General features: G+C 57.0%; 4 protein-coding genes across 5 annotated transcripts in view; 1 reads left to right on the forward strand and 3 right to left on the reverse strand.

Annotated features, from left to right (window-relative positions):
• Positions 1-1,431: 1,431 nt before the first annotated feature.
• On the reverse strand, positions 1,432-5,683 carry LOC130265811 (glucagon-1-like). Its single transcript, XM_056515133.1, has 4 exons — positions 5,287-5,683; positions 4,684-4,785; positions 3,727-3,873; positions 1,432-2,679 (listed from the first exon to the last, which is right to left on the reverse strand). Exons 1-4 carry the CDS (start codon positions 5,436-5,438, stop codon positions 2,670-2,672), a joined length of 411 nt encoding a protein of 136 aa, XP_056371108.1. The 5' UTR covers positions 5,439-5,683; the 3' UTR covers positions 1,432-2,669.
• Positions 5,684-20,270: 14,587 nt separating this feature from the next.
• On the reverse strand, positions 20,271-24,860 carry AQP5 (aquaporin 5). 2 transcript variants are annotated; one of them, XM_056515127.1, is made up of 5 exons: positions 24,251-24,860; positions 22,584-22,745; positions 22,241-22,324; positions 20,804-21,426; positions 20,271-20,745 (listed from the first exon to the last, which is right to left on the reverse strand). In XM_056515127.1, exons 1-4 carry the CDS (start codon positions 24,611-24,613, stop codon positions 21,241-21,243), a joined length of 795 nt encoding a protein of 264 aa, XP_056371102.1. In that variant the 5' UTR covers positions 24,614-24,860; the 3' UTR covers positions 20,271-20,745; positions 20,804-21,240. The 2 variants fall into 2 exon arrangements, with proteins under 2 accessions (XP_056371102.1, XP_056371103.1); XM_056515128.1 differs by having other exon boundaries at positions 20,271-20,764.
• A 4,012-nt stretch (positions 24,861-28,872) lies between these two features.
• On the reverse strand, positions 28,873-36,955 carry LOC130265804 (aquaporin-2-like). Its single transcript, XM_056515125.1, has 4 exons — positions 36,487-36,955; positions 32,270-32,434; positions 31,580-31,660; positions 28,873-30,796 (listed from the first exon to the last, which is right to left on the reverse strand). Exons 1-4 carry the CDS (start codon positions 36,847-36,849, stop codon positions 30,581-30,583), a joined length of 825 nt encoding a protein of 274 aa, XP_056371100.1. The 5' UTR covers positions 36,850-36,955; the 3' UTR covers positions 28,873-30,580.
• Positions 36,956-49,323: 12,368 nt separating this feature from the next.
• The window catches only part of FAIM2 (Fas apoptotic inhibitory molecule 2), a 17,786-nt gene continuing 470 nt past the window's right edge, over positions 49,324-66,639 (forward strand). Inside the window, exons 1-12 of the mRNA XM_056515117.1 lie at positions 49,324-50,136; positions 51,621-51,801; positions 53,181-53,284; positions 53,532-53,596; positions 54,728-54,781; positions 56,739-56,789; positions 57,685-57,724; positions 58,207-58,244; positions 60,131-60,218; positions 61,205-61,300; positions 63,020-63,073; positions 64,716-66,639. The exon at positions 64,716-66,639 is cut by the window's right edge and continues 470 nt beyond it. Of these exons, the coding sequence (XP_056371092.1) occupies positions 50,122-50,136; positions 51,621-51,801; positions 53,181-53,284; positions 53,532-53,596; positions 54,728-54,781; positions 56,739-56,789; positions 57,685-57,724; positions 58,207-58,244; positions 60,131-60,218; positions 61,205-61,300; positions 63,020-63,073; positions 64,716-64,865 (936 nt within the window). The 5' untranslated portion in view covers positions 49,324-50,121 and the 3' untranslated portion in view covers positions 64,866-66,639. The remainder of the gene's footprint in view (positions 50,137-51,620; positions 51,802-53,180; positions 53,285-53,531; positions 53,597-54,727; positions 54,782-56,738; positions 56,790-57,684; positions 57,725-58,206; positions 58,245-60,130; positions 60,219-61,204; positions 61,301-63,019; positions 63,074-64,715) is intronic.

Consider the following 66,639-nt stretch of genomic DNA (forward strand, 5'->3'; position numbering starts at 1 on the left):
GAATCTGGGCAGAGGCACGGCCACTCCTGCCTCCAGCTCATCCCTCCCACCCAGGAGCCTTTCCCTGCACGGACCACCCCAAAAGGACGAGGGCTGGGGAACAGAAGATGTGGAATTGCTCTGTAGGGATGGAGTGCCACCTCCCCAGGCAGGGCAGACTCCATCAGAGGGGATGGATGGGGTTTGGGACGCGAGTTTAACTCCTGCCAGCCTGGGACGGAGCGGGAGAAGCTGCCTTGGGCCTCGAGGGAGGAGAGGAGGCTGAAAAATGAAATAAATTCTGGAGAATGGGAAAGTGGGGATCAGTGGGATCCTGCACTTGGGTAATTTTGGTTTTCCTCTCTGGAAACAGAGAGACGGGGCTGGAGGTTCCTCAGCTTCCAGGGGAATAAGGAAAGGAAAAGGAAAAGGAAAAGGAAAAGGAAAAGGAAAAGGAAAAGGAAAAGGAAAAGGAAAAGGAAAAGGAAAAGGAAAAGGAAAAGGAAAAGGAAAAGGAAAGGAAAAGGAATTAATTTTGGGAGGATTTAATATTTCCTTGTGCAGGGGAAAACAACACAGAGGGAAAACCTTCCACAAATTGATCCTGGAGATGCTTTAGGATCAAACCCAAAATATCTTTGGAATGACCCAGAAAGTGAAATCTGCCATCAATCCCCTCCCACTTCCCCCCTGAGCCCTTCCAGAGAATTCCCCAAAGGAAATCCATGGGAATGGGGACGACAAAGGCTGTAAACAGGGAATGAATCAAACAGGGAATAAACGAGGTGCTGACACTTTCTTTGTGTTGTTTTCGTGCTCTCTGTGAAAATCCTGGAGTTGTTTCTCTTACTGAGAGGCTGAAATAATTTTATTTATTTTATCCCAAGGGAGTTTGAGAACATTCTGGGCTGGAAATAAAACCAAGGGGTAAAATTTTTAACTTAAAAAAATTATTTTATTTTAAAATTATTTTTTTTTCGAATTATATTACTTTTAAATTAACATATTTTTAATTTCAAAATTATTTGATTTTAAAATTCTACTTTTACATTATATTTTCAAATAATTCAATTTTTAAACGATTCAATTTAAAAATTATTTTCTAATTATTTTTACTATTTCCCAATTATTTTATCTTAAAATGATTATATTTTAAAAATTATTTTGTTTTTTGATTCTATGCTTTTAAATTAAAATAAATTTAATTTATTTCTCAGTGGGAGTAGCTGTGTCACATGTGCCAGGTGAAATTCCCCATCCAGAGATGTTCCCTCTGTTGCCTTTCTGGGCTTTTTTGGGGCCCACTTGCCCTGTAATTAATTAGAATGAAATTAACTCCAAAGAGGTTCTTTGGATCCAGGTTAAATTGGAATAATTTAAACCAAAAAATGGAATTACTGCAGGGTTTTTCTGAAATTTCTCTCCTATTTCTTTTGGCCCTGGGCTGTGGGGTCAGGTGGGCACATCCTGGTTGTCCCTTTTATCTGAAAATTGAGGAATTCAGGGAAAAACGAGGCAGCAATGGGGAGTCAGAGCCTGGAAATCCCCTGAGAGTGTGTGAGATCCCCGTGGGATGCTTGGGAAGGAACCAGCAGCAGGATTGAGCAAAGGTTTTATTGGCATTAGGGAAAAGTGCAGGGAAAAGGAAGCCAGAGGAAGCCAGGCTGGATCCACGGGGGCAGATTTCAGGAGGAGGTGCCTGGGGAGGAGGGGACGGCTCCAGGAGTGGGGAGGGGGATGGATCCTTCAAATCCTCCCATGGAGAACGAGATGGGTCCAGAGATGTGTGGGGTGGGTGAATCCTCCCCATGGGGCAGGGGATGGCTCCATGAGCTGTGTGGGGTGGGTGAACCCATCAAATCCTTCCCATGGAGCAGGGGATGGGTCCAGGAGACGTGTGGGGTGGGTGAACCCTTCAAATCCTCCCCATGGGGCAGGGGATGGGTCCAGAGATGTGTGGGGTGGGTGAATCCTCCCCATGGGGCAGGGGATGGCTCCAGGAGCTGTGTGGGGTGGCTGAATCCTTTAAATCCTTCCCATGGAGCAGGGGATGGGTCCAGGAGCTGTGTGGGGTGGGTGAACCCATCAAATCCTTCCCATGGAGCAGGGGATGGGTCCAGAGATGTGTGGGGTGGGTGAATCCTTTAAATCCTCCCCATGGGGCAGGGGATGGCTCCAGGAGATGTGTGGGGTGGGTGAATCCTCCCCATGGGGCAGGGGATGGCTCCAGGAGCTGTGTGGGGTGAGTGAATCCTTCAAATCCTCCCCATGGGGCAGGGGATGGCTCCAGGAGCTGTGTGGGGTGGGTGAATCCTCCCCATGGGGCAGGGGATGGGTCCAGAGCTGTGTGGGGTGAGTGAATCCTTCAAATCCTCCCCATGGGGCAGGGGATGGCTCCAGGAGATGTGTGGGGTGGGGGATGGATCCTTCAAATCCTCCCCATGGGGCAGGGGATGGCTCCAGGATTTGTGTGGGGTGGGTGAATCCTCCCCATGGGGCAGGGGATGGGTCCAGAGCTGTGTGGGGTGAGTGAATCCTTCAAATCCTCCCCATGGGGCAGGGCTCCAGAGATGTGTGGGGTGGGTGAATCCTTCAAATCCCTCCCATGGAGTTCCCAGTCCTGGCTGCTGATGCAGAGGTCCAACGCTCCCACGTGGATGATGCTGGAAAGCTGCTGCCCGGATTTCCTGTCAATTGTACCTTGAAAACAAACCCCAAAGAGCCTCAGGGGATGGAAACTCCTGCGAAAATCAGGAGCTGGGAAAGGGCAGTGAGGGTTCCCTCGTTCAGAGAGGAGCTGCCCCTTTGGAATGGCTGAAACAGGAAAAACCCCCAGAAATGCCAAGGTAACGCTGGAATGAGGAGGAAAACGTGAGGATAAATCATGGAGGGGATGGAACTGCCCCTTCCCATCCCAGAGTTCCAACCCCACCCCAAATGCCTCCATTTTCCTGGCCTTGTTACAAGAGACCAGAGGATCCCCAGGAGCCATTGGCATCAGGAAAAGGGAGTCCAATCCCACCTTGGCACCAGATGCACGGATTTCATGGAATCATGGAATGGTTTGGGTTGGGAGGGACCTCAGGGCTCATCTCACTCCACCCATTGCCATGGGAGGACACCTTCCACTAGCCCAGGGCTCTCCAGCCTGGCCCTGGACACTCCCAGGGACGGGGCAGCCACAGCTGCTCTGGGAAATCCATCCCAGGGCCTCCCACCCTCACACCAGGAATTCCTTCCAAAATCCCATCCATCCCTGGCAGTGGGAAGCTGCTGAAGGCTCCAGGAAAAACCCAACCCGGATTTTTCCCAGGCTGTTGGCTTTCTCAGCTCCAGCTCGGATCTTCCTGGGGCTGGAGACTTTCCCAGAGACAAACAAGAGCAGGAAGAATGAACAGCACAGACTAACAGCTGCTGTTGGTCACGGAGCCGAGCGTGTGCCATGTGAGGTTCTGCAGAAAGCGCGTTTTCAAAGAGGCGTTGCCCCCTGGCCCCACGAGCCTCTTCTATTCTGTATGGCACGATCTACCCGATACAAGTGTGGTGGCCTTGCAGTAAATCCCTTCTTCTACTGCCTGGGAGGAATTCCTGTGAGTGTGTGTTTCAATATTTGCCATTCCCAGCCTGACAGCGGCAGGGAGCCGTTCCCTGTGTCCTGGCACTGATTCAGGCCCCTCTCCGTGGGGATCAGGATTGGGGTGTGGGTGTTTCCCTGCACAATCCCGCCCCTCTCCCTGCTCCCGGCACCTCTTTGTGTTGATGAGCCAGTGCACGAAGTCCTTGGCCTTCATCCTGTCCAGGTACCGCGTGAAGTCACTGGTGAAGGTGCCCTCTGAGTGTCTCTTGATGAGGGACGGGAAGCTCTGGGGGTTCTGGGCTCCAAACAAATTCCATCTGCTCGGGGTGGGAGGAGAAAGCAGGAAAATGGGGTTTGATGAGCACCCCGGCAGTATCCTGCCACAGGGGGTGCCCAGGGCAGGGCTGTGCCCTCCAAACCCATCCCCGTGCAGGGCATCCCCCAGGAAAGATGGAACAGTGCAGAGGAATAAATCTGGAATATTTAATGTGATTGCCGCAAATCAAACCCCCCAGGTCGGAGCATTGGACCCCCACAGACCCCCCCAGCAGACTGTAGACCCCCTTAGCACGCTGTAGACCCCCCCAGAAGGCTGTGGAGCCCCCCAGCAGGCTGTAGACCCCCAAAGAAGGCTGTAGACCCCAGATGTAGACCCCCATCAGGCTGTCCCTTGCAGGACCCTCTCTCTGGGAAGGTTGGTGGCCCCCCAGGTCGGAGCATTGGACCCCCCAGACCCCCCAAGCAGGTTGTAGACCCTCCCAGCAGGCTGTAGACCCCCTTAGCACGCCATAGACCCCCCCAGAAGGCTGTAGACCCCCTTAGCATGCTGTAGACCCTCCCCAGCAGGTGTAGACCCCCATCAGGCTGTCCCTGGTGTCCCTCTCTCTGGGAAGGTTGGTGGCCCCCCAGGTCGGAGCATTGGACCCCCCAGACCCCCCAGCAGGCTGTAGACCCCCCAGCAGGTGTAGACCCCCATCAGGCTGTCCCTGATGTCCCTCTCTCTGGGAAGGTTGGTGGCCCCCCAGATCGGAGCATTGGACCCCCCAGGCCCCCCCAGGCCCCCCAGCAGCCGGCAGAGAGGGACAAGCTGCTGCCCCGGCCCCGCCCGGCCCCGCCCGGCCCCGCACCTGGCCAGGTGCCGCAGCTCCTCAGGAGCCAGCTGCCCTCCGGCCGGGATGAGCACGGCGAGCACCAGCCCGGACAGGTAGAGCCAGCGCACCATCGGAGCCCTGCGGAGCAGAAACCACGCGAATTCCCTGCCTGCAGCTCCCAAACCCCGCGGGGAGCGCGGCCTGGGGCTGGTCCTGCCGGGACAGCCCCGACCCAGGGGTGCGGCACAGCCGGAGGGGTGGGTGTGAAAAATCCCGTCCTGGCATTGCCTGCCGGCACGGGCGCACGGAATGACACCCAAGGGTGAAATTATCTGCGATGAACTTTATCCCAAACCTCCCTTCTCTGTCTGGGGGTGACATTTCTATCCTGGAATTATCACCACAGCGCTGGAGAACTTTCCCACAGCTCGGAAAAGCACCTTCCAGACCAGCCAGGTTTATTTGTATTTTACATTCCTTAATTTTGCTGGACACCTCAGGAATTCTGCGGGAATAAAATGCCACCTCCCACCCTTTATTTGCCAAAAATCAGAGTTCTGTTGCCCATCACCAAATGCTTCCCTCATCTGGTTTGATCCTTTGGGAGATTGGGAGGAGGAAGGAGGAACAGGCACCTACCTTGGGCAAAGAGCTGCTCCCTCCACACCTGATCCGATTTTCCTCCTTCGAGCCGGTTCTGGCTGAACTCTTCTCCTTCCCGCTGCTTTTAAGCTTGTCTGGAGGATGCCCAGAGCTGACAGGTGGGTCAGGGATCCTGCTTCTCCTTGCATGGGTCACTGTGAATCATTACAGCTTTGCTGGAGTGGGGCTGCTGCAAAAATATCCTCACTGGCGGATTCTCCAACTGACGCCTTCAATGAAGTTTTTTTTTTGCATCATTGTTGCTGTTTTCCTTGTATTTGTGGTTTTTTTCCCCCGCTTTTTGGACCAAAGCAGTGACCTGTGGGTTTCCTCCTCTCAGGTGAGGTGGCCTCTTGCTGGCACAGCGTGTCTGCAGCGATTCCTCTGCCCACGGGCTGCCCTTTCCAGCACCTTCCCTGGAGCTCAGACACAAGAAGAAAAAAAGAACAGAGGTGTAAATCCAGGATTTGTGTCTCCAAACACTTCCTGCTGGGTGAGACTCCTGGTGCAGCTCCTCAGCCAGGCAGATCCCACTTGTGATCCAAGCCTGGTGTGGTTCAGAGTCCAGACCTGAAACTGGGGATTTTCCCTGTGATTTTGGGGGTTTGGGGGCAGTTCTGGATCCCTGTGGGACATCCCAGCTCAGCCCAGGAGCCCTGGGAGCACCTGGAACTCGCTGGTTCATCGTTTTCTGGGGTGTCCCGTGGGAACTGGGCTGGTTTGTTCGATATCCTTGAATCCAGCAAAGGAAAAAGGAGAAGAGGGAAGCTGAGGGCAGCCCTGGAGAGCTGGATCTGGGCTGGAGGAGGGTGAAGGGCCCAGGTGGGCTCAGGGCAGAGCCCTCAGCTCCCTGAAGAGCTCCTCCCCACCTGTGCCAGGTGGGCTCCCGAGGTCTCTGGATGGCAGGAGGCGTTTCCAGGGCACTTTTGAGACCTCGGGGGGGTTCCCACCAAGGAAGAACATCCAGGATTTGGTGTTTGGGGTCTGGACGTGCCTTTTCTCCCAGGCAGTGGGGGACAGGAGCACTACAGACCCTGCTGCAGGGAGGGCTGGGCTGTGCCTGTCCCACCCGGAGGGACGAGGGCTCCAGGTCCGGATTTCTCTGCTGCTTTCTGTGCTCCCCCCCAGGACCTTTCTGCTCGTGCCTGGCTAATTATTGTCATTCCAGCAGCGAGAGTTCTGTAATTACTGCCACTGTCAAAATAAGGTCAGTGTGGGGAGGACACTCATCCTGAGGAGCCTTTAATGAGGGCCCTTGGAGGAGCTGCCATCACCCGAGGGAGGGGGACATTAATTAGCTGAGTGTGGGGAGGACAGGGCCAGCTCTCCTGCCCGTCACTGGGGCGGGATGTTTGTAATTAACGCCACCAAATTAGCTCATGATGTCACTGTTTGCAATGTCCCCCCGGCGCTGCCTGCGGAGGTGGCGGCTCGGGGAGGGGAGATCCAGCTCAGCTCAGCTCAGCCTAGCTGAGCCCAGCTCAGCTCAGCTCAGCTCAGCTCAGCCTAACTGAGCCCAGCTCAGCCCAGCTCAGCTCAGCTCAGCCCAGCTCAGCTCAGCCCAACTGAGCCCAGCTCAGCCCAGCTCAGCTCAGCTCAGCTCAGCTCAGCCCAACTGAGCTCAGCCCAGCTCAGCCCAGCTCAGCCCAACTGAGCCCAGCTCAGCCCAGCCCAGCTCCTCTTGTGGCTCCTCGGTTTTCCTGCTGGAGCGCCCTCAGGAAATGCCCCACGGGACCCTTTCTCCACAGCCCCGGGTGATTTTCTCTTTGGGGCGTGGTGCTTTCCCCATCACAAGCAAACCCATCCTGCTCATCCTTGATCCTTTCCCAGCTGGACGGGGCTCCCATCCTCCAGGCTGGAGGAGCACAACGGGCAGGATCCCGAGCTTTGGGATCCTGCAGAGCTGAGCTCACCCCAGCTCAGGACTTGGAGAGGTTTTCATGGACAGCAGGTGGCAGCGTTCTTCTGTCCGTTCTTCTGTCCGTTCTTCTGTCCGTCCTTCTGGGCCCGTCCTTCCTCCGCTGCCCTTCCTCATCCTCCCCGCTCCTCCTCCCCCCTCCCAGGCTCCAGAGCTCCCGTCCTGCCCCTCCAAGGGCTGTGGTGTTTCCCTCTTTTTGGGGGTGGGAGTCCCCAGGCTGGGGGTGCTGTCGGTGACATTACAGTGACATCACAGTGACATCACAGCCGGATTGGGACAGTTTGGGGTCAAACTCTGGCTCTGGGAGCATCCCTGGAGGAGCAGCTTTGAGGCCACCAGAGCATCCTGTGCTGCTGGAGCAGGGACCAAAACAGCTGGTGAGGGAAAACTCCTGGGATGTGTCCAGGCTGCTCTAGAGCAGCTCACCCATTCCCTCCAGCCCTTTCCCTATTTCCCTCTAGAGCAGCTCACCCATTCCCTCCAGCCCTTTCCCTATTTCCCCCTAGAGCAGCTCACCCATTCCCTCCAGCCCTTTCCCTATTTGCCCTCTAGGGCAGCTCACCCATTCCCTCCAGCCCTTTCCCTATTTCCCCTCTAGGGCAGCTCACCCATTCCCTCCAGCCCTTTCCCTATTTCCCTCTAGAGCAGCTCACCCATTCCCTCCAGCCCTTTCCCTGCTCCCCCTCTAGAGCAGCTCACCCATTCCCTCCCAGCCCTTTCCCTATTCCCTATCTAGAGCAGCTCACCCATTCCCTCCAGCCCTTTCCCTATTTCCCTCTAGAGCAGCTCACCCATTCCCTCCAGCCCTTTCCCTGCTCCCCCTCTAGAGCAGCTCACCCATTCCCTCCAGCCCTTTCCCTATTTCCCTCTAGAGCAGCTCACCCATTCCCCCCCAGCCCTTTCCCTATTTCCCCTCTAGGGCAGCTCATCCATTCCCTCCCAGCCCTTTCCCTATTTCCCTTTTAGAGCAGCTCACCCATTCCCCTCCAGCCCTTTCCCTATTTCCCCTCTAGGGCAGCTCACCCATTCCCCTCCAGCCCTTTCCCTATTCCCCTCTAGGGCAGCTCACCCATTCCCTCCAGCCCTTTCCCTATTCCCCCTCTAGGTCAGCTCACCCATTCCCTCCAGCCCTTTCCCTGTTCCCCCTCTAGGGCAGCTCACCCATTCCCTCCAGCCCTTTCCCTATTTCCCTCTAGAGCAGCTCACCCATTCCCTCCAGCCCTTTCCCTATTTCCCCTCTAGGGCAGCTCACCCATTCCCACCAGCCCTTTCCCTATTTCCCTCTAGAGCAGCTCACCCATTCCCTCCAGCCCTTTCCCTATTTCCATTCTAGAGCAGCTCACCCATTCCCTCCAGCCCTTTCCCTATTTCCCCTCTAGAGCAGCTCACCCATTCCCTCCAGCCCTTTCCCTATTTCCATTCTAGAGCAGCTCACCCATTCCCTCCAGCCCTTTCCCTATTCCCCCTCTAAGGCAGCTCACCCATTCCCTCCAGCCCTTTCCCTGCTCCCCCTCTAGGGCAGCTCACCCATTCCCTCCAGCCCTTTCCCTATTTCCCTCTAGGGCAGCTCACCCATTCCCTCCAGCCCTTTCCCTGTTCCCCCTCTAGGGCAGCTCACCCATTCCCTCCAGCCCTTTCCCTATTTCCCTCTAGGGCAGCTCACCCATTCCCACCAGTCCTTTCCCTATTTCCCCCTAGAGCAGCTCACCCATTCCCTCCAGCCCTTTCCCTATTCCCTATCTAGAGCAGCTCACCCCTTCCCCACCCATTCCCTCCAGCCCTTTCTCTATTCCCCCTCTAGGGCAGCTCACCCATTCCCTCCAGCCCTTTCCCTATTTCCCTCTAGGGCAGCTCACCCATTCCCTCCAGCCCTTTCCCTATTTCCCCTCTAGAGCAGCTCACCCATTCCCTCCAGCCCTTTCCCTGCTCCCCCAGCAGCTCCCACGTCTCCAGGAGTGGGGAGAGGCAGCAGGAGCCCCGGCTGCTCCCATGGGGTCCAAGGGACATGGTCCTGCTGGGACTGTCCAGAATCAGGCTGGGAACAGGATGAGCTCATCATGGAATCACAGATGATTTGGGTTTGAGGGAACCTCAAATCCAGTTCCACATCTCTGCCATGGGCAGGGAAGTTTATGCTTAAACCTCTTAAATGTAACGTGGATTGCTGAGGTGGGGCCAAACCAGGGGATGCTTCATTTTGAGGGGATTTATGGCTAACAGGGAGGAATGAAGGCTTTGGCTTCACCTTGGCTCCTCTGAGAGACCTTTGCTGCCCACAGAGCTCAGCCCAGGGCCTAACCCAGGCAGGGACGGGGAAATGTCCCCATCTGTCCCCAGCCGTGGTTCTGAGCCCTGGGAATCAGCACCTCTCACTCCCATTTTCCTCATGAAGGAGTTTGTGGCCTCCTCCCCACCACAGCTGGGGTGGCCAAGGCAAACCTGGCAATGAAAACCCTCCTTGGGTCACTGGTTCCACCTGGAGCCTCCCTGGTGACGCTCAGTGCAGGGTTTGGTCTCTGCATTTTTTGGGCTGGATTTTTTCTGTTTTGCTTTGCAGGTATTGAAGAGCCAAGGGAGGGGCCATTGCAGAGTGAAACTCTGTGTTCTCTCAGGTATTTTGGCAGCTCTGAAGGGCTGGGGATTATTTCCTCTCCCCTTTGTGCCTGGGTTTTAGGCAGGGAACACCTTGGAGGTGATGTCCACGGGCTTGGTGCCAGGGAGGGGCAGAGTGGGAACCTGAGATGGTGCCAAGAGTGGGACCTGATGGGCTGAGCTGTGAGAAGCCAAAAGCTGAGCCCTTCCCAAAACCCAGCTCAGGCTGATCCCGTGTGGATCCCCATTTCTGATGGATTTATGACTCTTCTCACATTGCTGGTGACAATGGGTGAGGTCCCTCTCATCCCCAGTGCTCTCCTGGAGCCTTCCCAAGCTCCCCAAGCTCTGAATGTCCACTGGACATGGACATGGAGCCACTGGGCCAAGGGCACCTTTCCCCTGAAAAGGAAGGGCTGAGGGATGGTTTGGGAGGCTGTGGGGTGGTTTTGGGATGGTTTAGGGTGATTTTAGGATGGTTTTTGGTGGCTGTGGGATGGTTTTAGGATGGTTTTGAGATGGTTTTGGGAGGCTGTGGAGTGGTCTAGGGTGGCTGTGGGGGTTTGTGATGGCTGTGGGATGGTTTTAGGAGGGTTTTAGGATGGTTTGGGAAGCTGTGGGGTGGTTTTGGGATGGTTTAGGGTGGTTTTAGGATGGTTTTGGGAGGCTGTGGGGTGGTTTTGGGATGGTTTGGGTGGTTTTAGGATGGTTTTGGGAGGCTGTGGAGTGGTCTAGGGTGGCTGTGGGATGGTTTTAGGATGGTTTGTGGTGGCTGTGGGATGGTTTTGGGAAGCTGTGGGGTGGTTTTGGCCCAGCACCTCAGTGGTTTCACACCTGCAGCCTCACAGCCGCTGGTCTCAGGGTGGGGTGAGTTAATTACCCCTCTTTATCTGAGATAGAGGCAGATGGTGGTTAATGGTTTATCCTAGTTAAAGGCTTATTTCTGTTAATTGTCCCTCTAGCTTTGAGTGTGGAAAAACATCAGGGTTTTGTTTCCCTGACTCTTCTTCCTGCCCACGATTCTGTGGAAATCTTAGACCCCCTCCCGAGGCAGCCAAAAATCTTCCGTGGAGTCTGGAGCAAACGTGGCCCAGTTTTAATTTAATTTAATAATCTTGCAGGCTTAGGGATGATTAAACAACCCAAGCACTCCAAAGTCTGAAAAAACCCTCTCAGGGCCCTTTTTGCTGTTTGCAGTGCTTTTAGCTGGGCATCAATCACCTGTAACGGCTGATGAAACCTGATGGGGCCATAAATCTGCCCTGCTTTGCATTCAAATGCAGCAATTAATCCTGGGGGGTGTGGCTGCAATTAGATGACAAATTGTGCCTCCAGATTCACTTGCCTGCTTGGACAGAAGCCGCCCGTGTTTGCTCAGCTTGGCTGGGCTGCTGCTCTTCCCCCGGGGGTGGGATGGAGAGCCCCGGGGGCTGTGAGCGCAGCGGGACCCTTCGGCCCCAGCTCCTTCAGCTGGGAATTCAGCCCCAGCTCCTTCAGCTGGAATTCAGCTCAGCTCCTTCAGCTGGGGAAATTCAGCTCAGCTCCTTCAGCTGGGGAAATTCAGCCCCAGCTCCTTCAGCTGGGAATTCAGCTCAGCTCCTTCAGCTGGGAAACTCAGCCCCAGCTCCTTCAGCTGGGAAACTCAGCCCCAGCTCCTTCAGCTGGGGAAATTCAGCTCAGCTCCTTCAACTGGGAATTCAGCTCAGCTCCTTCAGCTGGAATTCAGCTCAGCTCCTTCAGCTGGGAGTTCAGCTCAGCTCCTTCAGCTGGGAAATTCAACCCCAGCTCCTTCAGCTGGGAATTCAGCTCAGCTCCTTTAGCTGGGAAATTCAGCTCAGCTCCTTCAGCTGGGAAATTCAGCCCCAGCTCCTTCAGCTGGGGAAATTCAGCTCAGCTTCTTCAGCTGGGGAAATTCAGCTCAGCTTCTTCAGCTGGGGAAGTTCAGCTCAGCTCCTTCAGCTGGGAATTCAGCTCAGCTCCTTCAGCTGGGGAAATTCAGCTCAGCTCCTTCACCTCGGGGAGTTTGGCTCTTTGGCCACCTGGGATTGCCTGAGTTCTAGTAAAAGTTGCAAACACACTGATATCTTCAATGGAGGTTCCAAACCCACAGCTGTGGACAGGACTCATAATAAAGCTATAATAAGAATATTGCTTACATTTTTTTAATAGAACAAGATAGGTTGTATGTGTAGTTCTATACATAACCTGGTGTGCTAAGGAACTGAACTTCTAATAAGCTAGGGAGTGGTGGTCTGAGTTTGCATCTAACCTAAATTTCCCCAGGCACTTTAATCTTGTCCCTGTTCCCTGTTCTCAGAGCCTGACCACCCCCCCGGCTGTCCCCTCCTGTCAGGGAGTTGTGCAGAGCCACAGGGCCCCTCCAGAGCCTCCTTTTCTCCTTCTGAGCCCCCCAGGTCCCTCAGGAGCTCTCCAGACCTTTCCCTGGTGCTCCAGCCCCTTCCTCAGCTCTGTTCCCCTCTCCAGATTCACTCCAGCCCTGAGGGTCTCGTTGTGAGTGGCCCCAATCTGAGCCCAGAATTCAGACGTGGCCCTGGCCCAGTACAGGGTGCAGGATTTCTCCTGACCATCCTCAGACCTGGGGCAGGAAGATTTGGGACAGCAGGAGCTGCTTCCACCTGAGACAACCCTGGCAGTGCCTGATTTGGGCTGGTTTTGGGACTAGAACTGGTCCTAAATAGCAACAGCCTGAGCTGAAAGAGCCCAGTGCAGGGTTTGCTGCTGGTTCTGCTGCTGATCCCAGTGCTGCAGGTGGCTCCTCCATGGGAGGTGTGGGATCCATGGATGGTGTGGGGTTGGAGCTGTAGGATGTCTCATCCATGGAAGGTGTGGGATCCATGGAAAGTGTGGGGTCAGAGCTGCAGATGCCTCATCCATGGAAGTTCTGGGGTCAGAGCTGCAGGTTGGTTCATCCATGGAAGGTGTGGGATCCATGGATGGTGTGGGGTTGGAGCTGTAGGATGTCTCATCCATGGAAGGTGTGGGATCCATGGAAGGTGTGGGGTCAGAGCTGCAGGATGTCTCATCCATGGAATGTGTGGGGTTGGATCTGCATGTGCCTCATCCATGGAAGTTCTGGGGTCAGTGCTGCAGGTTGGTTCATCCGTGGAAGGTGTGGGATCCATGGATGGTGTGGGGTCTGTGGAAGGTGTGGGGTTAGAGCTGTAGTATGGCTCATCCATGGAAGTTCTGGGGTCAGAGCTGCAGGTTGGTTCATCCATGGAAGGTGTGGGATCCATGGAATGTGTGGGGTCAGAGCTGCAGGTTGGTTCATCCATGGAAGTTCTGGGGTCAGAGCTGCAGTTTGGTTCATCCATGGCAGTTCTGGGGTCGTGCCAGGGTGGTGGCTGCTCCCTGCCCGGGGAGGGCTCTGGTTCAGGGCACCCAGAGTGGTTTTGCTGCAAACCCTGGGGGATGAGGCTGCTGCACGGGGAGATCTCAGGTGCACTGCTGTTTCCATGGCAGGAAAGGAGATTTGGGGGTGGGTGGTGCAGGAGGGATGAGCAAACTCCAGCCCAGCTCTGGTTGCTGGGGATGCTGCTGCAGAGGGAGAGCCGAGCTCTGCCCAGCCCAGCTCCAAATCCAAACACCACGTGGCTGAAGTCCAGGACAAAGCCTGGAGATGCAAGCCCTGATGTCAGCAGCGGGATAAGGTTGTGTTTGCACACCCAACACGCTTTTATCCCCTGATTAACTGTTCCTACAGGGCTCCTTTGCGACACACACGGGGGTTTTCGGTTCCAGGAGATAAGAAAACAAGCTGGGTTTTATGTCCCTTCCCAAGGAGGGTGATAACAGCTCTCAGAATTCCTGTGGACTCTGATCTCCAAGTGAGGGGCTCTCAGTGCAGAAATAATTGACTGTTGGAACAAGTAGCTTAAAACATAAGGAATTAAAAAAAAAAAAAATGGAGAAAGGTCTAATTTTCTTTGCCTGGCAAGAAACCAACTGCGCTGTCCCCAGAGAAACCAGCTCCTGGACAGGAGGGGAAAAATCCCCACTGGAAAAAGCTGAAAGATTAGTTGGGGAAGAGGAATTGATTTATTATTTTTTTCTTTCTGGCTTTTTAAAAAACGCTGACAGTGCTGGACATTGAAGTTTGTTTCCATGCCCATTTCTAATCCTGCCTGCACAAGAGGGCTTTATCCCAGGCTGCAGCTGCACCTTGCTCTTGGGCACAGGAGCTCCCCTGGCCTTTGCCAAGCAGGATTAATGTCAAGTGGCAGAGCCAGGCCTGGATCCTGGAGGCCTCATGCCAGGGGATTTATTTGGTTTATTTTGCAGGTTCGTGATGATTTTTCAGGGGTTGTTTCTGCCATGGATCAGGTCCCAGTTTTCCTGAGTGGTTCTGTGCTGCTGTGGGGCTGGGAAGTGGTGAAAGAACACAGCAACAGCACTCCAAGCAAGAAGGATTTATTGAAAAGCCATGGCATTTATATAAGGGAGTGAAAAACAAAGCAGAAAAGACTCATTGCTCAAAGAAGGCAACACCTCTTTGAAAACATTCTCTGTGCAAAATATCACCAGACACACGACTCCGTGGTCAACACCAGGTGTTTATCTGTTTTATCTTTCTACCTTCCCTTGTTTTGTCTCTGAGAAAGATCCCCAGCCTGGGAAAGATCCAAGCTGGAGCTGAGAAAAGTCACCAGCCTGGGACAAAAGCCAGATTAGGTTTCTCCAGGAGCTTCAGCTCTGTGCAGGGAGAGGCCCCTCGAGGACTTGCCCTCCTTTTACTGCTCGTCCTGCAGCTGGGTGGGGGCACAGAGCTCCGAGTTTTGTTTTGGAGGAACCCAGCCCAAGCCTGGCTCACCCCAGGGCTGTGGTTTAACAAAGCTGAGTTTAATCCCCTCCTTGCCTGCTGGGCTGTTGCTTTCTGCAGCCTGCAAGCCCTGCCTGACCTTCCCAGCACAGCCCCTCTGCTGGGCCAGCTCAGGGGCGCCTTTATCTTCCCTCCTCCTTAGGCTCGGTTTTATTGATGTCACCAGCAGGAGCCCTCAGAGGAGCCGCTCTTGGACTTTGTTTGGAAGGTGATTAAGAGCAAACAGATCCTGGAAAGCCAAGGCAAAGCCTTGAGCAAGAGGAAACTTGGCAGCGGGAAGAGCCTCGTCTCCACGGGGGCTGAGCTGGGCTCGGGGAAGGTTTTCCTTCCCACAGAGGGGTTTTTCTCAGCTGGAGGGCTTTCCTGGCCACTCTCCTTTCCCCAGGGACAATCCCAGCAGAGGGCAGCAGGAGATGCCCTGGGCACCCTTTTCTCCCCACCTTGGGACATCTGCTAAAAACTCCCAGCGGTTCTGCCTTCAAAGAGGTGTTTCTGGGGCTGAAGGGTTATTATTAGACTTGTTAAAAGCTAAGCTGGGACTCATTAAGGTTGTTGGGAGTTATTAAAGAGGCATTTTTGGGCTGTAGGAGGTTTGGTGGGAACAGAAGCACCTTTGGATCCCCTCTTGCCCTCCCTGCTCTCTGGGTGTCTCCAGCCCTTCGTCTCCTCAATGTCCTGGGTGTTTTTTGGGCAATTCCCACCTTTCCACGGATTTTGGTGCTGCCCCTCTGTTCTGGTTTGAAGGACAGGTGTCTGCCGATGAAGGCAGAAGTTTTCCTTTGAAATAGAGACTTTATTCCACTCCCCCCAAGTATTTTAATTGTTTGAATCAAGGACTCTGAGGCAGAGATAAGGGGGTAGCAATAACAGCTCTTTTACTAATACATCTAATCGTACAAGCAGAAACAGCAGCAGTTGTTAAAACTACCAACAGAACAGAACAGATAACTCGTTATTAAAGAGGCATTTTTGGGCTCTAGGAGGTTTGGTGGGAACCTTTGGATCCCCTCTTGCCCTCCCTGCTCTCTGGTATCTCCAGCCCTTCGTCTCCTCAATGTCCTGGGTGTTTTTTTGGCAATTCCCACCTTTCCACAGATTTTGGTTCTGCCCCTCCCAGGCACACACTGGGTCTCGGTGCCCTGCGGGGCACTGGTGGCACTGGTGGCACTGGGGGTGCCCAGCCTGGCCCAGCATTGCTCTGACCCCCAGGTCCCCACGAGCTGAGCCAGGGAGCCAAACCCAACTGGCAGGAGCTGCTGCTCAGGCGGAGGCAGCGCTCCTGGCAGGGGTGACAACAGGAAGGGTGGCTGCTGTCCCTTGGTGGCCTGGGAGCTGTTTCCTGGCTCCTAACGAGGCATCTCATGGCACAACAGGCTGGGCAGAGCTTGAGTAGGAGGAGGAAGGCTCTGGAGGAGGTGGGTGCTGGCACAGCCTGTGCCTTGACTAATGGCAACACCTGGGCTGGGCTCTCCTGGGGCACAGCTCGCTCCTCTGCGGCCTGGGAATGTTCTGGAAGTGCTCTGGAAATGTCAGTATTGGCAGGAATAAAGTTTCCTGCTGTGGAGCCTGCTCTGGGTTCTTTGTTCTGTATTTATTCTGAGCTCTGGGTTGTGTTCTGTATCCTGGGTTCTGTTCTCTGTTCCATTTTCTGTGTTCTATTCTGTATTCTGGGTTCTGTTCTCATTTCCATGTCCTGTGCTGTGTTTTCTCTTCTGGGTTCTGTTCTCATTTCCATGTTCTGTGTTCTATTCTGTATTCTGGGTTCTGTTCTCCCTCTGGGTTCTGTACTCTGTTCTGTTCTTGTTCCATTTTCTGTGTTCTATATTCTCTATTCTGGGTTCTGTTCTCTGCTCTGTGTTCTGTTGTGTATTCTGGGTTCTGTTCTATATTCTCTGATCTTGGTTCTGTTCTCTGCTCTGTTCTGTCTCCTGGGTTCTGTTCTCTATTCCATTTTCTGTGTTCTGTTCTCTATTCTGTGTAATGTTCTATATTCTCTATTCTGGGTTCTGTTCTATATTCTCTATTCTGGGTTCTGTTCTCTGTTCTCTATTCTGGGTTCTGTTCTATATTCTCTATTCTGGGTTCTGTTCTCTGCTCTGTTCTGTCTCCTGGGTTCTGTTCTCTATTCCATTTTCTGTGTTCTGTTCTCTATTCTGGGTTCTGTTCTATATTCTCTATTCTGGGTTCTGTTCTGTATTCTCTATTCTGGGTTCTGCTCTCTGCTCTGTTCTGCCTCCTGGGTTCTGTCCCTTTCTCTGTCTCGTGGGTCAGCTCCTTCCTGGAGCTCCTGAGCTCTCTCTGCCCTGCAATCCCCCTGGAGCAGGGAGCTGCTTCCTGGGCTGCTCACATTTCCCAGCTGGGATTCAATCCCCTCTGTGATGCTTTTCTCCCCCTCTGGGATTTCCTGGGTTGTTTTCTCCTCATCTTTCCAGCTCCAGGGCTGAGCTCCCAGGTGAGACCAGGCTCTGCTCTCCAGGACCTGAGATTCAAGGGAAGCATTCAGGGATGCAGGAGAGCTGGAGCTGGGAGCAGGGTGGAAGGGCTGCCCCCAGGTGTGGATCTGTCCCTGCTCCCTCCTGGACAGAGCTGGGCCTCTTCCTCTGCAAGGAGCAGAAACAAAGCAGCTCCTGCATCCCACAGAAAAATCCTTAACTGGGCCATTCCCACCGAGTTTTGCTTCTTCTCCTGGCCCTGGTTCCTTCCCCTGTCCAGAAAACTTGGGGTTCAGGGAATTTAAATTCCTCAGTTAGACTTCAGTAGACCTGAGAGCCCTTTGATGTGGGAGAAGTGTGAGGTTTATGGACTGTTGCAACCTGTGAAAATCGTTGGGCTTGTCCTCCCTCCAGAAAGGAAAAAAAAAAAATCCAATTTTTAAAGCTGAGCAGTGATTACCTGAGGATGGAAAAGGAGTGAGGAATTATCTGTGAAATCTTCTTAGAGCAGAGCAGCTGCTCGTGGGCATGTTCAGGGAATAACCCTTAATTAGAGCAAAACCACAGAGGAATGGCAGTGATGTGCCTTTGGAGTGGTTTCACCTGGTGAGAAGCATTTAAATGAGGGTGAGAAAAGCTGGTTATAAAGTGTCAGTCACCTTTTCATACCCCAAATAAAGCTGTGTGGGATGGGGATGGGATGAGATGGGATCAATGGGATCAATGATTGGGATGGGATAAATGGGATCAATGGGATGGGATGGGATCAATGGGATTGGGAATGGGATCAATGGGATGGGATGGGATGCTGCTGCTGGAATGGAACTCCTGTTTGTAGGGAGAAGCAGAGAACCAGGGCAGCACTGCAGGTAAATGAGCTGTGAGCACACAGGTTTGTACCTGGTCTTGCTGTCCCTGCTGAAACAAATGTGGATTTTTCTGTGAAAAGCCAATTTCTGCTCAGGCAGTGAGGGGCACTGCTGCCTCCCAGCCTTCCAATCTCATTAAAAACTGGTCTGAAGGAGCTGGAATGTGAAAGAAGCAGCAATAATAAACTCTCCATTGGTTTTCAGGCGCTGCTGTTGCCATTCCTGGACAGGTGAGGACAGGTGGGAGGACCTCAGCCTTTCCCAGCCCTGCCCTGGGCCCTGCCCTTGGCCAGGTGAGGTCACAGGGTTTGCTGGATGCCAGAATTCAGTCTGGATTAAATTCACCTCCCTGCCTGGACCAAACCCCCAGGGAAGCTGGGTGGGGAAGGAGCTCCAGGCTCCACGTTCCTGAGCTGGGCTCAGCTGCCCCTGCCCCGCTTTGGGGTCCCACTGACCCCAAATCCCCCAGCAGTGCCCGAGCTGGGCTCAGGGCTGGGCCCTGGGTGGTTTTAGTGCTGACACAGAGCTGGAGCTGCAGCTGATTCATGCCAGGAGGGCTCACACCCAGCCCGGGCTCCTTCCCCAGTGTGATCCCTTGGAGGGACTGGGGGGGCTGGGCACAGCTGGGGGAGGCTGTGGTGGTCCCCAGCTCCCCCCTCCCTGCTCTGGTGTGCTCTGTGGATGGGGTTCAGGGCTCCAGGATCAGGGGCATGGCCGGGATTCCCAGTCTGGGGACCCTTTGGGTGCATCCCCAGGGTGCTGGGGTGCTTTAGGGGGGCTGCCCTGCCCCAGCCCCTGATGGCGTCTCTGGGATCCCCAGGGCTGTGTTTCCCATCTCCCCGTGGGAAGGGGCCCAATGTCCTTCAAAAGGGGAAACTGAGGCGTGGGGGGTCCTCAGCCCATCCTCAGGCTGGTCTGGGGGGGTTGCAGGGTTTAATTTCCTGCTGCTGACCCAAAGGCTCCTCTGCCTCCCTTCCTCCTCCTGCTGGTCCCCAGCCCCTCCTGGGGAGAGCTGGGGCAGTGAGGGCGCTGCTCCCCAGGGACTGGGGTCCAGGGGGCCAAAATCCAGGTGAGGCTGTGGGTCCAGGGAGGCCACAATCCAGGTGAGGCTGCGGGTCCAGGGAGGCCACAATCCAGGTGAGGCTGTGGGTCCAGGGAGGCCACAATCCAGGTGAGGCTGCGGGTCCAAGGAGGCCACAATCCAGGTGAGGCTGCGGGTGCAGGGAGGCCACAATCCAGGTGAGGCTGCGGGTCCAGGGAGGCCACAATCCAGGTGAGGCTGCGGGTCCAAGGAGGCCACAATCCAGGTGAGGCTGCGGGTCCAGGGGGCCACAATCCAGGTGAGGCTGTGGGTCCAGGGAGGCCACAATCCAGGTGAGGCTGCGGGTCCAAGGAGGCCACAATCCAGGTGAGGCTGCCCATCCCCCAGCAGAGGCTGCACGCTCCGGGCTGGGGTCGGGTGAGCCTGGGCTGGGCCAGGGTGTCCCTGTGCCAGTGTCCTGGTGTCCCTGTCCCTGTGCTGGTATCCCAGTGTCCCTGTGTCCCTGTCCTGCTGTCCCTGTGTCCCTGTTCTGGTGTCCCTGTCCCTGTGTCCCTGTCCCGCTGTCGCTGTCCTGGTGTCCCTGTCCCACTGTCCCTGTGTCCCTGTCCCTCTCCCTGTCCCAGTGTCCCACTGTCCCTGTGTCCCTGTCCCAGTGTCCCACTGTCCCTGTCCTGGTGTCCCTTTCCCTGTGTCCCTGTGCCTTTCCCTGTGTCCCTGTCCCAGTGTCTCTGTCCCTCTGTCCCTGTCCTAGTGTCCCTGTGTCCCTGTCCCTGTGTCCCTCTCCCAGTGTCCCTGTCCCTGTGTCCCAGTGTCCCTGTGTCCCTCTCCCAGTGTCCCTGTCCCGGTGCCTGTGCTGGGAGCTGCTGTGCCAGCGGGTTGTGGTAGAACTGGAAGAGCAGGGCCGGAGCACAAGGTCAGGTGCAGGTGTGGGTTTGGCACAGCTGAGGGGCTGGGGAGCTGTGGGGCAGTTTCTGAGGGCACTGTGGAGCCTCTGGGAGAGCTGGTAGGGCTGGAGTCCCACGGGCCGTGTGGGAAGGGTCCAAGGATCCCTCCTGCTCGTGGCAGCCCCAGGGTGGGCTCCCAGCTGCCCTGCACTGCTGCCCCTCCCCATCCATCACCAGTGCCCACTCATCCTTCCCAGGACTCACCTTCTGCCCTCCCAAAGCAGCTCCCACAGGATTTAGGGTCTGAGCCCTTGCTATTTCCCCAGCCTTTTGGGATCACTTTGTGCCCAGCTCAATCCTTTTTCCCTCCTAAACTTTGAGACTTGAGCTGATCTGCAATCAGGATTTATATTCTTTTTAAACTTTCCTTTATTCGCAAATAAATAATAAACTATAATACAAAGATCTCAACACAGAATCCAAAAAAACTCTCATTCTTTGGGAATAAAAAGGACTCCCAGCACCAGGAAAGGCGAAAGAGCATCTAAGAGCAGCCCCTGGGCCGGGGGGAGCTGCACCCCCTGCCCTAAGCGGTTCCCTTCCCCCAGGTGCTCCCACACCTGGGCCAGGTGAGGTCCTGCAGGTGGCTCAAGGTTTGTGGCTGTGGGGAAGCTGGAGAGGTTCTGGAGCTCATGCAGGGGCTCCCTGCACACAGGCAGAGCCCGGCCCTGCACCCCGGGGAGGTTCGGATGAGAGTCTGAGCTGCAGCGTTGCCTGGCTTTGGCTTTGGGGCACAGGGAGCCTGAGTGGGGCACGGGAGCTCCAGTGGGGCACAGGGAGCTCGTGTGGGGCACAGGAGCTCCAGTGGGGCACAGGGGCCTGAGTGGGGCACAGGAGCCTGAGTGGGGCACAGGAGCCTGAGTGGGGCACGGGGAACTCCAGTGGGGCACAGGAGCTCCCGTGGGGCACAGAGAGCTCACGTGGGGCACGGGAGCTCCTGTGGGGCACGGGAGCTCCTGTGGGGCACAGGGAGCTCCCGTGGGGCACAGGAGCCTGAGTGGGGCACAGAGAGCTCCAGTGGGGCACAGGGAGCTCGAGTGGGGCACGGGAGCTCCAGTGGGGCACAGGGAGCTCCAGTGGGGCACAGGAGCCTGAGTGGGGCACGGGAGCTCCTGTGGGGCACAGAGAGCTCCAGTGGGGCACAGGGAGCTCATGTGGGGCACGGGAGCTCATGTGGGGCACAGGGAGCTCCAGTGGGGCACGGGAGCTCCAGTGGGGCACAGGAGCCTGAGTGGGGCACGGGAGCTCCAGTGGGGCACAGGGAGCTCCAGTGGGGCACAGGAGCTCCAGTGGGGCTCCCCTCCCTGCGCTGCCCTACGGCGGGGTCAGCTCCATGGACTTCTTCCTCTCCTCCCGCTGCTCCTCCCACTCCTCCTCGGACTCGTAGGTGCCCTTGATGATGGCCACCCTGTCGGACATGTTCATGCAGTAGGGCACCAGGATGTAGAAGTAGAGCAGCGAGGCCAAGCAAGCCCCGAGGATGGGCCCGACCCAGAACACCTGGAAAGCAGCAGGGGCAGGGTGAGAGCAGCTCCTGGGGCTGCAGCTGCAGCCAGGGCACCACCACCCACCCCTGCCCCACAGCTCCTGCACACAGAAGGGAAAACCAGTCAGAGACTCCCTGGGCTGGAAACCTCCTGCACACAGAGAGAAAACCACTGTCAGAGATTCCCTGGGCTGAAAACCTCCTGCACACAGAGGGGAAACCCCAGTCAGAGACTCCCTGGGCTGAAAACCTTCTGCACACAGAGAGGAAACCCCAGTCAGAGACTCCCTGGGCTGAAAACCTCCTGCACACAGAGGGGAAAACCAGTCAGAGACTCCCTGGGCTGAATCCCCTCAGCCTGTGCTCGCTGGGGGCCAAACCTGCTCTGTCTGGGGCTGAGCTTGCAGGAAGTGCTGGTGAGAGGAAAGGCCAGGCTGGGCTTCTCCTGGGCATCCTTCCCCTCAGGTGATGAACCAACGGTGCTCAGAGGGCAGCAGGGCTGATTTCGGAGCCTGGAAGCGTCCAGGGCTGGGTTGGATGGGGCTTGGAGCAAGCTGGGCTGCTGGAAGGTGTCCCTGCCCACAGCATGGGGTGGGACTGGATGAGATCTCAGGTTGTTCCCACCCAACCCACCCTGGGATGGGTTCGTTTCTCTGTGCCAGGGGATTAACTGTTCCCGATGCGTCAGGGGGCAAAACCTCCCTTCTTCTCCAGCCCCTTTTAATCCTCCCTGCCTGGGCTCTGAAACCCCCACCCCTGTCATGCCCAGGGCAGGCCCTGTCCCCGTGTGGCCCAGCTGTCCCTGTCCCCAGTGCCAGCAGCACCCACCCAGTGCGCGGGGCTGAACCTCCTGGTGACGACGGCGGGCCCGAAGGAGCGCGCGGGGTTCATGGAGCAGCCGGTGAAGTAAATCTGGAGCAGTGGAGAGAAGCCCGGGTTAAGGAGCAGCTCAGAGCCACCCTTGGCGAGCAGGGACGGGCTGAAGTGTCCCCAGTGCCCCTGCCCCAGTGTCCCTGCCCCAGTGCCCCTGCCGGTGTCTGTCCCAGCCGACCCCGCACCACGACAGAGCCCCGAGACCTCCCCGTTTCCTCCTCCAGAGCAGCCCCCTCAGGCCCAGCTGCACCAGGGCATTTTGGGCAGCCCAGGAGCCCGAGCCTGGGCTCAGCCTCACCCCCACCAGGTGGCCCACGGTGACCGAGAGGCCGATGGAGAGCGCGGGGGAGCCGGTGCCGCTGCGCCGGTTGTCGGTGGACGCGAAGATGCAGGCGGCCAGCTGGAAGGTCAGGATGATCTCCACCACCAGGGCCTGGCCCGGGGTCACGTTGGTGTTGATCTGGAACACGGGAGTGGCAATGATTAACCCTCCCCAGGGCTCGGTGTCACCCAAAGGGCTCCCGGGTGCTTTGCTGGTAGATTTGGGGGGTGAAGTTGGATGAGAAGCCCCCCAGGGCCCCTGCTTGAGCTCCCTGGGCTTCCTCTGCAAGGAAAGAAATGATCTTTCTTTGAAATTCTCCAAAATCTGTCTCCTCCCCCAGCCTGTCCCTTCCCTGGCCTTTCCACATCTCTCTCCACAGCACTCAGGGCTTCCCCACCAAATCCCTTTTTTCCTGCATTTCCTTGATCCTTGTAGGCTGTTGTACCTTGATTTCTGCCCTGCACCTTTGAGTGCGTGCCCAGGAGGATGAGGAGCAGCTGGGATGGGATGGAGGGTGAGGGTTGGGATGAAGGTCGTGGCTGGGATGGGCTGTTGTGTCCCAGGGACTGCACAAAGCCCTGGGGGCTCTCGGGGGGACTCGCCCCACTGGGCACTGGAAGGACAGAGTGACCCAACCCATCGCAGCTCGTTTTTTATCCAAATCTGGCTTGTTTGGGATGCAGAACCTGTGGAATGAGAGGCACTGCAGCTCCTCATCGCAGGACCGAGCCCTCTGAGCGTCCGTGCTGCTCCCAGGGGTCGGACTGTCCGTGCCTGGAGCTGCAGCTCTGTCATTCCAGGCGTTTTCCCAGCGCTGCCCCGAGGCTTTCAGGCTGTGCCGCATTCCCGCTTATCTCAGAGGGTCCCGCTGTCCCCCCTCCTCCCCTGGGAGCAGCCCCTGGACACCGTCCTGCCCCTCGCTCCTTCTCCAGCTCTCCCCCACCACTCTGCCCATCCCCAGTTTCCCCAGCGCTCTGGTTCCAGCGGGCTCCTGCTCCCCGTGCCCGTACTGGTCTGACTGGGCTCCGCTCCCTCCCTGCCCCCTGCCGCTGGCACGGCTCCTATCCCGCGCTAATCTCCATCTGGAGAGCTGCACTCGGCAACATCCCGATGGCGCGGGTGACTCACGGGGCCCTCGGGACAGAGGAAGCCCTCATTAAAGGAGGGAAAAACATCCCACTCATCACCCGCACAATAAAGCCGTCATGTCAGAGCTCGGCTTCGCTCCCGTCCCATTGCCAGCCCGCCGTGCGTGCGGGACAGAGCAGAGCGCCCGGGATCCGTCCCGACGGATCGTCCTGCCCGAGCCGGCCCGGAGGAAAGGCAAGGGAGAGGGGAGAGGGGAGAAGGAGAGAAGGGGAGAGGGGGTGAAGATGAGAGGGGAGAGGGGAGAAGGAGAGAAGGAGAGAAGGGGAGAGGGGGTGAAGATGAGAAGGTGAGAGGAGAGAAGGGAGAAGGGGAGAAGAAGTGGAGAAGGGGAGAAGATGAGAAGGTGAGAGGGGGAGAACGGGAGAAGGGGAGAAGGGAAGAAGTGGAGAAGGGGAGAAGATGAGAAGGTGAGAGGGGGAGAACGGGAGAAGTGGAGAAGGGGAGAAGGGAAGAAGTGGAGGAGGGGAGAAGAGGCGCCCCCGGGCAGGACTCACGGCGTTGATGGCCAGGTTGCCGCGGGTGTTGGCCGGGGTGACGCCGTACAGGATCCCCGCGCCCGCGATGGCCCCGACCAGCTGGGCCAGCACGTAGAGCAGCGTGCGCAGCAGCGAGATCTGGTTGCCCACGAAGAAGGCGATGGTCACGGCCGGGTTGATGTGCGCGCCGCTGATGTGGCCGAAGGCTTGCACCAAGGTGCCGATGGCCAGCCCGAAGGCCAGCGCGATCTGCAGGATGCTGGGCAGCGCCGACGGCCACTTCAGCGCCGAGCCCAGCCCGATGAAGACGAAGATGAGCGTGGAGAGGAACTCCACGAAGACGGCTCGAGCAAAGGCCAGGGTTAGTATTTCCTTCTTCATGGTGGGGGCAGGTGGAGGTCAGCCAGGGAGGAAGAAGGTTTAGGGTTGCTCTGGGTCCGGGCTGTGGTGTGTGCAGCCAGGTGTAGGGCCATACCTATCTATATATGCAAGAGCTGCAGGAGCTGTGTTACAGGGCGGTGGGCGGAGCCGGGGAATTAGCCAGTCCTCCCAAATTACCATGTGAACCTGCAAAAGTTTCCACCTGAAAATGTCTTCGGAGCCTCCTGGTGAACCAGTGACTCAGATATTGGTGGCATTTCTCTCCTTTCCCTCTGCAAACAAACAGCCCCTATAGGGTGTCTCTGTGGTCGTTAAATAACCAGGTTGCATAACGAGGCTGAGCTCCCTCCTCTGCTTTTCCCTTTTACTGCCTCTCGCCAGGTCTGGGTGTTTCATTAGCACAGGTGCAGTTCATATTCGCTCCCTCCCTTCCTCCCCGAGCTCGCACACTGCTCCTGTTGGAAAACCCTGCTGGGCTGGAGGAGCAGTCCCGGCTGCCTTCCACTTCCACGGGACCCTGAAATCCCAAGGAAAATCAAACACCTGGAGCTTCTCCCAGGCTGTCAAGAGGGCTCAGCTCCAGGAAAGAAGTGGTTTGCAGTTGTCCGGGGAGCAGGGGAGGGTTTGGGGAGAGTTTTGTCTGCCTGGGAGCTGGAGACGAGCGGGAGCTTCCTTGCGGTGCGTGGATGGAGAAATGGGATGGAGAGAGCTCCTGGTGCAGAGCAGGTGGAGCCTCTGCTCCCTTTCCTCCCTGCTGCTCCTTCCCAAACCCTGGAACAAGCGCTGGCACTGGGGGCTGCTCCCAGCCCGGGATGACGTCTCCTCCCCTGCCACCCTGCGCCCTTTCCTTTTCTTTCTGCCTCTCCAGCTCTTGCTCAACGAGCAATGATTTCGCTGCTGGGAATGCCAGCACCAAGCACAGGCTCTGTACGGACACAGGCTGTGTTTACACATCTCCTTGCACGTTCCTGGGGCGCTGCCCTCCATCCCAAACCCAATCTGCAGGCGCTTGGCTGGCAGGGAGTGGCGGGGGAGGCTCTCAGGGCTGAGCTCGTGGAGCTGTTGGGGACGGAGGTTTTGGGGTGGAAAAGGTCTCAGGTGACACTTAACAAAGAATTCTTGGTTCTCTCGCAGCCTCGTGCCAGGATTTGTTGTTTAGGTGGGGTTGGGTGCCAGATCTGCTCTCCTTGCTCGGTTGATCCACGTTTCCTTGCCCAGGGATGCTCAGCTGGGTTTGCCCCTGGCTGCCAGGCTCCTCCAGCACTCAGGGAGCAAAGCTTTGCAGGACACTGGTAAAATCCTCCCTAAATCCAAGAAGCTGGATTCACTGCTGCCTTCTGAGGAGTCAGGCCTAGGAGCTCAAACACCAGGAGGATTCCTGTCCAGAGCAAGGAGAGGGGACTTGTCCAGGGCTGGAAATAAATGAGCTTTTCTCTTCCTTAGTACCCAAAATCCTGAGCAAAACAGACCTGGAGGGCCTCAAGGGACTGAGGATCTGTTACAGCCTTAATTCCTGATGGTTTTCTCCCGGATCTGCAGATCCCAGGGCTGGCTGCAGAGTCAAAGCCCAGATCTGTTATCCTCGAAACACCTGCTCCGTTGGCGTGTTTTGGTGAAAGTTTTGCAAGCTGGTATTTCAAGGCACCCTGGCTGAATTCCAGCTGCCATAATTACTTGCCACTTCCCTTCAGCCCTGTCTGTGGCTCCAGCTGGATAAAATGCTCCCTGTTCAAACCATCCCCATCCTGGATCTCCCTTGGTGGTGGCTGCATTTTGCTGTTGGCTCCTCCAGCACACTCCTGGCTTTGGCTGAAAAGACAAAAATTGCTCGTCCAGCCTCCCAGGCGTGGATAATAACAAACAAAACCCTGCAGCTGGCTGGGGGATATCATCAAATAGGGCTGGGAATGGCAGAGGAAACTTCTGGCAAACACAACGAGGCAGAGCCTCCTTTCCCCAGGCAGTCTGGAACCTTTTCTGAGCAGGGCTCCCCGGAGTTTGGAAGGCTCCCTGTGCTGCCCGTGGCTCTGTGCCACCCCAGCAGCTTGGCTGGGCTGCAGGTGTTGGATGTGTCAGGTTTAATGGAGTTGGGCAAGGCGCTGGTTCCCGGGTGCTGACAGACGGACACCCACGTGGAGGGGTCACACACGCCGCGCCTCACACGTCCTGCAGGGCTCGGCAGCAGCAGCCGCTGGCGGCAAGGGCAGGTTTGGCTGCCTGCTTCCTCCTCCTCATCATCCTCATCCTCCTCATCCTCCTTCCTCCTCCTCATCATCATCCTCATCATCCTCCTCCTCCTCGTCCTCCTTCCTCCTCCTCCTCCTCCTCATCCTCCTCCTCCTCATCATCATCCTCATCATCATCCTCCTCCTTCCTCCTCGTCCTCGTCCTCCTCATCCTCATCATCATCATCCTCATCATCATCCTCCTCCTTCCTCCTCATCCTCCTCATCTGTCTCCTCCTCCTTCTCCTCTTCCTCCTCCTCCTCCTTCCTCCTTCCTCCTCTTCCTCCTCCTCCTCCTCCTCATCCTCATCATCATCATCCTTCTCCTTCCTCCTCGTCCTCCTCCTCCTCATCTTCGTCATCCTTCCTCCTCCTCCTCTTCTTCCTCCTCTTCCTCCTCTTCCTCCTCTTCATCCTCCTCCTCCTTCCTCATCCTCCTCCTGGCATCACAAACAACACAACCAAACCTGCCCCAGTCCAGCACTCAGGGGGGGGGACCCCGAGGTCCCCAAGGTGGGGAGGAGGTGGGAGGAAGGCTCCTGCTGCCTCATCCTCACTGGGGCCACCCTGGCTCTGCCTCACCCAGGCCATGTGTGTAACCCAGTGCCAGTCCCTGCAGTCACCCAGCTCGCTGTCAGAGCCTGCACGGGGCTGTTGTTCATTTGCAGTTGTTCATTTGCAGTTGTTAATTCGCAGTTGCTAATTTGCAGTTGTTCATTTGCATTTCCTCGCTGGTTCTGGTGGCTTCAGCTCTGTGCTGCCCCTCGGGGCCTGGCAGAGGCTGCTCCAAATTCAGCTTACAAACACTGCTGAGCCAGGGTTTGGGATTTCCTCCTCACCTGCCTCCACACCTCAGCCAAGGACCTTAAAATTGGCCCAGAAATAGAGGCAGGAATAAAAATAAGTCATGTCAGCAGGCTGTCCCAAAGAGGAGACACCAATTCTGCCTGAACTGGGATCAGAACCATGGAATCAATTGAGCTGGGAAAGATCTCTGAGATTTCCAGTCCAACCTATGAGCTAAAGGCGTGGGCTGGGATTAGATGATCCAAAGACCTTGGTTCAGTTATTTAAGAGAAAAGGTGTTTATTGCCAGCTCAGCTCCTGGGTTTTGTAAGGAGGCATTGATAAGGAAAAAGTGAAATATCACAGAGCAGGAGCAGCAAACTCTGCCCTGGTGCTGCTCAGCTTGGGGGCTGAGGGAAGCTCTGGGATGCACCTGTGCAGGTGACTCAGGTGGGGCTTTAAGGGTCCCTCTTATCTGAGCCATTCCTTTGAAGCTGAGGGGTGACACCTGGGGCTGGTGGTTTCCACTTTCCCCTGCCCTGCAGCTTCCTCAGCCCTGGCTGCAGAGCTGGGACATGAGCCTGCTCCTGCCCTGCCTCCTCCTCAGGGAAAACCTGCCTGGGAAATGTTTCTCCACCTACAACGGGATCCACAAAAACACTGATGGGGAGTGATGCTGCAGCTGATCCCAGGTGGGCTGTGCACTGCAGGGAGGGGCTGCTGGGGCTCACACAGCCCCTGGCATTGGCTCTGGGAGAGCTTGGAAAGGCCAGCCAAGAAATCCCAAGCAGAGAACTCAGCTCTGCCCCTGGGCCTAGGAGGTTTTTATATCTATTATTTACCATAGATGTGTCAGTGTTTCCCATAAATGTGCCAGTATTTGATCCCCCTGTCTAAATTCAGGGGCTAAAAGGGAATTTAAAGCACTTGTGAAAGAGGAGAGCCATTATCAGACATTAAACCTCAGGTTCAGGCCCTGTGAGACTTAAACATTGTCAGGGTAAATAATGAATGAAATGCTTTGATCTGGAGAAGAGACATTGAACACATCAACATTAATTTGAATAAATAACTGAATTCAGCTGTGGCTTTTTCTACAGAAGAACTTGCCCAGGGTGACTTCTGGAAAAGCCTGCTGGGATTTTCCTGCACACATACATGGATTCATTTTCCTTTAAAAAGCATAAAAACCCCATACAACTTTTAAAAGTGAGCATTTGATAACAGAAATACAATTTGACGCTGGGATTGATTTAAAACATGATTTTATTGCCATTGCTGAGAACAGAGGGAGTTTTTGAGAAGCCTCTTCTGAGCTAAAACTCAAATTCACCATCGAGGAGCAAAGGGGAGCAGAACCCCAGTTTTTGGGTGGATCAAGCCAGGAGTGCTGCCTTGGCAGAGCCCTCTGGGGTGTTTGCATGGACTGGCTGTGGACAAACACAGGGCTGGGCCAGATCAGAGCTGGGCTCCCCCCCTGTCACTCCAAGAGCTGAGGAAGAGCACGGGGAGGAAGGCAGGGTGGATGTGGTGGGAGGAGGGGATGGGGCCTGGCAGCAGAGAGAAGAGCATCCCTTGGTGGTGTGGGGGGAGGGAAATGTTCCAGAATGATCCATAAATCATCCCTTGTGCTTGGGAATTGGGCCCAGCCTCATTGAATATTCCCAGTAAAATCCTTTCCAGGGAAATCCTGGTGGGGCTGACACTGCTGGGATTCACCTGGGGCAGGGCAAGTGAAATGGGGTTAAATCAATGGCTGAAAGGGCAAAGTTCACCCAAAGACCATCCCAAATTCCTTGGCCAGGCTGAGGACCATGACCAGGTCCTGCCAGGGCAGAGGGAAGGGCTGGGAGGGGTTTGGAGGGTCTGGAGTGATGCAGCCATGAGAAGGGGATGTGAGAAGCAAGTGATGGAGATGGGGAGGAATTCCTCCCTGTGAGGGTGGGGAGGCCCTGGAATGGAATTCCCAGAGAACCTGGGAAAGATTTCACATCCCTGGCAGTGTCCAAGGAGAGCCTGGATGGGGCTTGGAGCAGCCTGGGACAGTGGGAGGTGTCCCTGCCATGGCAGGGGTGGAACTGGGTGGGGTTGGAGGCTCCTTCCCATCCAACCCATTCCATGATTCTGATCCTTCACACCTGAAACACGTTGGGTGTGAAATCCTTCCTCTGTTCAGGTGATCTGAGCGTCGGAGGGGAGCAGGAAAGAAGAGAAAAGCAGGGAGAGAGAGGAAGGACAACCCTGGACAACTCAGGCCTCATAACCAGGTGGGTTTGAGGTCGGGCTGTGACCTGGGCTTGTTGTTTCACAGGAGAGGGAATTTGCAGGTGCTCCCCCCTCGTGGCCACGCTTCCAGTCCCACCTTCCCTGGGAAGCCGCAGTGGGAGCAGCTCTGTGTCCGTGGCGGGTGGGAAGGGGCACCTTGGTCCCTTTGACACTGATGTGTGTGATGCCCACAGCTCAGAGTGAATGTCCCTGCTCCTGCCCCTGTCCCTGCTCCTGTCCCTGCTCCTGGTCCTGTCCCTGCCCCTGGCTCTGCTCCTGTCCCTGTCCCTGCTCCTGTCCCTGCTCCGTGTGTGAGCCAGGAGCCGAGCAGGGGCCGCAGGTGGGAGCAGAGTGCAGCAGCAGTGAGACATGGGGTGGCAACCTCCACACCCAGGGTAATGAACACTCTTCAGGGAGCAGCCCCAGCCAAGCTCCAAGTCCTGCCAGGGGGCTGGAAGGGAGAATCCTGGGGAGATCCCTTGTTCCTGCAGGGTTGGGATTTCCTGGCTGTGCCCCAGACCAGAGCCCCCGGGGTGGGGAGAGCTGGGGCAGGAGGTGAGCGGGGCCAGCACAGCATCCCCGGAGAGGAGCCAGCTCCGCGCCCGGGAGGAGCCGAGGGACAGCGGGCAGAGGCGAGATGCCCAAACCACACCAGAGGTTTGCAGCCGGCCCGGGCCCGGGGGGAGGGCGGCTACACCTTGTCAGACATGGCCCTGGGCAGGGTCTGGGGCGAGTGCAGCTCCACGGACTGGCGGCGCCGCGCCTCGCGCTCGTTCCAGTCCGGCTCGGGCTCGCAGCCCCGCAGGATGGCCAGGCGCTCCGACAGGGACCTGGCCTGCGGGAACAGCACGTAGTTGTAGAGGATGGAAGCTGCCGCTGCCCCGATCAGGGGGCCCACCCAGAACACCTGAGGGGAGAGAAGGGTGGGGTCAGCCTGGCTGGGAGGGTGGGGGCGTTCCAGAGCTTGGGTTCGTTCCTGGAGCAGCGCGCACAGTCGGTGCCTGGATATTCCCAACCATCCTCTTCCACCATTCCCCCTCTGCTCAGGCTCTGCAGTAATGACAGGCCCATTGAGAACGTGCTGAGTGATGTGGCATCATCTGGAGGAGCATTTTCCTACCCACTCATGGATTGCTGTGGGAGGAGGAGGAGGAGGCACCCGTCTGGGACAAACACCTTGGAACACATCGACAACAGGAAAATCATGGGATCTGCTGAGCTGGAAAGGACCCACAAGGATCCTCAGAATCCAGCTTCTTATCCTGCTCAGGACAGCCACCAGCAATCCCAGCCTGGGCCTGAGAGCAGTGCCAAACGCTGCTGGAGCTCTGGCGGGCTCAGAGCCACAGCCATTCCCTGGGGAGCCAGGGACTGCTCCCAGAGGTGCACTTAGATCCAGGAACAGCACAGCTCCCCTGTTGGCAGCAGCTCCACGCTCCATGGTTCTGTTCCCTGTGCTAAGTCATGTCAGCAGACCTCACGCCCCGATCCTGTTGCAATGCTCCCAGTTTGGAGTTTGGAAAAGCCAATTAAGCACCAGCAGCTCCACCTCCTGCTCCTAATCGCTCCATCTCTCCTGCAGCTGGGAGCTGGCATGGAAATGCCGGGAATTTGTCTGGCTTGAGGAGTTTGAAGGATTACTGGCAGTCTGGGGGCCTCACCCAAGCCCTCCCCAGAGCCAAGGTCTCACCCAGTGGTCGCTGAAGTCTCCGACGATGACGGCGGGAGCGAAGGACCTGGCGGGGTTCATGGAGCAGCCGGTGTAACGGATCTGCCGGGAATCAACTCAGCATTAAACCCTCCTGCCACTTTTTCAGAAATGCTGGGGTGTCATTGGGGTGATTCATCCCCCTGAGCTTCTCCCTCCAGCATTCCTGTTCCAGGAAAAGGGATTCCAGGAGCCGCCACCACCTGAGTCAGCACCGTGAGGCGGCTGCTGTGCGTCCCCAGCGCTGCAGAAAATTCCCTCTCCTGCCTCGGAGGGCAAGAGGGGAGCAGCCCCATGGCCACAGGGGGCTCTGAGGATGGAAGGTGTGCTGTGACAATGCAGCAGCATTTCCTGTGTGCACGGGGTGTGGGGGCTGCTTGGGACCCAGCTGGGATTTCCCTGAGCGTTCATCCCAGGCTCAGCTGCCAACAGGAGAGATCCCGTGGATCCCTGGAACTCCCCATGGGGCTCAAGCAGAGGCAGAGTCCAGAAAATCAAGTTTTCATGCCAAATAAAAGCTGAGCTCAGGCCACAACTCTGCCATGGCTCTGGTGGGACTCTTCCCTCTCTCTACTGAAAAACCACGTGAAGCTTGGAGACGCAGCCGAACCAACTTTGGGCGAAGATAAAGAAAGAAGCCCAGAAGTGTCGAGTTTTGGCTGGTGCACTCACCCCGAGGAGGTGGCCCACGGCCACGGAGAGGCCGATGGAGAGGGCAGGGGAGCCCAGGTTGTCCTCCCGGCGCTCGTCTGTGGAAGCAAAGACGCACAGCACCAGCTGGAAGGTGAGGAACAGCTCCACCGTCACCGCCTGCCCCGCCGTGGTCTCATTGTTCAGCTGGAACGGGAGGAAAAGCATTCCAGGGCTCAGCTCTGTGAGGGGATGGGGGATATGGGGGATGGATCCAAATCCAGGGGGAGCCAAAGGAAATGGCACCAGGAAGAAACGATTTTCCAGATAGAAGAAGTGGCTCAGTGGGAAACGCTTGATTGATCTCTCAGGAAACTTTATTGGCTTTTGTTTGGTATTTTTCCATTTGTTTTTTCTTTTCCTTGTACTCAAAATGCCTTTTGGAAAAGTCTACAAGTTTTGAAGACATTGAAAAGAGAAGAAAAGAGAAAAGAGAAGAAAATTCCCTTTCCCCAGTTTTTTGGCGCAGAGAATTTGTCAGCTCTGATCTGGAGCTGTTCCTGGCTGCACCCCCTCTCCTCCAGCTCTGCCCCTTCTTTCCCTGTGTCCCCCCAAATCCAATCCCACAGTTTGGTGCTCCCAGCAAGTCCTGACTGCCCTCCTGCTCAGCTCCAGAGCCAGATCTGCCTCCTCCTCCTCCTCCTCCCCAGCATTCCCATCCCTTTTTATGCACAGGGATAATCTGTGCAGGCAGCCACACAATGAACAGCCCAGAGGAGAAAAAACCTCCTTGAAATCCCCAGTTCCCACTTTCAGGTGGTTTAATCTGCAAACCAACCGAGCTGGAGCAGTCTGAGTCTCCCTTAAACCTCCTGCTTTTATTACCCTCGGTCATTACCAGCCTAAACGCCCTCGTTCAGATTAAACCACAATCCCTCTTTTTAACCCTCTTAATCACTCTGGCGGTGTGGCTGAGTCCTGGCAGTGCCTCCCTGCTGTGGGAAAGGTGATTTCCATCTGCTGCTTCCCAGCCCAGCTGCTGCTGCTGCCCTGCTGGTCCCTGGGATGGAGAGGGGACACTGGATCCCCGAATTTCAGTTCCTTTTCCCCCTCCTGTTGTTATGTGCGGTGGGGAAGGGATGTTGGAGGCTGGGACACCATTGGAGAATCCCCCATGGCTTCCTAAGCTTCCCTGGCTTTCTTTTTTCCCTGCCTGAAGGCAGCCTGAGATCCCTGTGGAGCTTTAGGGAATGGGTTTGTTTTGGGGTGAACCAGCTGGATCTGCTGCGACCATCCCACCATCACCACGGGAAACAACGAGCTGGATCTAATGGAAATCTGGGATTTAGACCCAAATCTCTCCTCTCCCCGCTATCCAGCAACCTGGAGATTGTGGCTTTGCCAAGGCAGAGCCAGACAAGGCTGCCTGCACCACACCAGAGGGGAAACTGGGATGAGACTGGGACAAGAGGAATGCAGAGCTGGTGTTTTGGATGTGTCCTTAAACCACTGGGACCCCCCGAATCCAGGGAAAAATGAGATGGTTGTGACTCCAGGGGAGGTGTCTGTGGCCAGCTGGATCCTTCCTCTGGCTTTAGCCCTAAAAACAGGGGACATTTTTGGCACCAATATGGAAAGAGGAAAAATTTCCCAGGTGGAAGAAGTAGCTCAATGGGAAATGCTTGGTTGATCTCAGGAAGATTTTAGCCCTAAAGGGATATCCTAAATTTCCTAAATCCCCTAAAGGCGATTTCCTAAAATTTCCTAAAAGGGAAATTTTAGCCCTAAAGGGATTTCCTAAATCCCCTAAAAGGGATTTCCTAAAATTTCCTAAAAGGGAAATTTTAGCCCTAAAGGCATTTCCTAAATCCTAAATCCCCTAAAAGGGATTTCCTAAAATTTCCTGAAAAGGAAATTTTAGCCCTAAAACCAGAGGAGGAAGATGAGCCCTGCCTTCATCCCTGCTCCTAGCAGGACCCTTGGAGCATCAGGGTTCTGGAGCTGGGCTGTGCCATTCAGATTCATAGAACTCACAGAATTTTGGGTTGGAAGAGACCTTCAAGATCATCAAGTCCAGCCCTTGCCCTAACACCTCCCCTAGACCATCCATGTGCCTTCCTGGCTGGCCCCAGAGGGTCTTTGGTTGTGGAGGTTCAGAGGCCCCTTCAGGGCCCCCTTGGAACTTTCTCCCCTAAGAGAAGAAATCCTTCCTTGGGATGACTCACGCTAGAGAAATGTTCACCCCCCTGTGGATCCCTTGTTATCTTTTGGAGTTTCTACTGGTCTTTATCTTTCCTAGGTGATTGGCCACTTCTTTACCTAAAACCTTAAAGTAATTGGCTAGTTTTCAGCTTATAGTTTTACTGGTCAGTTCTCAATCCACCTTAACCCTATAAACCCCATTTGATATTCTGTATATTTGGGTTTGCTGTGGAACATCTGTGCAGCATTCCCAGATTTCTTTCTCTTGCTGGCTAAGATTTCTTTCTCTTGCTTGCACTGAAGCACTCTTGAGCTGAATTCTGCCTCAGAGCAGCCAGGATTTGGAACACCTAGACAGGCTCGTGAGGTCACAACCTCCAGTGCTCAGGGCACCAACTTGGAGCTCTTGGCTCCTACTTTGTTTGGTATCTTCTAAATAAGCAAAGCAGCTAACAGTCAAAAAGGTTATTTCTTACAAAGCACATCTTATTACAGAGCACATCAGTCTCAGCTGGCAAGCAATGGCAAATGCAGTGGCAGCAGCAAAGCAAAAACCTGGCAAAGAGCAAATGGCTAAAAGCAAGTGGCTAAAAGCACCAACTCTCATCATCTTATACAGGACTTTTCCAACAAGTTAAGGTGCAAACTCAGACCACCACTCCTTAACTATTAGAATTCCAGTTTCTTAGCGCTTCAGGTTTCGTACAGAACTATGCACACAATTTATCTTGCTCTCTCTGAAAAATGTGAGCAATATTCTTACTACAGCTCTATTATGTCTACAACTGTGGGCTTGGAGCCCCCACTGAAGATCTCAGTGTGTTTAAACCTTCACTAGAACACTCTCTGCTCCTGTGACATTTGAAACCTTTCACTTGCTAAAAGCATCAGAGCTCACCCTAAAACTACTGACTTAATTCTGCTTAAATTCTGCTTTATGTGTGAGTGGCTTAATGTACTTCAACCCATCCAAAGGCTTTAATTCAACCCCTGCACTCTGATTTCTCTCTGAAGGATTCAGAGACCCCAGACCCCCTGACTCCAGCCGGGCTTGCTGTGGCAGCCTGGGGCAGGAGCCCCTGGCCCCAGCAGCTCCATTTGCTGGCCACAAGCCCCTTCCTGGCAGCCCAAAGCTCGTGCCCAGTTGTGGAGACCCAGAAAGGTTTTCCTAACTAGGGAATGCAGCCCCTGTTCTGTTCCCTGAGTCCACCCCATGCCCTGTCCCTGCCTTTCAGTCACTCCCACCCTAATTCCCTGTGGGTCCTCTGCTCTGGCCCTTCCCTTGTGGCACCCCCGTGTCCCTGATAATTGACCCCTGATGCTTTCCCTGCCCTGCTCATCCCGGGTACCAAACCTGGACCCTCACAAGAGTCCTTGCCTTTGTTTCTGAACATCTCCTTTCCTGCTCCTTCACCCCAAGCAACACCTGAGTGCAGCCCCCAGCGTGCCCCCCGTGTCCGTGTCCCCCCGTGTCCCCAGCATGCTCCCCATGCCTCCAGCGTGCCCCCCATGTCTGTGTCCCCCCGTGCCCCCAGCATGCTCCCCATGCCTCCAGCGTACCCCCCGTGTCCCCCATGCCCCCAGTGTGTCCCCTGTGCCCCCTGTGCCCCCCTTGTCCCCCCATGTCCCCAGCGAACCCCCCGTGCCCCCAGCGTGCCCCCAGCGTGTCCCCCATGCCCCCAGTGTACCCCCGTTCCCCCTGTGCCCCCCATGTGCCCCCAGTGTCCCCCATGCCCCCAGTGTACCCCCCATGCCCCCCACACTTCCCATGCCCCCTACATCCCCCATGTCCCCCGTGCCCCATGCCCCCCACACCCCCATGCCCCCCATGTGTCTCCTGTGCCCCCCGTGCCCCCAGTGTGTCCCCAGTGTTCCCCCCGTGTCCCCAGTGTTCCCCCCATGCCCCCACACTCCCCATGTCCCCCGTGTGTCTCCTGTGCCCCCCGTGCCCCCAGTGTGCCCCCTGTCCCCCCGTGCCCCCAGTGTGCCCCTGTCCCCCCGTGCCCCCCGTGCCCCCAGTGTGCCCCCTGTCCCCCCGTGCCCCGGCCAGCGCTCACCTTGTTGACGGCCAGGCCGTGCCGCGCGCTGGCCGGGGTGACCTGGTGCAGGATGGCAGCGCCCACCACCCCCCCCAGCAGCTGGGCCACCACGTAGCACAGGGCCCGGAGCAGGGAGAGCTGCGAGCCCAGCAGGCAGCCCAGGGTGACGGCCGGGTTGATGTGGGCGCCGCTGACGTGGCCCAGGGCCTGCACCAGGGTGCCGATGGCCAGCCCGAAGGCCAGCGCGACCTGCAGCGCGCCGGGCGCCGGCGCCGCCGGCCAGCTGAGCGCCGAGCCCAGCCCCAGCAGCACGAACAGCAGCGTGGCCAGGAACTCGGCCAGCACGGCCCTGCTGAAGGCGATGGAGCGCAGCTCCCACATCCTGCTGCCCCGGGTGAGCCGTGTCCCAGTGTCCCTGCTCTGCCACCCAGGGCGGCCTGCGCAGCGCTTATATACCTGGGGGGGCACAGGGCCGGCTGGAGGGGATGGGGGCACGGCCCCAGGAAATCTGATGCGTTTTTCCTTCTGTGTTCCAGCTGAGGGAACATCAGATCCTGCCCCTTCTGTGAGGGCCGGGGAATGTGGCGCTCGCCACGCTCGGGGTCATGGGTCAGCCTGCAGCAGAGCTGGCAGCGCTGCTCCCCTTCTGCTCCCCTTCTTCTGCTCCCCTTCTGCTCCCCTTCTGCTCCCCTTCTGCTCCCCTTCTGCTCCTTTTCTCCTGCTCCCCTTCTGCTCCCCTTCTCCTGCTCCCCTTCTGCTCCCCTTCTGCTCCCCTTCTTCTGCTCCCCTTCTGCTCCCCTTCTGCTCCTTTTCTCCTGCTCCCCTTCTGCTCCCCTTCTTTTGCTCCCCTTCTTCTGCTCCCCTTCTTCTGCTCCCCTTCTGCTCCTTTTCTCCTGCTCCCTTTCTGCTCCCCTTCTTCTGCTCCCCTTCTCCTGTTCCCCTTCTGCTCCTCTCCTGCTCTTCTCCTGCTCCCCTTCTCCTGCTCCCCTTCTGCTCCTTTTCTCCTGCTCTCCTTCCCTGCTCCCTTTCTCCTGCCCTTCTTTACCTGGGATCCATCCCCAGATACTCCTGGGCCCTGGGAGCATGGAAAGAGCAGGAAGCAATGAGGGTCTGTGGAGCTGGAGCTGAGGTCAGGTTGTGTTGAAAATCAGGCCATGGGCTGTGATTTAACAACCAGAAATATCCCAGAACATGGGGAGATTCCTGAGGGTGTCCTGTGCAGGGCCAGGAGTTGGATTCAATGATCCTTGAGGGTCTCTTCCAACTGAGGGAATGACCTGATCCATGAAAAGTGAGTGCAGGGGAGGCACATAAGTGATTCACTGCAGCTCAGTTCCTCACAGTACCAGGATTTGGCAGCCTGGGCACAGATTTCCTGCCCAGAAAAGGGGGGACCAATCCCAAAACCAAGACTGCCAGAAACTCCATTGTGAAAATATCACCCCAGGGCTGGAGCACTGTGCCCTAATTACGGCCATTTTGGCCAACTCAGCTCTTCAGAAACATCCTTTTAGTTCTTGGTGTCACTCCCAGGGCGAGAATTTCTTCTCTAGGATTTGGTTCTTCCCATCTGCTCCTTGCCCAGAAAGTTTCTTTTCCCTTTTCTCCATTTCCCATTCCTGTAAAACCTTTTCCTTGCCTTGTCGTTGGGGCTGGTGGCAAATGCTCCACATTGCTGGAATTATTCATGGAATGATGGGATATCCCAGGCTGGGAGGGACCCACAGGGATATCTGAAGGTTCTTTTCTCCATGGCAGGTGGGGAACAGAGCTCCTGGGGGGAGCAGAGGATGGATGTGGGTCCCATCCAATGGAACTGCTCATCTTCCCCCTTCTTGTCTCACTTCCCTTCTCCTCCTCTTTCTCCTTCTCCCTTCTCTTTTCCCTTCCCTTTTTCCTTTCTCTTTCTCTCTCCCCTCTCCTTTCCCTCTCTCCTTTCTTCCCTCTAAGAAAAGGTTTGTGGGAATATCACCCTTAACAAGTGAGGGGCTGTGGGAAAAACGAATCCAGCCCATGGTGAGTCTGAACAGGGTGGGATAGTGATCCAATAAAACCTTTTCCTCTGAAAATCCTCCCCTGCACTGTGTCCTGCCCTGACATCTCTCCAGCCAGAGCTTTTCCGTGTGAAGTCAGTCCCGTAAAACAGGTTTGGGGGCTGGAGGGATTTGGGTGCTGCTGAGGCTCAGGATCGTGGTCCTGGCCAGGCTGGAGCTCCACATGCCTGGCACAGGGCTCAGCCCTGCTCAGGGCAGGAGTTACTCAGGGCTGCAATTACTGCAGGGAGGATGGAGAGCAAATCCAGGTAATTACTGGAGCTCATACCCTTCCTGATTAGTGGTTACTCGTGGGGAGCGTGGGGATGTCTCAGTGCTCAGGACTAATTAAAAGGAGGGAGAAGTCAGCAGGATTAGTTCTGAGCAACTTAAAAGTCCAACCTCAGAGGTCCTGACTTTTGTCTGGAGATGCAAAACTCATTGCAGCTTGTTTGTACTGAGCTTGGGGATGGTGCTGAAATTGGAGATTTTGTTCTGAGCTTGGAGCTGTGCTGTGGCTGGAGGGTTCCTGTGGTGCTGGGCTGTGGGGAAAGGGCCAGAGCTGGTTTTGAGAGCAGCTGTCGTGGTGTTTTTTATGGCATTTGCTAGGGGATGGTGTTTTCCAGCAAGACCAGCCCAGCTTTCCCCAGAGACCCCCAGTGCTTCCATGGTTTCACAGGGGACTCCACCCATGGCACAAAACTAGCCCCTGCTGGCTGCAGGCACTGAGTCAGTGGCAGAGCCAAGGTTTCCTGGCAGTGCCACAGCTCCTGGGAAAAACAGGAGACCCCAAGCTGAAGGGTTGGATCTGTGCTTGTGTCTAGGAGGGGGCCCTGGAGCTGCTGTGGCTTTCCACCTCACCCCAGGTGTGCTGCTGCCTTGGGAGCAGCCAGGAGCATTCCAGCCCTGCAGGGAACCCACGGAATTTGAGAAAGTGCATCATTTTACCTGCTGAGCCCAGCCCCTGGAGTGTACAGTGTTATCAGCCCTCCCTGGGACCAAGGGCAAATTTAATGATCTCAGGAGCAGGGTGGCATCTGCAGAAAGTTGGAGCCATGTTTGGAGACCCGTGTTGGTTTCCATGTTTAGAATTCTGTGTTGGTGCCCACGTTTGGAGCCCTGTGTTGGTTTCCACATTTGGAACTGCATATTTGAAGTGGTGTGTTGGTGCCCTGTGTTGGTGCCCATGTTTGGTGTCTGTGTTGGTTCCCATATTTTTCCACATTTGAAGCAGTGTGTTGGTGCCCTGTGTTTGACCCCCATGCTGGTGCCTGTGTTGGTTTCCATTTTGGAATTCTGTGTTGGTGCCCATGTTTTGGAGCCCTGTGTTGGTGTCCAGTGCCTGTGTTGGTTTCCATGTTTGGAGCCCTGTGTTGGTTTCCATGTTTGGTGCCCTGTGTTGGTTTCCATGTTTGGTGCCCTGTGTTGGTGCCCATGTCTGGAGCCCCATTTTGGTGTCCCATGTCCAAACCCTGTGTGTGTTCCCCGCATTTGGAGCCCCATTTTGGTTCCTTGTGTTGGAACCCCATGACTGGAAGGAACTCTGTTGTTGTTGTTCCATGTTGCAGCACCACATTTGGAACCCCAGGCTGCTGTCTTGTGTTTGAACCCCACGTTTGAACCCCGTGTGAGTTTGAACCCCGTGTTTGAACCCCCGTGTCTGAACCCCACAGTTGAACCCCGTGTGTGTTTGAACCCCACATTTGAACCCCATGTTTGAGCCCCACATCTGAGCCCTGTGTTTGGAACCCCATGTTTGAACCCCTTGTGTGTTTGAACCCCCTGTTTGAACCCCCGTGTCTGAACCCCACATTTGAACCCCATGTGTGTCTGAACCCCACATTTGAACCCTATGCTCAAACCCCACATTTGAACCCCACATTTGAACCCTATGCTCAAACCCCACATTTGAACCCCACATTTGAACCCCGTGTGTGTCTGCACCCCACGTTTGAGCCCCACATTTGAGCCCCACATTTGAGCCCCACATTTGAACCCCACCTTTGAGCCCCGTGTGTGTCTGAACCCCATGTTTGAGCCCCACATTTGAGCCCCGTGTGTGTCTGCACCCCACGTTTGAACCCCATGTGTGTCTGAACCCCACGTTTGAACCCCACATTTGAACCCCACATTTGAGCCCCGTGTGTGTCTGCACCCCACGTCTGAGCCCCGTGTCTGAGCCTGAGCTGTGCAGCAGCCAAGGTCCCCGCGCCGCCTTTCGAAGGATGTTCTGCGGGTGCCACGTTTTGAAGAACGTTTTTCAGGGCAGGGAATGGCTCTTGCACAACCAGGAGCTCCTCCAGTGCTTTAGATGGCCCTGATATCTCTGCTCCCCTGGCTTCCAGGAAAGTGTAAACATCCCAGGTATCTCCATTCCATCTGAAATACCTCGGAGCCACAGAAACACTTATTGCATAAACAACGCTCAGTTTTCCTGCTTGGGTCTGATCTGTCACACGAGTGCCATGTGCTGCCCAGACCCCGCTGGAAATCCCTTTTTTTGCTCTTTTCTGCTGCTTCCCATGGCAGCAAATGCCCTTTCCGTTGGACACAGAGAATCCACTGCTGGAATAAGGCTCAGGAGAAAATTTTGTATGAACTTTGATGGTTTTTGTTCTGCTGTTCCTTGAAATGCAAGATTTCTGTCCCAGAAAGGAGGGGGAGAAGTGGGATAGATAAAGCTGGAGTGGGTAAGACTGGAATGGGTAAAACTGAAATCCTCTCTTGGAGAGTTCTCCAGGAGCAGCCCCTAAAAAAAAAATAAAATTAAGTGGTATTGTGACAAATTCTGTTCTTGGTTAAGGTTCTGTGTTGGCTGCCTGGAAAAATGGATGTGCTGGAAGCTTTGGTGCCATCCTGTTGCCCAGCAGAGCGTGGGGAGAGGCAGCCCTGGGCTGGGCAGCAGATGGGAGTGAGGGAATGGACTCTGAGTGTGGGGATCAGCAGGGCAGAGACCCCAGTGGGCATTTCCCACACAGCAGGGGCTGTGAGTGGGGTCCCTCAGCAGGACAGGACCAAACACAGATCCCTCATTGTCCCCCAGGCTGGGTTTTTTCAGGATTTGGCTCCTGCTGCCTGATTCCAGACTGGTTTGAGTTGGAAAGGATAATAAAGGATTGAATTCTGTTGAATTCCAGCCCCCTGCCACTGTCCCAGGCTGCTCCCAAGTGTCCAACCTGGCCTTGGACACCCCAGGGGCAGCCACAGCTGCTCTGGGAAACCCATCCCAGGCCTGCCCACCCTCACAGGGAGAATTCCATCCCAAAATCCCCCCCAGCCCTGCCCTCTGCAGTGGAATCCATTCCCTGTGTCCTGCCCTGCACCCCTGGCCCAGCCCCTCTCCACAGGGAGCTGTGGCACAGCCAGGGAGGGGCTCAGGTCCCTTTTGGGGACACCAGAAGGGATTTTCTCCACTGCCCAATTCCATCCAAAGGACGTTCACCCTGGGCAGCAGAGCAGGGAAAGGTTCCTCTCCTCCTCTGCTCTCAGGCTGAGTCCTAAATCCCTTTTCTCACAGAGGCTCCCTTGGCTCTGGCTGTGTTTGTTGTTCCTCAGGGAGGCTCAGGGATTATTGCAGCCCCGATTCCCTCCAGTGCCTCCCGAAGGGACCTTGGGCTGGGGCCAGCCCCAGAACCCGCTGGAGAAGCTTTGCTTCCTTCCTTTGTCCCATCTCAAGGACCTGCAAGTTCAGTCCTGAATGTTTGCCTGGGCTTTAAGGCTGGTGCTGCCAGGGCTGTGGATCCTGCTGGGAGCAGCACATTCCCGTGGCTGTGCAGACCTGGCCCAGCAGGAGCCACGGGACAGTTTGGGCTGGAAAGGACCTTAGAGCCATCCTGCCCCAGCCCTGGGCACCCCCTCTACCCCAGGCTGCTCCAACCCTGTCCAGCCTGGCCTTGGGCACTTCCAGGGCTGAGACAGCCACAGCTGCTCTGGGATTTGGCCATTCCCAACACCCTGTGACAGCAGAGATGGAATTTGGCACTTCCCTTCAATCCCACTAAAGGAGAACGTTCTGCCTGGGTGCTGAAGCTCAGCCAGGACATGAAACCATTTAAAATCCATGGAGCAGCCCCAGCCAGACTCCAGGACATCAGGAACCAGCAGTTCCCCAGTGATGGAGCCCCCACGGCCTGGCCAGTGCTGGGAGCTCTTTGTCACCTGCCCGGGCAGGGAGGTGACACGGGTGAGGAGCAGGAGGGTGGGACATGACCCCGGGGCAGAGGGAGCTCAGCTGGGCTCCAGCGAGGTTTGTTTGCACAAGCAGAGGGCTCAGAGAGCCCCAGAGCTGCAGGGAGTGGCTGTGACACTGTGAGTGACACCGTGAGTGACACTGTGAGTGACACTGTGAGTGACACAGGGCTGAGCTCGGTTTCCTCCATTGACGTAAATCTGGGAAATGGGGCCTGGGCTGGAAAGGAATGAGCTCTGAGGGATGCCAGCTCCAGCTGAGCCTGGAGCTCAAAAAAGAGAAGATTCAAACCAGTGTGAGGTGCTGCTGGGGGTGGCTCTGGGAACGGTGTCCCCTCCTCACCTGGCTCCTGTCCCCTCAGCCCTGGGGATCCAAGGTGCTCGTTATCCTTCCCTGTCCCCTCCTGTCCCCTGTGCACTGTCCCTGTGCCAGTGCCCTTCCTGGGAGCTGCTCCTGCTCAGGGATGGGCAGGGAAAGAGGAGGGTTATTTCCAAAAATCCCTCTAAAAACTAGCTGGGATTGAGGGAAAGGAAAAAGGTTTTTGGTTTCTCTCACCTGAGCCCAAGGTCAGCCCATGGCCCCCCAGACACAGCAGAAGCAGGGCAGGGAAATTTGGGGTCCACAGGGAAAAATAGCAAAGATCATTTTCAGGCTGAGATGCAGCAATCAGAAGAAAACTGAATTGCACCAAATCCCTCCTGGCCTTTACATGGAACATTTTCAAATCAATTTCTGAGTAAGGAGCTGCTTCTGCCTCTGCTTTGGGATCTGGGGGCTGAGCTGGGATTTGAGTGCTGAGCTGGGATCTGATCCCTGAGCTGGGATCTGGGAGCTGAGCTGGGATCTGGGCGCAGATCTGGGATCTGGGTGTAGAGCTGGGATCTGAGCACTGAGCTGGGATCTGATCTGGGTGCAGAGCTGGGATTTGGTCCTGCTCTCACTTTTCTTTGCCTCTCTGAGCTGTGCTGAGGCTTGGGGAGCCCTGGCAGCTCCTGCAGGTGGTGCCAGCCAGTCCAGCGTGAGGAAAGCTCTGAAATCTCCTCCTGGGTGGGGACAAGCTGCCCAGGGAGCTCACAATTTCATTTTGCTGCTCCACTTGAGCCGGTGAATCTGCTGCTGTGGAATCCAAGAGGGGCTGGGCCCTGCTGGGGTGGAGGAGCTTTTCTGTACCTCAAAACCTGGGAAAACCCACACAAAAAACACAAACTAAAATAAAAAACTAAAATAATTCTGCCTGGAGGTGTGGGGGGTAAAGGTCCCAGCATGGGACAGGGAGATTCATTTAAAATTCACTGCTCAGGACAAATTAAAGACCTGTAAAATAAAGGAAATTGCCAGGAGAACTGAAATAGGTTTGGACCATAAAGAAACAGGAAGAAATGCAAGAATTGGTATTTTGCAAGTGTCCTCCTACTGAGTATGAAAGAGCTGGGGCAGCCCCAGGTCTGTCCTGGCAGGGATGGAGCAGTTACCTCCTGGTGGAACAGGGGAAGAGAAATCTTCCCCCATTTGGGAGCTGAAGGTGCTTCCAGGCAGAGATTCCTGAGCCAGCAAGGGTGTGAGTGCAGGGATGTCATGGGAAAGGATTGGGAGGAAAGGGGAGAAGGAAATGGCTTTTGGGATGTTTTTGGATGTCTGGAGCCACACAAAGGAGGAAACTGAGGTCTGTGTGTCCTGGGGATGAAGGCCAGGGAGAATTCAGACATGGGCTTGGATTCCAAACTGCTGCACAAACCTGGAGAGGGGTGGTTCAGGAATTGGGCAGGAATTCCTCCCTGTGAGGGTGGGCAGGCCTGGATTGGATTTCCCAGAGCAGGGTGGAGGGGACAGTGGGTCCCTTCCAACCCAAGCCATTCCAGCACTCCCTGATTCTACAGTTTCCTTCCTGGGACATCCTTGGTGGGAAATGCCCTGACTTCTAAATTTGGGCTCCCTGGGCAAACACAGAGGATCCTTCCAGGAGAACACCAGCAAACCTGGATTTTGAGCCAATTGCTGGGAATCTGGGCTCTGGGGCCACAGAACCTGGAATAATCCCCAAGGATGATCCAAGCCCTTCCTCCTTCTCCTCTGCTGGGCACAGCCACGCCACCAGCACAGTCACTGCTGGGGCAGCAGGAATGCCAAGCATGCTCTGGCCACCCCTGCTGTTATATAAAGTCCTTCCCAGCAGCTGAGAGCTGCTCAGTGGTGTGAAGGTGCCTCTGAGTGTCCCCAAACCTGTTCTGCTCCCCCTGCCAGGCAGCCCTGGGAGCTCTTGTGCAATTCCTGCCCTGCAGCAGCCCAGGCTGCACCTGGGGCAGGACAGGCTCAGCGGGCAGGGAGGGTGCCCTGGCCTGGGAGCTGCAGGTTCACCCTGGGCAGAGCCAGGCTGGGCTGCAGGCTCTGCTCAGGACTGGCACCGTGGGTCTCGTGTTCCCTGTCCCCATGGAAATCCCACACTGCAGCCCTGGAGGGTTCAAAGGAATAAACCAGGCCCACGTTTCTCCCAACAGCCAAATCCTGCCTCGGTCCCAAGGCACAGCCCAGGAGCTCCCTCAGCTGCTGCTCCTTGCAGCAGGCCAAGCCCTGTTAATTAAAGGGTTATAATTAATGTTCCCTGGCAGCTGGGAGCCCAAGAGCAGGGGGGACAGCTCAGTTTGTGGGATTTCCCTCCGGGCAATGGAAAACGGGAGGCTTAAAGGGGATGCTGGAAGCAGGGCTTGGTTCCAGCTCAGGCATCAGCAGGAGCCCTCCAGGCCTGGGTGCAGAAACCCAGAACATCCCCATCCCATTATCCCATTCCCATTCCCATTCCCATCCCATTATCCCATTCCCATTCCCATCCCCATCCCATTATCCCATTCCATTCCCATCCCATCCCATCCCAATTCCCATCCCCATTCCCATTCCCATCCCCATCCCATTAACCCATCCCCATTCCCATCCCATCCCATTATCCCATTCCCATTATTCCATCCCATTCCCATCCCATCCCAATTCCCATTCTCATTCCCCTCCCATCCCATCCCATCCCATCCCATCCCATCCCATCCCATCCCACCATCCCATCCCATTCCCATCCCATCCCATCCCAATTCCCATCCCCATTCCCATTCCCATTCCCATCCCCATCCCATTATCCCATTTCCATTCCCATTCCCATCCCATTATCCCATTCCCATTATTCCATCCCATTCCCATCCCATCCCAATTCCCATTCTCATTCCCATCCCCATTCCCATTATCCCATCCCATCCCATCCCATCCCATCCCATCCCATTCCCATCCCCATTCCCATTATCCCATCCCATCATCCCATTCCCATTCCCATTCCCATTATCCCATCCCATCCCATTCTATTCCCATTCCCATTATCCCATCCCATTCTATTCCCATCCCCATTCCCATTATCCCATCCCATCCCATCCCATCCCATCCCATCCCATCCCATCCCATCCCATCCCATCCCATCCCATCCCATCCCATCCCATCCCATTCTATTCCCATTCCCATTATCCCATCCCATCCCATCCCATCCCATCCCATCCCATCCCATCCCATCCCATCCCATCCCATCCCATCCCACTCCCATTCCCATTCGATTCCCATTCCCATTCCCATTATCCCATATCCCCATCCCCATTCCCATTCCCATTATCCCATCCCCAGGCCCCACCCTTGCCCTTCTCCCTGGCTTTAGGGCTGTTGTCCCCTCCTGTAGGATGTTCCTGCAGGATGTTCCTGCAGGATGACGTTTGCCAGCCCAGCTGGAGGCCCTGGCTGGAAGAGGCAGGAGCAGGTTGGGAAGGGAGAGGGCAGCAGGAGCCATGGAATGGTTGAGTGGGAAGGGACCTAAAGCCCACCCAGTGTCAGGGCAGGGACCCCCCTGTCCCAGGCTGCCCCAGCCCCAGCTGCCCTGGGAAATCCCTCCCCACCCTCACAGGGAGGAATTCCTTCCTCACACCCAACCTGAACCTTTCCTTTCCAGCCATTCTCCCTTGTCCTGTCCCGGTTTCCATCTCTGATGCAGGTGAAGCTCCAAGGCTGCAGCCCTGGGAGATCCCTGCCTGAGGAGAAGGTTTGCATTTCTCTCACCCCAAACCCCTCTCTGTGCATTCCCTGGTGTTCCCAGCTGCACGTTAATCCCCCATCCAGGGACCGGGGGTTTAGCATTCATAATCCACGCATAATTCAGCAGCCTGGGGTAAATTCCTGAATTTTTAACGTTTTATTTTGAAGTCCATGGCACAGCTTTCACTGCCACGGGGGTTTTTTCCCTCTTGGGATGAGGGAGAGGGTATTTACTGAGGGCTTCTGGGTGTGCCACTGTGGATGTTGGTGCAGCAAATCCCTTAATTATCCCATCAGGTTCCCTTTCCTTTGTTTTTCATGTGATTGAGTGTTCAGCAAAGTTGTTTTAATCCTGCAAAATCCCCGGTGGATTTGGCCGGGTGTGGCCTGGACAGAGACTTTTATTACCATTATTTCTCAGTCTGAGTGTTAAAAGGAAGAGTGAGGAGGGGAATGGCCAGAGCTGGGTCTGGGATCGTTCCCTGCGGGACTGGGGACAATTCACACCTTGGGAGCCTCCGGCAGATTTGGGAGCCCCGGCTCAGGCAGCAGGACGGGGATCCCAGCTTGGGGCAGTTTTTGGGGGGATGGTCCCTGCAGGCTGGGCAGAGCCATCCTCACCTCCAGGGCTGGGCAGAGCCTCGAGGGCTCTCCCGGAGGTTTTTCCCGGCTCGGGAGGGACGTGGCGGCTCCTCAGAGCCCCTCGGGCGGGGCTGGTGCTGATGTGGGGCCAGGCTGGGCAGGAGGGGGCCCGGGACCCTCTGGGGTGGGGATGGAGCTGGGGCAGGGGCCAGGCTGGGCTCGGGGAAGGTTCCAGAAGGTGCTGGGGTGGGTCACAGCCCCAAGGCTGCTCCAGACGAACACTCCCAGGTGGGATTTGGGGTGTGTGTCCTTGGGGCCCCTCCCGCTGAGGATGAGCAGGGCAGGGCAGGGCTGGAATCCCTTTCACCCGGCAGGAGCCGCACTGGCTGTTGCTTTGCTGGGACTTTTTCCTCTTCCAGACCCAACGTTTCACCTCTTCCAGCCTCTCTAGGCCGGGATGGAGAGTGTGGGGTCTGAGCTAAGGCTCCAGGGGCTCCGGCCGGGCTGGGAGCGGAGCCCTGGCGCTTTTGGTGTCACACCCGCAGTTTCTGTGACCCAGCCAAGGGTCACCAGCTGAGCGTGATGGGGATTCTTTATCCATCCTTGTGGTTATTTCCCCGTCCTGGCTCTCGGTTATTTGTCCCTCCTCGCCCTGGCAGAGCAGCCGGAACCCGGCACGGAGCTCCGGGCTCAGTTTCTCCCCCTCCCTCGGGACCTGCCCAGCCCCAGGAGAGCGAAGCCCTGGAGCAGCCGCTGCTTAAGTGGCCCTGAATTGATTCGGAATAATCCTGACAGGTTCTGCGGAATCGCCCCTTTCCAAGTGAATGGCTCGGGCTGGGTCCGCGGATGCCGACGCTGCTTTGCTTGGCTGCATTCCTGCTTTCCTTTTAACCCCTCCCTGCCCGGCTTCTCTGCAGAATCCAGGAATGCGGATGGTTTTTCCACCCCGTTTCCCTGCAGAGATTCCTCACCTTCTCTGTGCTGGGCTCGGGGAGCCTGGAGTTTGTCTCTTTCGTTTTTTTTTTTTTTTTTTTTTTTGTTTTTTTTTTTTTTTTTTTTTTTTTTTTTTGTTTGTTTGTTTGTTTGTTTGTCTGTTTGTTTGTTTTCCCTGCAGAGTGCTCAGAACCGCTGGTTTATTGTTTGTACCTCTGTTATCGACCTGGCAAACTCAGGAGTGACTGGAAGGGGCTGGGGGGACGGGATGGGAGGGGGATGGAGGGTTTCAGCTCCAAATTGTTCCATTTTGGGGGAGCAGAGAGCACGGCTGCTCTCTGGGTGCTCCCGTTCTTCTGCAGCCCCTCTCTGGGTCCAGGGGGAGCCTGGGCTGTCCCTTCCTCTGTCCTGCCGCGGGAACCACTTCATCCTCCGCAAAGGACAAGTTTTCCCCGTGTCCCGCTGTCTGTGGCACAAGGACAGAGGTTCCCATCTCCCTGTGAGCTCAGCTTGTGTTTCCCCCCAGGCCCTGTCCCAGCAGGACCCCGATTCCCTCAGCGCCTTCCCCTGGCTGTGCCCCGGATCCCCATTTCCATTTCAATAATCTGCTGTGGGGATGCCCGGGGCACCTCCCGACCTCCCTGTGCCCGCCGGGACGAGGACAGGGCACAGGAGCCGCGCTCTGTCCGTGCCCCGTGGCCCGGCTGGGATTCCCCCTCCTGCTCTCCATCCCAGCCCGGCTCAGGCTGTGCCCTCCGGCCCCCCACAGCACCCCCAGGACATTTGGGAGCTGCTGCCACGGTGGGCTCTGAGGCAGCAGCAGAGAGGCTGCAGCAAAGGCTCCTCAGGGTCTCCTTCCCTTTGCAAATCCCGGTCCTGAGGTTCAGCAGCTCTGGGGCAGCTGCTCTGCGGCCGTGGGGTGGGACCCTATCCCTGCACCCTTCCCATAGCTGGATCATGGCTGTTCCTGGATCCCCACACCCTCCCTAAACCTGCATCTTCCCCATCCCATCCCATCCCATCCCATCCCATCCCATCCCATCCCATCCCTGCATCCTCCCTAACCCTGGATCATCCCCGTCCCTGAATCCCCACATCCTCCCCATTCCTGACCCTAACCCTTCACCCTCCTGGGTGCCGTGTCTGTCTGTTCTCCCCATCCCATCCCTGCATCCTTCCCGGCTCTGCATCTCCTCTAACCCTGCATCCCTTCCCTGCCTCCTCCCTAACCTTGGATCATTCCTGTCCCTGAATCCTCACATCCTCCCCATCCCTGCATCCTCCCCATCCCACCCCTGGATCATCCCTGTCCCTGAATCCTCCATCCCTGAATCCACATCCTCCCTATCCCTGCATCCTTCCTATCCTATCCCTGCATCCTTCCAGGCTCTGCATCCTTGCAGCTCCCCTAACCCTGCATCCTCCTCAACACCGCATCCCTGTATCCTCTCCATCCCATCCCGTCCCGTTATCCCGCTGTTATCCCGCTGTTATCCCGCTGTTATCCCGTTGTTAATCCCGTTATCCCGTGGTTATCCCGCTGTCCCCCCGCGGCTCTCCCGGCTCCCCTGTGCCCTGGCAGTGGTACAGCCCTGCCTGCAGCTCCCGCAGCTCCGGGGACGCTGCTGGCAGGGAAGGCAGCGGCTGCGGGGGCTGCGGCCGCGTCCAGCGCCAGCTCCGGGGGAAGCGCTGCGAGGGACCCGAGCGGCTCCCGGGAGAGCCCCGAGCCGGCTCCACACCGAGCCGGCTCCGTCCGAGCCAGCTCCATCCGAGCCAGCTCCATCCCGATCCCGGCTCCATCCCGAGCCCGGCTCCATCCCGAGCCCGCTTCCATCCGAACCAGCTCCACACCGAGCAGGAGCCATGACCCAGGGCAAGGTAGGAGGGAGGCCGGAGCGAGCAGGACGAGTCGGTCCGTGTTGCATAACAGCGCGTTCGGAGGAGAAAAGAGGGGTGGGGGGAAAGGAATTACAGGAATAAAACGATGCGGGGAGGGGAGAGCTGGGTACCCGTGCACGGACCTGCCATGGGGGTGGAAGGGGCTGGGGGCTGGTTTAAGGGTGATTTTGGGATTGAAGGCTGGTTTGGGGTTGGTGTTGGGGGCTGGTGTTGGGGTTGGGGGCTGGTTTAGGGGTGATTTGGGATTGGAGGCTGGTTTGGGGCTGGTTTTGGGGGCTGGTGTTGGGGGCTGGTGTTGGGGTGATTTTGGGATTGCAGGCTGGTGTTGGGGGCTGGTGTTGGGGTTTGGGGCTGGTTTAGGGGTGATTTTGGGATTGGAGGCTGGTGTTGGGGTTGGTTTTGGGGGCTGGTGTTGGGGTGATGGATGCACAGCTCAAACCCAGTTGGATCTGTGGCAGTTCCCCCATCCCGGGGGCTCCCCGAGCTGTTGGTGCTGTCCCATCCCTGTCCCCACCTCTTGCCCGGCCCAGGGTTCTGGATTTGGGGGATTTTGTTGATTTTTGGGTTCTCCAATGCTCTCAGAGCAGGGAGGGGGGTTGTGCATCCTCTGCCAGCTCATGCACCGTCGCCATGGCAACGCTGTGGATGCAGCTCCATCCCTCTGGATGTCCTTGGGTATCTGGGGAGGTGGGGAGGGGGCTGGCAGGGTCTCGTCCCCCTAAACCCGAGGGGCAGGACAGTCCCTGGGGGCTGCCAGGGGAGGTGGGGCCGTGGGATAATCCCAGCCCGGCCCCTCCTGTGTTTTCAGGGGCTGTGACCCCTTCCATTGAAGCCCCTCTCTGTTACTGGGGGTTTGGGGCTCACTGTGATCCCAGCCCCGCATCCCTGGGGTCTGTGAACTCCTCCGGGGCAGCACAGGAGCCCAGGCTGGCAGTTTATCCCAGGCTGATCTGGAAGGTGGAAGGGATCATGTTCCCAAGGAGAGGAGAGAGCTCAGGTGGCCCCAGGTTGGCTCCTTGCTGAAATCCCAAACCCCTCGGATGCTGGGAAGCAGCAGGGCACAGGGGAAGGAGCCAGGAGAAAATTCTGGAGGGCCAGAGCAGAGCATTCCCGGCAGCACCTCCCCGGAATGGGTGTAAACGGGAATAACGGTTCAGGATTTTCTGCCCAGAACTGAAAGCTCTTTTTAAGGAGCAATGTGGGAAGTTTGATGAGAAGCAGAGAATTCCTTGGATGTTTTGGTGTCACATCGAGTCCCTGGCTCCCCTCTCACCTCCCTGCCTGGAAGTTCTCAGCCCCATTTCCAGCTGCCCCAGGGATGGCGCCCATCGGGGTGCAGGGCAGTGCCCAGCGCCCAGGAACGGCTGCATGTCCCCAGTCCTGTCCCCTTCTCCAGAGCCCAGGCCGTGTTCAGCTCCTTTCTGGGACGGTTTTACTCAGATCCTCTTTGCCCCTTTGTGCAGCTCTCCGTGAACAGCAAGCCCCCCGGCTCTGAGGGGCAGGGGGACAAGAAGGACAATGCCACAGCCCCCCCGGCTCCCCCGTCCTACGAGGAGGCAACAGCAGGAGAAGGGATGAAATCCGGGAATTTCCCCGCCCCGCCCGCGGCCCCGCTCCACCCCAGCTGGGCGTACGTGGATCCCAGTGAGTCCTTCCATGGCTGTACTGGGGTGAGCCAGAGGGGGCAGAGACCCCCAGCACTGGAGAGGAGAGGGGGACCAGGGACAGGAGGGGACCAGGGACAGGAGATGGATTTGGGGACACCAGGAGGGAGGAGGAGAAAACCCTCTGGATGCTGGGGACAGCCAGGGAGGGAAGGAGGAGGTAAAACCCTTCAGTTCCTCCAGGCACTGAGGGGCCAGCTGGGTGTTTGGGGGCCAGTTTGGTGTATTTGGGTATCAGAAGCTGATATTGATCAGAAGCTGATATTGATCAGAAGCTGATTCTGATCAGAAGCTGATATTGATCAGAAGCTAATATTGATCAGAAGCTGATTCTGATCAGAAGCTGATATTGATCACAAGCTGATACCTGGTAGCTTTAGGACAGGAGGCACCTGTGGGCCAGGCAGGGACAGGAATGCAGAGCAGGAAAATCACACCAAAGTCCTTCTGTGGAAACCCAGAAGGGGGTGACAGGGGAGGGGACACCAGCAGGGGAAGCAAAGAGGGCACAGAGTGATGGTGGCTCATGGAATGGTTGGGTGCCACCCAGTGCCACCCCTGCCATGGCAGGGACACCCCCAGGCTGCTCCAGTCCAGCCTGGCCTGGGCACTGCCAGGGCTGGGAGGGAGACCCAGCACAGGAGCTGCTGTCCCTGTTCTGGCACAGCAGAGATGACTCCTGTGATTTGAGGATTTGGGGGAAGGTTTTTCTCACTGGTGGCATCAGAGCTGTTCCCTCCTTTCTCAGGCTTGGAGCTGAACTGTTCCCTGAGCCCCTGCAGGGAAATGGGACCGAGGGATGGAGTCAGGGACTGCCAGGAGCTGCTCTCAGAGCAGCCGTTGGTGACAAAAGCCACGGTGCAAGCAGAGCTCAGGGGAGCAGCGAGGGGATCCTGCTCCTGCAGAGCTGAGTCACTGCTGCCCTGGGGATGCTTTGGCACCCGGGGGAAGGAGAGCAGGGCATGGGCCCAGCCTCCCTTAGCTCTGCAAGGTTTGGGGTTTCCTCACGCAGGGAACAAGCCCTGGTGCTGGGATGGTTTGTGGGATCGTTTGCTGGGATGTAGTTGGTGTTTTATTTTTTTTTTTTTTTTCTGGGATATGGGGAATTTTTCTGTGTGCTTTTTTATTTTATGGTTTTTTTTTGTTTTGTTTTGGTTTTTTTTGAAGTTTTTGTGGTTTGCTGGATGTGGTTTTGCTGGGATGGTTTGTTCCCCACTCTGCTCCCAGGGATGCTCCTGATGAGCCCAGCAGTGGGGAGGGAGCAGAGAACTGGGAATTTGGGGCAGCCGAGCTGTGCTGGCTCCCTGGGGTCACTCTGGGGGGATCGGGTGGCAGCTGCTCCCTCTGGGCTCCCTGCAGGCAGCAGCCCGAGCTACGGCAGCGGGGGGGACCCGGGGGACACGGAGCTGCTCACCACCTTCAGCTGGGACGACAGCAACGTGCGCAGGGTGTTCATCAGGAAGGTGAGGGAGGGACCCCGCGGCCCCCAGCCCCCCCCGCGGCCCCCCCGGAGCCCCCCGGAGCCCCCAGCCCCCCCCGCAGCCCCTCCTGGAGCCCCCAGCCCCCCCTGCAGCCCCCAGCCCCTCCTGGAGCCCCCAGCCCCCCCTGCAGCCCCCAGCCCCTCCTGGAGCCCCCATCCCCCCTGCAGCCCCCAGCCCCCGAGGGCCCGGCTGGGCTGGCTCTGGGACCCAGGGTCGCCTCTCCCTGCAGGTTTATGCCATCCTGATGGTCCAGCTCCTGGTCACCGTTGTCATCGTGGCTTTCTTCACCTTCTGGTAGGTGCTGGGTGTGTCCTGAGACACCTGGGAGTTGTGTCACACCTGGATTTTTTTCGGAGTGTTACAATAGAAAAGCAAAGCTGAAGGAACACTCAGAGGTCCCTCAGTCCCACCCATTCTTGGAGTGGGATTATCCATCCTGAGTGATGTCCCTGGCAGGAGCTGCTGGGTTTTCACTCCCATTCCCAGGATTGTATCACCCATCATGGGTTATCCCCTGGCCAGAACCTGCTGGGTTTTGCTCCCATTCTCAGGATTGGATCACCCATCCCAGGTTATCTATCCCCTGGGCAGGAGCTGCTGGGTTTTACCCCCATTCCCAGGATTGGATCCCCCATCCTGGGTTTCCTCTGGCCAGGACCTGCTGGGTTTCCCGTGCCAGTCACCAGATCCAGCTCCAGGGCTGGGCTCCCTGCCCTGCTCTCCCCTCTCCAGCTCAGATGACCGAGCCTCGGGGTGTGTGTGGCTCATGTTGCCTCCAGAATAAATAATGGATCACTGCCAGCCCGAGGGTTTGGGCTCCCTAATTCCTGTGGGAGCCATTCCCAGCCAGCCCCGGGTGGAGCTGTGGGACCAGAGCTGCCCTTCCCAGCCAGCCCTGGAGCCCCTCTGCACAGGCTCAGGCTGCAGGGGATTCACCCAGTTCTGGGGTTTGATCCCCTCACTGGGGCTGCTGGGGATTCACCCAGTTCTGGGTTTGATCCCCTCACTGGGGCTGCAGGGGAATCACCTAATTCTGGGTTTGATCCCCTCACTGGGGCTTCAGGGGATTCACCCAGTTCTGGGGTTTGATCCCCTCACTGGGGCTGCTGGGGATTCACCAGTTCTGGGGTTTGATCCCCTCACTGGGGCTGCAGGGGATTCACCCAATTCTGGTTTTGATCCCCTCACTGGGGCTGCCAGGGATTCACCCAGTTCTGGGGTTTGATCCCCTCACTGGGGCTGCTGGGGATTCACCAGTTCTGGGGTTTGATCCCCTCACTGGGGCTGCCAGGGATTCACCAGTTCTGGGTTTGATACCCTCACTGGGGCTGCAGAGGATTCACCAGTTCTGGGGTTTGATCCCCTCACTGGGGCTGCTGGGAGGGGTTGGAATTTTCCTGCTCAGGATCTCTCCTTGCCTTGCAGTGAGCCGGTCAAGGGCTACATCCAGACCCACCCTGCCTGGTACTGGGCCTCCTAGTGAGTATCCCTGGCTGCTCCTGGGGCCCTGAGTGCCCCAGACAGCCTGGAGGGGGCTGGGGAGGGGGCAGGGGTCTCCAACGCTTCCCAAACCCTTCCCTGTCCTGTGGGTGCCAGGGGCAGCTGGGGCAGGGCGTGGAGCCTGGAATGGTTGGGTTAAAGCTCCTGGTGCCTGCCCTGCCAGGCAGGGACACCCCCCCTGCCCCAGGCCTGGACCCTGCCTGGGACCAGGGGCAGCCCCAGCTCGATCCGGGGCTGAGCCTGAGGAGAGCAGATGGAAAAGTCTCACCTGACTGAGCCAGGGACACCAGAGAGGTGAACTCCAAACACCTCCCCAGAAACGGCTCCAGAAACCAGGGTGAAGTAAATCCCTGAGTATTTCCTGCTGAAAACCAGAGAAAACCAGGCAGTTTCCAGGGAAACTGCAGAAATCCTGCATGAGACCTGGAAGGATGTTCAAGGTACCTGAGGCTGGATTTTGGGAAACCCCAAAGATCTCCTTGCAGAGCATCCAGGAAAACCCTGCAGAGCCCCATCTCATCACCTGGAGGGATGTTCAGGGCAGCTGAGGCTGGATTTTGGGATTTCCCTTGGAAGCCAGGTGGTTGCAGAGGTTTCCATTACACAACACCCAGTGGATATGAAGGGGGGGTGGATTTGGAGTGTTGGAATGTTCCTGGCCAGGCCTGAGAGGGGCTGTCCCCCCATCCCAGAGCCCTGGGGTTGGGATGCCACCCCTCAGTGCCCCAGGGCAGCCTGGAACAGAGCCCCAGCACTGGCATCCCCTGCCTCTGCCAGGTCAGTGCTGCTCATTAAGTGTGGTGAACTCAGCTTTAATCAGCTCACACCCAAATCAGGAGATGAGACACCAGCTTATACAACCTGGGGAACCCTCCAGCCTGCAGAATGAGAGAGCCAGACCTGGGAGTGCTGGGGTGTTTAAATGAACTGGGAGTTCTGGGGTGTTTAAATGGACTGGGAGTTCTGGGGTGTTTAAATGGACTGGGAGTTCTGGGGTGTTTAAATGGACCTGGGAGTTCTGGGGTGTTTAAATGAACTGGGAGTTCTGGGATGTTTAAATGGACCTGGGAGTTCTGGGGTGTTTAAATGGACTGGGAGTTCTGGGGTGTTTAAATGGACTGGGAGTTCTGGGGTGTTTAAATGGACTGGGAGTTCTGGGGTGTTTAAATGGACCTGGGAGTTCTGGGGTGTTTAAATGGACTGGGAGTTCTGGGGTGTTTAAATGGACCTGGGAGTTCTGGGGTGTTTAAATGGACTGGGAGTTCTGGGGTGTTTAAATGGACTGGCAGCCCCAGGATGTTTAAATGGACTGGCAGCCCTGGGGTGTCTCCCCTGCTGCAGGGCACAGTGGAATGAACCCGGAGCAGCCAGGGCCCCCCAGCCCCGCTGCTCTGTGCCCCCAGCACAGCCCCAGCTGCTCAGCCGTGTCCAGCCTGCCTTTCCTGCTGCCCCAGTGGGAGAGCTGGCCCTGCCTTTATCTCTGTGCCCTGCTCTCGTGGCTGGGGGTCACTGGCTATCGGGAGCCATCAGCACAGCCAGAGCTGCTGCCCTGGGCACAGCAGCTCCCAGAGCCTGGAAAACGCCCAGCTGGGGCAGGAGAGCCTCCCTCAGCTCCGGGCTGCTCTGCTCTGACAGGGGTCAAGGCCTGGCAGATAAAACCCGGGTGGGCACTGTAGGTTTGGCTTCATGGGCTGGGAGGGTTCTCCTGCCCTGGGCTCATCCCAGCCCTCAGCTTTTCCAGGGATGTTCTGTCCCACGGGGACGGGCACAGGCAGAGGGGCCCTGGGGGCAGGAAGGGGCTCGGTGAGAGGGTGGGCAGCACCTTGATCCAGCCCAGCCCCTGTTTGCATGTCCAGCATCCCCACCCCGTGGCAATTGCCCCCTGCCCACCCCAGGCTGGTCCCCCCCTGAGCTCTCCCTCCCTCTCTCCTTGCAGCGCTGTTTTCTTCGTCACCTACCTGATCCTCGCCTGCTGCTCCGGGCCCAGGTAAAGCTCTGGGGTCCCTCTGGGGTCTGCCCCCCCAGGTAAAGCTCTGGGGTCCCTCTGGGCTCTGGGGTCACTCTGGGGTCTGTCACCCCAGGTAAAGGGTCCCTCTGGGGTCCCTCTGGGGTCCCTCTGGGTTCCCTCTGGGGTCTGGGCTCTGTCCCCCCAGGTAAAGGGTCCCTCTGGGGTCTGGTAAAACTCTGGGGTCACTCTGGGGTCTGGGCCCCTCTGGGGTCGCTCTGGGGTCCCTCTGGGGTCTGCCCCTCCAGGTAAAGGTGTAACTCTGGGGTCTGGGGTCTGTCCCCCCAGGTCTGGGGTCCCTCTGGGCTCTGTGCCAGCCTGGGGAATGCAGCAGGGATGTTCTCCCCAGCCCTGTTATGGGGCAGGGGTGGAGCTGTGCCTGCACCCAGACCATGGAATGTTTCCATGGGGTCATGGAATGGGTTGGGTTGGGAGGGACCTCAAAGCCCACCCAGTGCCATCCCTGCCCTGGCAGGGACCCTTCCCCTGCCCCAGGCTGGCCCTGGGCACTGCCAGGGTGGGTCAGCCCAGCTGTGACCTTCCAGCTGCTGGGAACAGCTGCTGCAGGCCTGAGGCAGCTCAGGGTGAGTCTGACTGCAGCTGAGACTGCAGCAGAAACTGCTGGGAATTAAACATTTTGGGAATTAAACCTTGCAGAGGCAGCTCCTGGCAGCTCCCAGAGCAGCAGGAACATCATGGGGATGTTTTTCCTCCTTGCCCCCACGTGCCCTGAGGCTGCCAGCACTCACACAGCACTAATTACCCAGCAGGGTCACTAATTACCCTCCTGGCCATTAATGACCCTCTCAGTCACTAATCACCTGCGTGGTCACCAGTCCCTGGCACAGCCCCTGCTGACTGCCCCTTTCCTTGGCAGGAGATACTTCCCATGGAACCTGATCCTGCTCAGCATCTTTGTGAGTAGCACATCTGGCCAACATCTGCCCTGGGGCCACAGAGCCTCCAGGGACAGGCACAGGGCTGGGGAAAAGTAGAATTTCAGCCTCTTATTTTCCTGTGCTTGGGCTGGGGAGCTGTGGTTGCACTGGGATGGGAGGAGCTAGACAAAAAGGGAGGCTCTGTTAGTTAAAAAAATTACAAAAACATAATCTGTGGAGTCTGGTGGGAACTGGGGTGGGAGCAGGGATGGGAACTGGAATATGGGGTGGGAGCTGATGGGGTGGGAGCTGGTCCTGTGTGGGAGGGGTGCAGGAGCAGGGGATGTTCCTGTGCTGTTTGCTCCCCTCTGCCCTCTCCTGTGGCTCTCAGTCACTGAAATGTTCTGAATGCTGCCAGATTCCCTCTCCTGAGAGTCTGAGAGGCTGCCCTGCCCTGTGCTGTGGGATTGAGGGGTTTCCTGTGATGGCAGGAGGGCTCTAACCAGGCTCTGTTCCCCCAGACCCTGTCCATGGCCTATCTCACTGCAATGCTCTCCAGGTGGGTTGGGCACTGTCCTGTGTCCTGTCTCTTCCTGAAACATTCCCTGTTCCTGAGGTACCTGGGCCCCCTGCACTGGGGGATTCCCACATCCCAAATCCTGCAGGAGAGCTCTGGGGGCTGGGACAGGGCAGCACTGGGGGATTCCCACATCCCAAATCCTGCAGGAGAGCTCTGGGGGCTGGGACACGGCAGCACTGGGGGATTCCCACATCCCAAATCCCACAGGGCAGCCCTGGGGGATTCCCACATCCCAAATCCCACAGGGCAGCCCTGGGGGATTCCCACATCCCAAATCCCACAGGAGAGCTCTGGGGAATTCCCACATCCCAAATCCTGCAGGAGAGCTCTGGGGTGTCACTGCCCACCCAGGGACACCGAATGTCTCTGTCTGGGGGGGTCTCCTCCAGCAGTGTGCATCTTCTTGAGCTTGCCCTTCTGGGGTTTGTACCTGCCTTTGCAGGCTACAGAACCGATCCAGAGGGATGCCAAATGTCTGGGTCCAGGGGTCTGCACCCACCTTTGTGGGCTGCAGCCCACCCAGGGATGCCAAATGTCTCTGCCCACCCAGGGACGCCAAATGTCACATCCCTGGGTGTCTCCTCAGATCACCTCAGGAGGGCATGCAGGTGGTTTGGAGCCCAGCTCTTTCCAGTGCCCATCAATGAGAGACTGCAGGAGCTGTTCTTAGAGGTTTTCATGGTTGTTTATTGTTCCTTATCTCAGGAATGCTTTGTCCATGAACAGCGCTCTGCTCGCCAGAACTCCAGGGCAGAATCTGCCTGGCAGAGGCAGGACTGATCTTTTATACTCTAAATTACCTACTAGGTATTTACAAATGACCCCCAATACAATACAATCTTGTTACATGGTCCAGCTCTGTCCCCATCCAATCTGAGAGTGCCAGCATGTCACCCAGCACGGATGACACGGAGGAGGAGGAAGAATTATCCACACCCCCAATTATCCGTCTTGGCCACGTATCCCTTATCACAAATATTCTAGAAATCTGCTAATTCTACATTCTAACAGTCTAATTTACACTCTATTTATTTTTGCAGCTTGCATTTCTTCTCTCAATGTTGGTAAATTGTTCCAAGCAGTTAAATCCAGCCCCTGAGACACCTGGGTCTGATTCGAGGGTCTTTGGGGGGTCTCAAAGCTCCCAGGGAAGCCAGAGGAACACTGTGGGCTGCCACACTGGGGGCTGGGACAGGGCAGCACTGGTGCATTCCCACATCCTAAATCCTGCAGGAGGGCCCTAGGGGCTGGGACAGGGCAGCCCTGGATGGGCTGGAGGTGACCCCACACTGATTCCAGGCAGGTGGGGCTGCAGTGAGCCAAGGGATTGTTTCCAGCACTTTCAGGAATTTGTGTCCCACAGCCTGTTCCCTTCTGCTCGTTTGCACTGGGAAATCTGCTCCTGGCTCACGTGGGAGAGAGGGACATGATCCAGGGCTGGGGATGATGTGCTGGGACAAAGAACCTGCGGCCTCAGCAGCTCCAGGGAAAACTCCAGTGGCTCCACACAAACGGCCCAGGCAGAGCAGGACTGGCTTTGCCAAGGGCCCCAATCCTGGAACCAGTGCAGGCTGAACTGCAACCCCTGTGCTGCTCCTTCTCCCTCCTGCCCCTTCCCAGGGCTGTCCTTTGGCTGCTCCAGAGCCCAGATGGATCCTCCTGCCTTCCCTCTGTCCTTCAAAACAGGAAAACCCATCCAGGCTTTTCCTATCCTTCCCTTTTCACCATTAATGTGGAATATTGACAATTCCAGCACAGTTTGTGCCCACAGGATCCATCTTTCCTTGCCAAGCTCTGTCTGTCTGAATCCCCCTTCCCATCTCTGTGGGAATGGCCCAAATGTGGTTTTCCTGCTGATTTTCCAGTTACTACAACACCAAGTCAGTGCTGCTGTGCCTTGGGATCACGGCCCTGGTCTGTCTGTCTGTCACCATCTTCAGCTTCCAGAGCAAGGTGGGACCGTGGGAGCCCCTGGGGAAGGGGCAGGTGGGGCAGGACAGGGAGGGCTGGAAGGGTCTGGGCACAGGAGCAGCCTGAGGGACGAGGGGATGTCACCACAGGGTTGGAGCAGATCAGGATGTGCTGGGGAGGGACTGGCTGGGATGTGAATAGGGCTGGAAGGTGCTGATGTGTGGGAATAAAAGGAGATTTTTTGTGGTTTGGGATGGTAATGTGGATCAGGTATAAATGTAGATGTGGATGTCGATCAGGTAGATGTGGATCAGGTGTAATGGGGCTGGAAGGTGCTGATGTGTGGGAATAATTGGGATTTTTTTGGATTGGGATGTGACAAGGATGTCAGTGGGGCTGGATGGTGGTACCCTGGGAATTTTGGGGGTTGGGCTGTGGGATACAGAAGGGATGTGATGAATCCTGGCGTGTGGTGGGACTGAGCCCTTCCCTGTGGCACTGAGGGGATTTGGGGAGCCCTGGCTCTGTGCTGGGGGTGCTGCTGGGATGGAGGGGCAGAAGCAGCCCTGGTGAGTCCAGAGGGGACTGGGAGCTCCAGCTGTGCCTGGGCAGCTGCAGGGGTGCAGCCCTGGGATGGGACATTCCCCTGGGATGGGACAGAGACACCTGGAATGGGACAGGGACATTCCCTGGGATGGGACAGAGACACCTGGAATGGGACAGGGACATTCCCTCGGATGGGAGAGGGACACCTGGAATGGGACAGGGACACCTGGAATGGGACAGTGACATTCCCCTGGGATGGGACATTTCTTTGGGATGGGACAGGGACATTCCCGGATCAGGACATTCCCTGGGATGGGACATTCCCTGGGATCAGGACATTCCCTGGAATGGGACAGGGACATACCTGGATCAGGACATTCCTGGATCAGGACATTCCCTGGGATGGGACATTCCCGGGGATGGGACAGGGACATTCCCTGACCAGGACACTCCCTGACCAGCACTCTCCTCCCTCCCCGCAGTTTGACTTCACCTCCTACCAGGGCGTTCTCTTCGTGCTGCTCATGGTGCTGTTCCTGGGGGGGCTGGTCCTGGCTGTCATCCTGCCCTACCAATATGTGAGTGACCAGCTGGACCAAACTGGGCCATACTGGGCGTGCTGGGAGGGGGCCGAGCTCCCCAGAAATGGGTGGGAGCCCCTTGGAGGGAGGGAAGAGCAGGGGTCATTCCCTGGGCTGGGCCATGGGACACAGCTCAAGGATGGAGCTGGCCCAGGCTGAGGACGTTTCCTGCTGATCCTGGTGGTGGAATCACGGATGGTTTCTGTCAGGAGGGACCCCAGAGCCCACTAATGCCACCCCTGCCATGGCAGGGACACCTCCTGCTGTCCCAGGCTGCTCCAGCCTGGCCTTGGACATTTCCAGGGATGGGGCTCTGGGAATTCCATCCCAGCCCCTCCCCACCCTCACAGCCAGCAATTCCCAATTCCCAAAATCCCACCCATCCCATTCCTCTGCACTGGGAATCCATTCCCTGTGTCTGTCCCTCCATCCCTGTCCCCAGTCCCTCTCCAGCTCTCCTGGAGCCCCTCCAGGCCCTGCAGGGCTCTGAGCTCTCCCTGGATCCTTCTCCTCTCCAGGTGAGCCCCCAGCTCTCCCAGCCCAGCCAGCTCCTCTGGCCTCAGGGAGACTCCAGGAGATCCCCACTGGTCCCAGCCCTGGAGCTGGTGCTGGACAAACCCAGCTGGGCAGTGCCAGGGGTTGGATTTTGGCTGCCTGGGCTCGAGCTTCTCCTCTTCCCAGTGGGAATGTGAGGCTGGAGCAGCTGCCAGTGCTCCTGCTGCTGCTCCTGAGCTAAGCACGGGGTGAAGCAGCCCCCAGCCCAGGCAGCAGCTGGAGAGGAGCAGAAATCCCTGGAGAGGCAGGGACAGCCTTCACTGAGCCCATCTCGGGTTGAACCAGCTCCTTCTCCTGGCTCCTCTGGGCCACTGCAGGGGCTGAGCTCTGCTCCCAGCTCCTGTGAGATTCCCCGAGACTCCCAGAGATGAATACATTTAAATTGTGCTTGTTAATTAATCACAGATTATGCTAAGGGGGAAGGGACCCAGCAGGCTCATCCAGTCCAGCTCCTGTCCCTGCTCAGGACATCCCAACAATCCCACCTTGTGCTGGGTGTTGTCCACAGGCTGCTGGAGCTCTGGCAGCCCTGGGGAGCTGCTCAGCTGGGGGAAGAACCTTTTCCCAATTCCAACCAAACCTCCCCTGGTAAAGATCCAGCTGCTCCCTCAGGCAGATCAGGCTGGGTCCAGCTCTTGGGATATTTGGTGTTTCTTCCAGTGGGATCAGCTGTGTTTGGGTGGATAAATCTGTTCTGGGGGTGCTCCAAAGTGTTCCCATCAGGAGGGAGCTGGGGCTGGGACATGTGGCTGCCCCAGCCCTGGCAGTGCCCAGGGCCAGGCTGGACGGGGACACTGGGAGTGTCCCTGCCATGGGACACTGGAGGGGCTTTAAGGTCCCTTCCAGCCCAACCCTTCCATGATTTCCACAGCACTGGAAATCTCAGCCCCATTCACTGGGGCCAAGTGCTGTTTGGAATAACCAACACCCGGTGGAGTTTAGGAGCAGATGGATACAGAGGGGGGGAGCCAGGGCCCCTGCCCTGCTCTGTGCCACAGAAACATTCCCAAGGGAACTGCTGAAACTGGAAGTGGTGCAAATCCTGCAGGGGTTCAGAGCACCTTCCCAACCTCCCCTCCACCAAATAAATACCTCGGGGATGGAGTCGTGGGGGGCCGTGGTGCCCAGCTGTGACAGCTGTGTCCCTGTCTGTGCCCCCAGGTGCCCTGGCTCCACGCCATCTACGCCCTGCTCGGGGCTGCCATCTTCACCATGGTGAGTGCTGCCCCAGGCCCTGGCAGGGAAAAGAGGCGGCTGGGCTGGGTCCTGGCAGGGGGAGCAGCAGCTGGGCTGGGTCCTGGCAGGGAAAAGAGACAGCTGGGGCTGGGTCCTGGCAGGGAAAAGAGGCGGCTGGGCTGGGTCCTGGCAGGGACAGCAGCAGCTGGGGCTGGGTCCTGGCAGGGAAAAGAGGCGGCTGGGCTGGGTCCTGGCAGGGAGGGCAGCAGCTGGGGCTGGGTCCTGGCAGGGAAAAAGACAGTTGGGCTGGGTCCTGGCAGGGAAAAGAGACAGCTGGGCTGGGTCCTGGCAGGGAAAAGAGGCGGCTGGGCTGGGTCCTGGCAGGGGGAGCAGCAGCTGGGCTGGGTCCTGGCAGAGAAAAGAGACAGTTGGGCTGGGTCCTGGCAGGGAAAAGAGACAGCTGGGCTGGGTCCTGGCAGGGAGAGCAGCAGCTGGGGCTGGGTCCTGGCAGAGAAAAGAGACAGCTGGGCTGGGTCCTGGCAGGGATCCTGGCATCTGCAGGGCTCAGGTCCTGGAGCAGCGATCCCTGGTGCCAGCACAGGGCCTGGTGTGAGTGCCAGTGAAATAAATGGGCATTTCTAACACCAGGCCGTGCGGGGTGAGCAGTCCCAGCTGGGTTGGATCCTGGGGACAGGCAGAGCTGAGCTGGGCACAGCCCTGGCAGCGAGGGATGCAGGGATGAGGCTGCACGGCCCAGTCGGGGCTGGTTGGGTGAGAATGAGCCAAGGGATGGGATGAGTTTGGCTCAGAGAGGTGCAGAAATACTGGGAAGGCTGAGATGGGGGATTAAGAGGCATTAGGAGAGTTTACACAGGTGGGAAAAGCCCTGGAGCTGGGCAGCTCCCCCAAGGAAAGGCTTGGCTTGGTCCCAGGGTCCCAGAGCCTCTCCCAGAGCCAGTCCTGGGTCTGTGCTGGGCTCAGAGGGGGAAGGCTCTGGGGGTGCCCGGGGTCCCTGGAGCTGGGCCCAGCCTGGGGCTGCCCACTGGGCACCTTGGGAGCAGGAGCAGTTGAGCAATCGCCTTCATCACCCATAAAAGTGACTCCAAGGGAGCTCAGCGCTGAGTCAGGGCTCCAGATCCCTCTGCAAAATACCAGGAGGCTCCAACAGCTGATAATTACCCCATAAAGCTCAGTCAGAGCCTAGGCCTGGCCCTGGCAGGGCAGCTCAGCTGGGGGATGGAGCAGCATCTCCTGGAGGGTGGTGCAGCCCTGCAGGGCTCTGGACCCACAGAGTGAAGCAGGAGGAAAGGTGGATTGCAGTCCTGCCTGGGATTTCTGCTCTGTGTTCTGCGGGGGCCAGGCCACCCTGTAACCTGCCCTGGCAGGTGATTCCCACCTGGGGAAGGGTGGGATAACCAGCTGTGGGCTCTGGGGGAGCAGGAGGAGGGAGGGAGGCTCCAGAGCTGGCCCTGGGATGGAGGAAACCTGAGGGAAGAGGGTCTGGAGTGGGAGTTACAGTCAGGGTTTGATTGTCAGGAGGGAAATGAGGGAGGGGGGAAATGGCAGCTGGCGCTGAGCTCTGGGATTGTGTTACAGCCATAAAAACGGGGCTGCACTTTCACTTTGCTGTGGTTTGGGCCCTTCTTGCCTCGCTGCCACTGCCTGGTTTCCCTCCCTGCAGTTCCTGGCCCTGGACACGCAGGTGCTGGTGGGGAGCCGCCGCTGCTCGCTCAGCCCTGAGGAATACATCTTCGGGGCCCTCAACATCTACCTGGACATCATCTACATCTTCTCCTTCCTGCTGCAGTTCTTTGGCTCCAGCCAGGAGTGAGGGCAGCCTGTGCTGCTGTGAGGGGTTGAGGTGAAGGGCTCCAAGCCAGCAGCCCCTCCCTCTGTGCTCCCTGCCAGGCACTCAGGAGCCCCTGCCCCTCCCCAGCTTTGTACATTTGCTGTCAGGCTTTGTCACCCAGAGAGCGAGGCAGGGTTCGGTGTGTGCCCCTTCTGCTCCCCCTGCTCCTGCCCAGCCCAGCCCAGCCCAAACTGGGGGCAGGAGCAGGACCTGCCTGGCCCCAGGGGCTGCTGAGTCCTCTGGGTCCTGCCCACCAAGGCTGGAAGAGCTGTGACAGAACAAGTGAGGGCAGCAGAGCAGGGAACTCGGTTAGACCCTGGCAAAGCAGCTGAGCCAGGGGAAAAGCCTTGGGGAATCCTTGTTTCCCACATTCCCTGGAGCTTGGTGGCCTCTGTGCTGTTCCTGGTGGCTGCTGCTGCTGGGAATGTGAGTGTGGGATCCCACAGCTGGATTTCACTGCTCCAGGCACAGGAACCTGTTTGTTCAGAACGTGCAGCTCTCTGAGGTCATCCCTGGTGGCACTGCAGGAAGAATTCCTCTGGATCCCTTGCACCCGGCTGTGGGGCCCTTCCCTTCCCTTCCCTTCCCTTCCCTTCCCTTCCCTTCCCTTCCCTTCCCTTCCCTTCCCTTCCCTTCCCTTCCCTTCCCTTCCCTTCCCTTCCCTTCCCTTCCCTTCCCTTCCCTTCCCTTCCCTTCCCTTCCCCTTTTTTCCCTTCCCCTTTTTTCCCTTTTTGTTTTCCTTTTTTTCCTTTTATCCCATCCCACCCAGGGGGCTGTGCTGGTTCTCTTTGGAGTGTGGCTCCTCACTGGAGGGATGGGGATCCCAGGGAAGGAGTATTTCCAGAGAAGGGATGGAGGAGGCCGAGTTTCCACGCTGGGAAATGCCATTCCCTGTGAGAAATGGGCTCTGGATGGGAAATGGGATCCTGTGACCCACCCTGAGCACCTGACACCTGCACAGCTGCTCCAAATGACCATTCCCAAGGGGTTATTCCCAGGGCTGAGGCCACTGAGCACCAGTGTCCCATCCCTGGCTGTTGTCCCCTCTCCTCTCCCAGGCAGGGATGTCACTGTGGGCTCTGGAGTGCTCAGGTAACTTTCCACCTGGCCAAGCTCACGTTCCCAGCTGGGCTGTAAAGCTGCCCAGGGAGATAAGGGCCTTTTGCTCTCATTCCAGGAGTGATGCTGGTGCAGATAGCAGCTGCTATCTCCCATCTGGCTGGGAATGCCCTGCAGCCAGCCCTGCTGGAGAGGCTCTGCCACGAGGGCACGTTCCTGCTCCTTCTGCCCTGTCCCCCTCACATGGCCTGGCCTGTGCCACACGTGCCCAGGGAGTGGAAATGCTCCAGCCCCTCCCTGGCTGGGCCAATGAGCACAAGTGATGCCTTCCCTTTATCTTCCACCCCAAAATACCCCCAAAAACCTAACCAGGTTAAAAAAACCCAGTCAGACACAAAAAACCCAATCAGACACAAAAACTGACAATCAGACCAGAAAATCTCCAACCAGACAAAAAAAACCCCAACAAACCCAATCAGACACAAAAAAAACCCAACTGGACCAAAAAAACCACAACCAAACAAAAAACCCACAATCAGACCAAAAAGTCTCCAACCAGACAAAAAAACCCAACCCCAATCAGACACAAAAACCTTAACCAGATTAAAAAAACCCCAGACACAAAAAACTGACAATCAGACCAAAAAGTCTCCAACCAGACAAAAAAACCCAAAACTAGTCAGACACAAAAAACCTA

The sequence above is a fragment of the Oenanthe melanoleuca genome, linkage group LGE22 (assembly GCF_029582105.1).
Source record: "Oenanthe melanoleuca isolate GR-GAL-2019-014 linkage group LGE22, OMel1.0, whole genome shotgun sequence".
Taxonomy (NCBI): domain Eukaryota; kingdom Metazoa; phylum Chordata; class Aves; order Passeriformes; family Muscicapidae; genus Oenanthe; species Oenanthe melanoleuca.

What these genes read in the sequence shown, in the direction of transcription:
- LOC130265811 (XM_056515133.1), bottom strand. Translation starts at nt 5,438, where the DNA reads ATGCAAGGAGAAGCAGGATCCCTGACCCACCTGTCAGCTCTGGGCATC. An exon ending in GGAGCAGCTCTTTGCCCAAG is followed by an intron (nt 4,786 to 5,286) that starts GTAGGTGCCTGT and finishes TCTGCTCCGCAG; the next exon opens with GGCTCCGATGGTGCGCTGGC. An exon ending in GAGCTGCGGCACCTGGCCAG is followed by an intron (nt 3,874 to 4,683) that starts GTGCGGGGCCGG and finishes CACCCCGAGCAG; the next exon opens with ATGGAATTTGTTTGGAGCCC.
- AQP5 (XM_056515127.1), bottom strand. Translation starts at nt 24,613, where the DNA reads ATGAAGAAGGAAATACTAACCCTGGCCTTTGCTCGAGCCGTCTTCGTG. An exon ending in GCAACCTGGCCATCAACGCC is followed by an intron (nt 22,746 to 24,250) that starts GTGAGTCCTGCC and finishes CCCGTGTTCCAG; the next exon opens with ATCAACACCAACGTGACCCC. An exon ending in CCGTGGGCCACCTGGTGGGG is followed by an intron (nt 22,325 to 22,583) that starts GTGAGGCTGAGC and finishes CCACTGCTCCAG; the next exon opens with ATTTACTTCACCGGCTGCTC.
- LOC130265804 (XM_056515125.1), bottom strand. Translation starts at nt 36,849, where the DNA reads ATGTGGGAGCTGCGCTCCATCGCCTTCAGCAGGGCCGTGCTGGCCGAG. An exon ending in CCGTGGGCCACCTCCTCGGG is followed by an intron (nt 31,661 to 32,269) that starts GTGAGTGCACCA and finishes GATTCCCGGCAG; the next exon opens with ATCCGTTACACCGGCTGCTC. An exon ending in GAGACTTCAGCGACCACTGG is followed by an intron (nt 30,797 to 31,579) that starts GTGAGACCTTGG and finishes CTCTCCCCTCAG; the next exon opens with GTGTTCTGGGTGGGCCCCCT.